A 72,089-nucleotide genomic window follows, 5' to 3' on the forward strand; every position below is an offset into this window, starting at 1 on the left:
TATACTTTTTCCTCGCCTTCCGTTTCACCGTTTGAACTGGTACGTGAATTTGTTGTGGCAAATCTGTTGATCAGACGATTTATCAATGAACTGGGATAGTTATTGTTTTTCAAAAATTCCCGTACCACGTTCTTTTTCTCATCAAAAGATTTACATGTCGATAGTACAAAACGATATAACAAAACCAACGGTCGTTTTTATTATCATCGAGTGCTAGTAACTACTGGTGGAACTATCACTCATTTCTAGAGGGTTATAGCCCACAGAAAAAAATAAAAATTAAAAAATTGAGTCGAATTTCCTAGGGGAGCTAAACCTTTTCTAGGGAGGGTTTAATCCCCCATCCCCTCCTTGTTTCGCCAATTCTACAATCAAAATAAATTTCATGTCGAAATCATAGGAAAAGTTATGTGAATATTTTCATCCAGCTTTTCCTGTGCTATTTACGTAATTTTCAGGTAGTTCGCACGCATACGAATGCGTTAACGTGAAAATCAAATAGATGTTATTATTTTTTCCAATAACAATCAGCTGAAATTCACGTAACTCCCTGTAGAGAAATTTATGTGATTTTTCACGTGGAAAGGACGTGTGGATTATTTTGAGTGTACTAACTCAGCGATTCTCTTCTTGTCAGGCCAGCAACAAATCGTATATCAATAGAGTTGGGCGGGGCATAAGTTCGATGTATGAAGTTGCCATCAATTTTCGTGAGATATAAAGAAGGACAACAACATAATATATTTTATAGTGATGCAGTAAGTCAATGTCTTCACATTCAACTATAAATCATCTGCGGTAATAGTGTTTTGCGAAATAAATTCTTCTTTCTTCTGATCCAGTGCCGATTCGCACTTTTACCCTACTAGCGGGGCAAAAGTACGAATACCGCGGGGCAAAAGTGCGAAGTTCGAATCCATGAAATTAGCACAACAGTAGCTAACAAAACCATATTATCTTCAATCTGCGTTATGTTTCGGTAAAGAATATTCTCAGTTTGCACCTTTCCTATTTTGCGCTGGTGTATTGCAGCCTCCGTTAGATCGAAACTTTTCCAAACGTTTGTTTTTTGTTTCATCAGCGGAAAAACATTGTTTTCCTCCAGCCAATATCTGTAGAGCACACAGTTTTCTGCAGATCTTTCATTTATAGTATCTGTAATAGAGTGCCTAAGGCTGTATATAATTAGCTATACATGTTTGCCTCGTCCATGAATCGTACTTTTGCCCCGTCCGTGAATCGCACTTTTACCCCGCTAGGCGCTTGACGGGGTTAGATTAAATTACGGAAGAGGCGTAAGAGAGGAGACGCAAAGAGAATCTCTCATTTGCAGCTATGACCTATTCAAAATTCAGGCCAGAATTGTTCACAGGTTACTACCTGCTACTAGCAACTCTGTTCTCGTCGTGAAAATACTAAAATCAGTAAAAAAAATGCAACTGGACTCTGACGACCTTCACCTTAAGGCTCTCAAATTTCCTCTAGGCTATAGGATCACAACATTCAGTTGAGTATATTTTTTGTGTTAACTTTTTCAATCAGTAGCGCAAATCTTCTTCTTCTTCAGCAGGATAGAGTCGGGGTGGCTCGTGCTGTTTCAACCACTCGTCTCCATTCAACTCGGTCTTGGGCCACTCGTCGCTAATTTCCTAGTCACCTCAGAAGTCGCGAATCGCTTTCGACCTGGTCGAGCCATCGTGCACGTTGGGCCCCCTGTTCCTGGTGCCGGTGGGGTTGTTGAAGAGGACTATTTTCGTCGCACTGTCGTCCGGCATCCTTACGACGTGTCCGGCCCACCGTAGCCTGCTAACTTTTGCTAGTTGTACGATAGGAGTCTCCCCAAGCAGTGCTTGTAGCTCGTGATTCATACGCCTCTGCCACTCTCCGCTTTCAGTTTGTACTCCACCCAATATCGTCCGCAGCACTTTCCGCTCGAACACGGCAAGGGCGCGTATGTCCTCCGTGAGCAGCGTCACGGCTTCAAGTCCATAAAGAACTACCGGTCTAATAAGAGTTTTGTACATTGTTAGCTTCGTGCGGCGGCGTACGCTTCCTGATCGTAGCGTTTTACGAAGGGCAAAGTAGGCCCGATTTCCCGCTTGGATGCGCCGCTGGATCTCCTTACTAGTGTTGTTGTCCGCGGTCACCAGCGATCCCAAATACACGAACTCCTCTACCACTTCTAGTTCGTCGCCGTCAACGGTTACCGTCCGTGGGAGGCGCGCGTTTGTTTCCTTTGAGCCTCTTCCTTTCATGTATTTGGTCTTCGACGCATTTATTTTTAGCCCAATTCTCAGTCTGGCGTCAGCTTTCAGTCTGGCGTAGATTGCCTCCGCCGTCGAAAAGTTCCTGGTTATGATATCGAAGTCATCTGCAAAGCCTAGAAGTTGGCTACCCTTGGTAAAAATCTTGCCTCTCGTTTCGATGCCCGTTCGTTGGATCACCCCCTCAAAGGCGATGTTGAACAGCATGCAGGATAAACCGTCACCTTGTCTCAACCCTCCCCGCGTCTCGGAGGGACTCGAGAGTGCCCCAGAGATACGTACGAAACACATCACTCGGTCCAATGTAGCTCTGATCAGTCGCGTCAGTTTGTCCGGAAAACCGTATTCGTGCACTATCTGCCATAGCTTGTCTCGATCGATTGTATCGTATACTGCTTTGAAATCAATAAATATGTGATGCGCGGGCGCGTTGTACTCCCGACATTTCTGCAAGATCTGTCGGATAGTAAAAATTTGGTCCACAGTTGCGCGAGCCGCAAGCCCCCATGAAACCCGCCTGATAATTCCGTACGAAACCTTGTGCTATCGGTGACAACCGGCGTAACAGGATCTGGGAGAGTACCTTGTAGGCGGCGTTTACCAGCGTTATACCACGATAGTTGCAGCAGTCTAGCCGATCACCCTTTTTGTAGATGGGACAAACCACTCCTTCCATCCATTCCTCCGGTAGCTTTTTCTCATCCCAAATCCTCAAAATAACCCAGTGTAGAGAAGGCTCTAGCCTAGCGTTTCTCTGCTAGCGCTTCTCCGCCATGTTTATAAAGCTCTGCCGGTGGGCGGCCCTTCCCAGCGGCTTTATTGGTCTTCAGCAGCCCGATTTCTCGTTTGACTTCTTTTGAGATCAGGTGCTAGGACATTAATATCTTCTACGGGCGCTCCTAGGTTAATTTCCGTTCCGCCTCCTTCTGCGACTTCGCCGTTGAGGTGTTCATCGAAGAACTGGTTCCATCTGTCGACCACCTCGCGCTGGTTTGTAATTAGATTTCCCCTCGTCCCTACACATGTTAGGTTTCGGTGTGTAGCCCTTCCGAGTTTGGTTCACCTTCTCATAAAACTTGCGCGTTTCATTAGCTCGGAATAGTTGCTCTAATTCTTCACGATCTCTGTCCTCCTTCTGGCGCTTTTTCTTCCTCAGGATCGTGGTCAACTGGTTCCTAGCTCGTCTGTATTTGGCCAGGTTCTCTCTAGTGGCAATACTTAGATACTTTTTCCAAGCATTTTTTTTCTCCTCCACCGCTTGTTGGCATTCCCCATCAAACCAATCATTTTGTGTACTCCGAGGCTGAAAACCTAGTGCCGCCGTAGCGGCCTCTCCGATGGCCGAGCGTATTCTGCCTCAACCGTCTTCGAGGTTTGAAGCACCTAACTCCTCGGAAGAAGGCAGTACCTCATTCAGTACTCGCGCGTAGTTCTCGGCAGCCTGTGGGTTATCTAGCTGCCTGATGTTTAGCCGAGGAGGACGGCTTTGACGTGTCCGGTATACGGTGGACAGCTTTGAGCGCACATGTACTGCTACTAGGTAATGGTCAGAATCAATATCCGCACCCCGACGGGAGCGTACGTTCGTGATGTTAGAGAAAACCCGGCCCTCTATGAGAACGTGGTCAATTTGGTTCATTGTACGTTGGTCAGGTGATATTCAGGTGGCTTTGTGGATATCCTTGCGCGGGAAATAGGTGCTTCGGATCACCAGTCCTCGGAAAGCTGCGAAGTTTATACATAGTTGGCCGTTATCGTTTGTGTCGGTGTGCAGGCTATGGGGTCCTACCACCGGTCTATACATCCCTTCCCTACCGACCTGGGCGTTCATATCCCCGATGACGACCAACCTCGCGTAGAACGCTTCTTTCTCATCGTCGGGTCTACCTTCGCGCAAATCTTGTTCGTTAATTAACTTGTTGCTCTGTGTTATTAATTGAATGTTGGCTATGCAATGCCCTAGCGGTTATGCAGATCTAACGGGTGGCAACTAAAATTTTGGATTTTTTTTTTTCTCAATCTGTCAAAAAAAGACAAAGAGCGTTGTACGGCCGTCATGTCAACTTTGTGAATGCATCGCTTGATTCTACCAATCAACTGTTTGCAATTCGTGGCTCTCCAGTTATTTTTGAACACTAAGCAACTCAAAATCTCGAAGAAATCTCCGATTGGACGCACTGAGACAGATTTTTCGGGTCGTGGTTTTTGGGTAAAAATGGGATCGAATGGGTATTCAGGAACGATTGTGTTTTTTCGGCATAATGCGATGATGCTCTATCCGACCAAAACACGTATTGTCCATCTGCTTGATATTTTTGTAGAACCAGGATCAACATTTTCTGCAAACATTCGTCTGGTGCATCCCAATTGATAGCCAAACCAGAGGGCTTGTTGTTGAAGAAACGAGGAAGTGAACCATGTCCTTCTGCGTCCATAATGGGATACCGTCTGTAATTTTGAAAAAATGCGCTGATGCGTTATATAAACCGCTACTGAAAATTTGCAATTTGTCTCTTCGACAAAGTAAGTTCCCGGGGTCCTGGAAAAGATCTTATATTTTGCCAATATTTAAAAAAGGAGATAAATGCAACATCGCGAACTACCGTGGAATAACCTCTTTATGTGCTGGTTCTAAGTTACTTGAGATCCTCGTGAATGAGCTACTGTTTAGTAAAGTGAAATCATATATTTCGATAGAGCAACATGGATTTGTTCCCAAACGCTCAATTAATACCAACCTACTGCAGTTCTGTTCATTCTGTCTTCGCCAGATAGAAGACGCAGCCCAAGTCGACACAATATACACAGATCTCAAAGCTGCTTTTGACCGCATTGACCACCATATTTTGCTTCGGAAACTAAACCGCTTAGGAGCTTCTGATGGCTTCGGCTGCTGGCTTCAGACTTATCTAACAAATCGACAACTCTCAGTTAAATTGGGCTCTACTGAGTCGTACGGCTTTTGCAGTCGATCTGGAGTCCCGCAAGGAAGCAACCTAGGCCCATTACTGTTCATAATATTTTTTAATGACGTCTGCTCGGTGATCCCAGCGGGCTGCAAGCTACTATACGCTGATGATCTAAAGATGTTTCTCTCTGTACGATCTGTTGAGGACTGCAAACTATTACAAGGCTTTATCAATCAATTTACAAACTGGTGTCGTTTAAACAACCTGACCATCAGTACTTCCAAATGCTCAGTCATCACCTTCACACGAAGCAAAACACCTATTGCGTACAATTACACAATCGACAATTCTGGTCTTGAGCGGGTCAAAGTTGTTAGAGACCTAGGAGTGGAGCTGGATACTAGAATGACCTTCAACAACCATTACTCAGACATTATTTCAAAGGCGAATCGTAATTTGGGTTTTATCATGCGTGTGGCTAAAGATTTCCGCGACCCATATTGTTTGCGAGCTCTTTACTTTTCCCTAGTACGCTCCATTCTTGAGACTGCTTCTGTGGTATGGAGTCCGTTCACGGACATTTGGTCAACAAGAATCGAAGCAGTGCAACGCAGATTTATAAGGCACGCATTAAGACATCTCCCGTGGTCGGACCATCAAAATCTCCCACCCTATGAGGACCGTTGTAAACGGCTGAATGTCGAAACCCTATGTAAAAGGAGAGACGTATCCAGAGCCGTCTTCGTTGCCCAACTTTTGAAATGGGAGGTCGACGCTCCAGAACTTCTACGTATGGTTGATGTAAATGTTATGCCTCGACCGCTTAGATCTCGAGGATTTTTACGGCCTGCATTTCACCGTACAAGTTACGGACTACATGAACCAATTCACGCGATGTGTTGTTTATTCAATGAGGTGTATGAACATTTTGACTTTACAATATCGACGAATACTTTTAAGAATAGGATAAGAAATAGTGTGACTTGATGTGAATTTTATGTCTCTATGTTTGATTAAGTTTGTGTACCAATGTTATTGTTATTATTAAAAGATAATGGGTTTTTATGCCGATTTGAGAATGGGATTAAATCTTAACTCAAATAGGCTTTTCCCATCCACAGTTTAAATCTTCATTTAGACATTAGTTCTGATGAAGTAAGAAAATAAAATAAAATAAAATAAAATAATTTTGGCTGGTCTTCCACTACCTTGCTTGCGAATAGTTGTTGGGCATCTTAGGATATGGTTAACAGTCGAAGCTGCAACCTATTTGCTTTTTAATTGTTGTACCGTATACTTTTTGCCGAGATTTCTGTGGCAGTTCGTAGAAGTGTACATCGCGCTCCCGAAATGCTTCTTTCGACACCATTTCTAGCAAAACAAGGCAAGCATAAACAAAACAAAAAATATTTACAAAACGAGGAGAGAGAGAGAGAGCTAAGACATACATAGTCTCATTTCTCTCTGAGTTCGTATGTTATTGAGCATAAAGGCTGCAAAAAAATTCCAAAATTTTAGTTGCCACCCGTTATATCACTATTTCAAGACCAGTCCCTGAAACTGCATGGCAGCTACAGCTTAATTTAAAGTTTGATGGACAATATATCAAAACAGAGCTTGCATTAAATCTATCAAAATAAGGCAATAATTAGAAAACCACAAGTTAACTGTAGTGAGACTCAAATATAGGTTTGGCGCAGGCCGAATTGTATTCCTTCCAGTGCTTAAAATTATCAGTTGATACTCATAAAATTGAATATCAACTCGCTCCCTATGTAGCTGATATTTATCAGCATGAAAATCAATTTCAATATCCAATCACGATATTATTGGAAAAGATAATCATTATTCCATCTCTAAAACTGAATATCAAATATCAGTATTAACGAATACGAAAAGAAAAATGATACTCAATATCAAAAATGTCACTTACATCTCGAGGTGTTGATATTTTCACTAAGCGCTAATCTCTAAGCGCTAATTAGCTAAGAAGCTAATTTTCATCATAAACGTTTGATTTCAACGCAAATCGCACAGACAATTATCTCAACTTTAAAGTAAATTGTCATCACAAAGCCTTCTGCAATCTGTTGCGTCCTAATCCACTAGAATATAAATATTCAGTGCAAGGCGCTGAAACTGATATTCATATTCACTGCCATGGAACTGAAAACGATATTCAGCTCTGACTTTTTTGTAACGCATTATGAATTTTTCGAAACGAAATTACAGCAACATCGAAATTCAGCGGCTTGGCTCATCAATGAATTTTCATTTCAATGATATTCATATTTCTTCTAGAAAAAAGAGTTTTAATATTGTATTGACTCAAAATCAATCATTTTGAGTTTCGATAAAGTGATTTTTCCCAGCACTGATTCCATTATTTAATATTTAAAAAGTGGAATTGATAAATTGTTATAAATGTATCGAATTGTAGCATGTAGCAGTCCTGAGACTTTTTCTGCTTTTTGTCTCTTTTCAGCGATTTTTTATCATTACTTATCGCCTTTAGAATCAACACTTTTAGTCTTATTTTGCATTTTTTGTCACTGTTTTGTCACTTCGTTTCGATACACGTATTTGCATGTTTTACCGTCTGTTTGACGCTTTTGATACGTCTCTTTACCGTTTTTCTCGCAGTTATGGCGTCTTTTCGTCGTCTTTGTTACCGTATTTTCATGTTATTTCGATCTTATTTTTGTCATCTTTTCATTTAATTTTCATCGTATTTTCTCCATCTTTTTATCACTATTTCGTCATCTTTTCATCTCATTTCGTTATTTATCCGTTGTCTTGTAGCCGTCTGTTCGTTGTATTTTCTAGGTATTTCAGTCGCTTTATGAAGGCTTGAATATCCAACAGTTTTTAATTACCGCGTTTGAACAGCATATGGAAGCCCTGCTCTGGTTATAGACAAGATCGGTGCTGCGGGCCTTTTAACAAACCCATAGATATTTATTTACTCGACCAATAATAGAAAACTTTAATTTCCAAAGTTTTGCATCCGTTTGCAATCCCCGCCCACCATTCCGTTCGAATCACTAACTTTTTTGCAGTCTTTTCCAATCCCAAAATTCTTAGCATACTTGCATTGCTCCAGTGCATGCACCCATATTAGATAAGCAAAATGTGTTTCACCCGTCAGCGCTGGCAGCTCGGCAGAAGCTTCCAGAAACCTTTTACATATTCATCAGATCATCCAGGCATTTCGGTGGTGTCCCAACCGCGTCATATGCGGCCCCATTTTCCACCAACCAAAAACCACGAGTTGTGCCTTTTGTCGAGTACAAAACCCGAAACAAAAGCTTGTGACACTCTTGCTGCCGAAACAAAGCTGCTTGTCGCCCTTGTGGTTCCGTCGTTCTATTTCCCATCTGCTGGACGGGAAAATGGAGCTGGAGAAATTCGACACCAGACTATTACATCATGAATAATTGATAAGATCTTGCCAAACCAGCCTGTAGTGGCTTATGTTTCACTGCACAACACCATACATTCTTTCCAGTAGAAGAGACCAAGGAGAAAAAAAAAGACAAGGAAATAACGATGGTGTCGAAAACGGTTTTATTAGCTTAGGATAGCCACTCTCAGTCACAGCGTGTAGGATGCTTTTAATAATGGGAAACCTGCTGCAGGCGAAAAGTTTTTCTTCTTTCACTTACCTTGGCCACTTGTGGAATTAGTGACGATGGTACGAATTAAAGCAAAGATTTTCATTACGATCTTCCGAGCTCTGACAGCTGGCGTGAGCACTTGAGTCCTGACACAACAGCTTCTCCGTCCAAGTGGAACAAATCCCTTGCAACATTTTTAATCATAAGTAAACCAATCCTAAATGTAAATGATATTTCCACTAATTTCTTCTCTAGGAGAAAGTGCACCAGGAGCCGAAAGAAAGCAAAAATTAATTAAAATAAGGTACGCCCTTAACTTCGCGAATGTCTGTTTCCCCCTTGAGTGCGGGATCACGAAAGTGGCCTAACAACTCTAGCTTGCTCTGGTTGTTGCACTGTTCCGCCGATACGGGACAGCCGAGCCTTACAACTTTATGATAAAAACCATTTACATTTAATTTATGACTTGAAAATAATTTTGACTTGGAAATGTGCAAACAAGGAAACGCGCGAACATCTTCCAGGCAGCGCGCGGGGGAATTGAATTTTCGGAACGACCGAGCTTCGAGAAATTGTTTTTCTTTTTTTTTATAACTGCATAGAACACCCCGGAGAATTGCTACCAATTCGCCGACCTGGGTTGGGTAGGGCTGCTTTGTAAATGTTTGTCCAATAAAAGGAGATGATGACTTATTCTCGGTTCCGAAGGGAACCGGTCGATTGAGCTGGTGGATAATGATTTCGTCGGGATCGTTTGGCAATGGCCATTTGTTTTGGTTCGTTTTGTTTGTTTTTGTCTTCCGGGAATGACCGCAGTGATGAAGTGCACTCGCGTGCATAGAATCAGGTCACCGGACAAACAACGCCCATTTTTCTTATTGCCGAATGTCATTGATAAAAAAAACGAACAAACAAGAACCGAAACTGAAACCCATATAAATTAGCAATTTCCTTGAAATTATTTTCGCCTGAAGTTCTTTCCTTCCAGCAGCGCAAGCAAACCTTTCGGTGCTGGCTGTGCCGGGCAGGCAGACAGCTAAATTTCCTTAATGTCGCCAGCAATGGTCGATCTTAATGGTTTCTGTCTGCGTCGTCGTTTTCGGCGCTGCTGTCCAGTGTCCTTCTTGGTTGCATCCTAGTGGATATCTTCGAGGCTTTCTGTGGCCGTATTTTGTGGCACGGGCATTAGAGGTCGTTTTTCGCAGAATCCCCGACCAGTAGACACAACAACAAATCGGTTTGAACCGTCTCACCTCGGAACAGTTGTGTACGTTGCAGGAAAATGTAGGCTATGACAGCATTAATGGGCTGTCTTCAACTGTATGAGAGACCGCTCTCCAGATTCCGGTTGCCTACAGGATAAATAGACACTAAACAGTCATTCATTGCCGTATGTAAGATACGTTTTGCGCAGATATAAGAGATTTGTAGAAATGATGCGGCGGAAAAGCAAGAGCAAATAGTCATAATGAATAAATAAGTATCCTGATGGCGTGTGCTATTTGTTACTGTGTTGACTGTCAATGTGGGCCTTTCAATTTCCCTACTGAACTGCTTTCTGCGCTAGGTACCTACACTATGAGGCACGAGAGGAGGCTACAAGAGCCTTGATGCTGTGAACTCAAGGATGTTGCACCAACTGAACGTGGTGGGAGCATAAACTGTACATACTGCTTTAAAACGACCTGATTCTGGCTTGCGTTATTCAATCATCACATCACAACACTGTCAGAGAATTGCATTTTAGTAAATATTTTGTTAAAGAAATTTTTGAAAATATTGATTTTAATGCAATTAATTAAAAATGTAAAATGTTGGGTATTGGGACGTCTTCAATCTTCTGCGGCTAAGGTGCCCTAATCTTAACGATTTTGCTGACGTGGTAGTCTGCTGGACCCCTGAACTTAGCTTAATAATTGCTATTAATGAATTATGTAAATTCCGATTTTAATTATTTTAGAATTGAGCACATATCTTTAGCAATCTATTGAATGTAATTGGACCGCAGATATAAGTCGGGAAGATCCTGCAAACCTTAGAATCAAAATGCAATACATAACGCAACTGTTACATTTGTCTGATTTCTGGTGTCTGTCAGACTACCACCTCGACCGCAGAAGGGTAAAAACAGGACAATTACGGGCAGCACCGCAGTCGAGATTCCAACATATGATGACTCCAAAACGTTCGGAGCTACACCATTAAAACCTTTTTACATTAAATTTTATAGAGAAGACGGGAAATGTGTTCTAGTCTGGGCCCACCCGAGAAATCAGTGTTGTATTTGGAATTGAACTTTAAATTGACGTTTACATTAGGCGTTAGATGAACTTGGGTTTGCAATTTTATTTAAAATTGGACTCAAAATTGGACTCAAAATTGAACAGAAAATTGATCTTTAAACTGAACTTAAATTGGAAGTGGATTGAACTTGTGACTGGACTTTGAGTGAAACAAAATTGGTATTAAATTAGATTAGAAATTCGACTTGATGTTGAACTCAAGTTGGACTTGAAATTGGATTTGAAGCCAGACTTGAAATTAGAATTGAATTTGGTTTAAAACTGGACTTGATATCGGTTATAATCGGTTGGATTTGAAATTGGAGTAGAGTAGAAAATGGAATTAAATTTCGCTTGAAATTGGCTTTAAAATGGGACATTAAATTGAGCTTGAAATTGGATCTCAATTAAACTTTAAATTGTACTTAAAATTGTACTTGAGATTCCACTTCAAATTAATCATGATATTGGTCGTCAAAATAGGAATTGAAATAGGAGGCATGAAATAGGACTTATAGCGTGATAAAAATTAGAATTAAATTGAACTTAAGATCAGATGTGAATTGGAATTGAAATAGACTTCGACTTAAAGAATGGAATTGGACTTAGATTTGAGTTGAAATTTGATCTCAATGGGACTGGGCATTTACACTTGAAATTGGTGAAATTAAAATTTGATTTGATTAGAAATTGGCCTTAAAATAGGACGGTAAAATGGGACCTCAAATGGATTTCAATTTACACTTGGAAATAGAATTGTATTTGTAAAATAAGACATCAAATTGCACTTGAAACCGAACCCAAATTGAATAAATTCGAAATTAGACTTAAAATGGGACGCTAAACTTGACATGAAATCGAACTTAAATTGGACTTTGGAATTGAAGTTGAAATTTGATTTATGATTAGACTTGGAATTAGAGATGAAATTGGACTTAAATATTCTATTGGAACTTGATATTGCATTTGAAATTGTACATGTAGTCGGTGATAAAAATGAATTGAATTAAACTATAAATTAGCTCGATGTTTCGATAAAAGTGGACGCTTGTATAGTTCGCCATTGTTTTGTACTATACAAGCGTATAGTACACTTTTATCACTTTTATCAAAACATCGAGCAACAATACGGTACAGAAACAAAACTATTGTTGAAAGACTATAAATTAGCTTCAAGTCGGAACACTGAAATTCGACCTCACTTAAACTTCAAGATGCACTTCAAATTGGCCTTAAAAATAGTAATTAAATTGCACTTGAAATAGGGGCTGAAATCGGGGGTAAAATTGGAATTGAATTAAATTTGATGTTGGACTTAAAATGGGACATTCAATTGAAATTGAAATTGAAGTTGTGATTGGACATGAAAATAAATTTGCTTAAAACTTCAAATCGTACTTGAAAATGGAGCTAAATTGGACTCTGAATTAAGGTTAAAATTGATTTACCTATTGCTAATTATTCAATGGCGACCCATTGAATTAACCGCTCTGGACTATTCGGTTGTACCAGTTAGAAATATGTAGCTACTATATTCAGCAAAGTTGCTTATTTTAGTATGTTCTGCAACTTTTTGGAGGAAGATTTTTTTTTAAATTAGAAAAACAAAAGTTCCAGTGATGAGGGTTTCCAACTTGCTTTCTCAGGCAAGTACCGTCGTGATAGCTCATTCTCGTTACCTGAAGTTTTTTCCGTCCATAACAATGGCCTCTGCAGCGATATCTCTCATCGTTGAGCCTCTAATCCTACCACTCTCTCATGCTGCTATCTATCCGATACCTCAACTTTAGAGTTGAACAGTGGAGCTGTTACAACTAGCAATGTGGAAGATTACCACTTCATACACTGTTACTACCAGAACGTGCGAGGAATACGGACAAAGGTAGATCAATTCTTTCTGGCTGCAAGCGAGTGCGACTACGATATTTATACCTTGTGCAATTGCTTTGCTATCCATCGCACAGATCTTAACCCTTCGAGCAGTATAAAAACCTGTGGCCGTATAAAAACAATATAAAAATCAATGTTTATGCTCTGCAGTTTGGGGACTCTAATCAGCCTGTGGTGTAAGTCAAATGACCGGTCATTTCAGGTCGACTCCCTACTGACTTTATCTGCCACAAATTCTACACTTATCGACGGTTTTGCTCCACATGGCTTGATGCAAGTCAATGGTACAGCCTACAGAAACGCTAGATTTCATGATTTGGTCTTGACTAACGAAGCCGCAACACCTGTCTGCACCGTTTCGGAATCAATTGAGCCTTCAATCACTCTCGATGCAGACCATCCTACTTTGGACGTTCTGTTTAATCTCCCAACGTCGATCATTTTTGAGGATTTTGAGGAATGATAATATACTGGACTTTCGACGAGCTGGTAATGACGGAATCAACACGCATACTAACACGGTAAATCTACGGAAACTGCACTGCACTGCTTAGTGACATTAATGGAGAAATCGCTCAAATATCAAAAGACAGCACTTTGTGCTGTTCTTGATATTGAAGACGCTGTCGATAATACGTCCTTCGCGTCAATTAATACGGCTTTCTGTCAAAAGAGAATTGACCACATTACAATGGGCTGGATTCAAGCAATGTTCTCGAGCAGAGAAATTACAGCGTCATTGGGAGATACGTCGGTCACGATTTCCGTGATCAAAGGATGTCCACAAGGAGGAGTTCTCTCCCCCCTGCTCTGGTCACTGGTGGCCACGCACTTCTTCACAAGCTATCACAGCTTGGTTATGAGACCATTGCTTACGCCGACGACGTTGTACTTATCGTCAGAGGAAAGTTTGACGCAGTATTGTCAAGTCGCTTGCAAGGAGCTCTAAACACCACCATGTTATTGTGCTCACAAGAGAGACTTAATGTTAACCCCACCAAAACAGTCGTTATACCATTCACTAGGCGAAGAAAACATACCATTACTTCCCCTATACTGAATGGTGTCAGACTGGGCTTCAGTAATGAAGTCAAACACTTCGGAATATTTCTCGATAAAAGACTGAACTGGGCTGCCCACCTAGATTATGCTGTTAAGAAAGCAACTTCGGCTATCTGGTCATGCAGCTCACTGTTTGGCAAAACCTGGGGATTGAAACCTCAACTAGCCTTTTGGTCATATACTACTATTGCACGGCCTAGGATAACCTATGCTGCAGTCGTATGGTGGCCAAAGGTGAATGAGGTGACAGCCCGAGCCAAACTAAACAAAGTTCAGCGCCTGGCCTGTCTTACGGTTACCAGTGCTATGCGTACAACACCTACTGCAGCCATGGAGGCAATGCTATGCCTACTGCTTTTGCATCTTTATGTGAAGAAGGAGAGCTCGGTGCACTACGGGTGCAAAGTAGTAAAACTATACTCGAAGGTGACCAAATCGGTCATGCGAAAATCGGTATCTTCACGGATAGCCAAGCAGCACTACTGGCACTCAAGCTGGCTGATGCGTGTCCAAATTAGTTTGGGAGTGCAGCACAGCATTGAGGGAGCTCTCTTCCTTTGGTCCGTAGACCGTCCATCCGAGCTTGCAGCGCACCGCTATCGGATCTTATACCGCTCCGATCATGGTTTTAAGTGGGACGAATGAATGAAGGTTATTTAGTCCAATCAACATCTCAGGTCGGCCACTGTATGACGCAATAGGCAGATCTCGCATGTGCTTGAATTGCCTTGCGAGATACCCTGCGTCTATGATTTGGTTAGGCAACATGAGTCTTTTGACGGTGCGGACTGACTTCAATAACATTTTCTCGTCCTCCCCGACACCTGAAACCCACAGGTTCATCCGTTCGGAATCCTTCTCCACTCTAGCCATGTCGGCCGTCCACTTTCACGTTAGTTTTTCGTGGACTCAAACAATGCCCAAGCAATCCGCAACGCTCTTTTCTTCCAGGGTTACCGACGCCCCTTCGTTCATGAAGGCCAAGACAGTGATGGACTTTTCCCCACAGTGTAGGCTAACCGGAATCATCCTGAACAGCGTATCTCTGTTCGGCCGGATGTGCGTGCTGGTTCCAGTGGCACCATCGATTGGATGGAGAAGTTCATCAGTGGCGACTCGTGGTGGTTTAGCTTACCTGTTCAACCAGCGAAAAATACAAATTAATATGCAGCTTTTTTTTTATTATCGAAATTCTATATTTTATTTATAAAACAAACATTAGGGGTATTCACGTAGCGCTTCACGGTGTATTTCGTGTATACGCTGCCGCAATTCGCATAGCAGTTCCGGTTTCTATGGAAGCGCCAGAGTAACGGCAGTATAAATACGCAATACTCCGTATACGCAACATAACAAGCGTTACGTGAATACCCCTATTATTTAAATAACAACCGAATACGGCGGTTTACTTTACCAGCAAACTCGTCTCTGAATTTTAACTACGAACCTAAGACTTTCCGTTCAATTTACCTATTGAACCAAATTCAAGAATAACCACCACACGCACCACAAGCAATATGCGTAAGTTGTTCAGTGCTAAAGATGAACGAGTTAATGAGAAAATTTTGCGAATAATGCATGCCATCCCCTTCGTACCAATACGTTGTTCCTGGTGCTAATCTCTAAAGCAACGTTCAAGCGTCGTATTGAACGTTTTGCTCATTAGCTTCGTGACTAGATAAAATGGAATCAAAGCGCAGGCCATAGGGATATGTGGTAGTAAGTTGTTCAATGCTGAAGATGAACGAGTAATGAGACAATAATGCGCGCTTTCGAGTAAAAGCTGTTTCACATTCTCTTTTTATCTCCTTCGTACCCAGAATCAACACCAGGAATAATGTGTTGGTATATGCTTGTGCATTGAGATCAAAGCAACGTTCAAACGTCGTGTTGAACGGTTTGCTCAGCAGCTTCGTAAACTAAACTAATAATTTACCGAATTAATCGTATTGCATATGCGTCGGTTCAAACGAAATCATGAACTAGTGATGAAAAAAAATATTGTCGGGTTGAATTTTGTTGCCTGTCCTATGAACAGGTTGAACAGGCGGACGAGTCGCCACTGCATTATGTGGTTGTCTGCTGCCACTTATGTTGCATTTCAGCTTGAACTTACATGGCGCCGATTCGTGATCGTTGAGACACACGTGGCACAACTTCCAATGATCGACGACTTTCATCTGGTCTGCGAACGACAGGTTTCTGAAGTTTTGGCAATACCTCAACCGATGATCTGCGCGCTGACACACTTTGCACGGTTTCATGTTTCTGCTTTCTTTGTCAGTTTGACCTTCAGCTTCGCTATCAACCGCTCCATACTCCTTCGGCTTGCTTTTGACTTTTCCCGATCGGCTATTGGTGTTGACTTTTCCGGCAGCCCCGATCTCCAGGCGGACCATCTGAAGAGCTTGACCTTTTAGGGATTCTTGTAGCCGCACAAGGTTTTCGATATCCGTGTACCCACAGGCTTCGTTGGACGCTTAGTACATTTCGAAGAATAACGGCCATTCTTCCGGCTTTCCCGAGAAAATGCTTAACTTCTTCCTAATCCCATTTCGTGCTGCCAGATGGGCCTTGGTCGGTCCTACTTGTACCTGCTCCTGCCCGTGTCGACACAATCGATCGGGCTTTTTCGAGATTGTACTCTTCTTTATACCCTCATTTTTTTCGAAGCTCCATCAGATTCACCGTCAGATTCATCTTTACCGTCACTGTCATCTTCACTGAAATCGCTATCTTCTCCATGAACTTCTTCGAAGTTTTGCAGATCCTCTTTCGTCAGTTTTTCCACCCTCGGACTCCGCCCTTTACCTTTTCCAGACATTGCTTTGCCAGTATCGATGAATTTCTTCGGGGCGGATTGTTTTGATCTTCATCGCTTCATCCATTGCCTTCATTTTGTCTGCAAATGACTTTTGCTGGTTTATCATCCGGTCTAGCTGCTCCTGTCGCGCTTGCTGAATGACTTCCTGCATCTCCATATCTTTTTTTCTTCCTCTTCGAGTAACTGCTTTTCCATCAACATCCGCTTCATCTCGATGGGTCGATTGAACTCCAGCTATTTTCTTTTGATTAGCACTTCCAGAGCTGCTGGCTCCGTCATCACTTTCAGCTGGATCTGTAGAGACGTTGAACGGTCGGATTTGACGCTGGAATCGTCATCACCTTTCTTGGAGCGGCTTCTCTTCTTCTTCCTTTGGCATGCTTCTTCTTCGCAGTACCGCTTAATTTCCTTTTTCGCACCGGAAATTCTGACACAACGGGTATGATGCCACTTTTGGGATCCATCGCATGCGATCATCATTTCATTTGCGGTAGAAACTTCCCCAAGGAGTGTCCGTAAGATCCAGATCAGAAGGGCTGGGATTCGTCAAGGCGATTTGAGGCTGTCCGATTCTCGTGTACTGCTTTTTGCAGCCTTTTAACCCAATGCCCTTCTGGCATACAAAAAAAAATGACGCAATCAAATGCGCTATCATTCGCGTCAACTGGTAGACACTAAACTCTGCTAGATGTATTAAGGACGACGTAGAATATTTGCAGTAAACAACCTTGAACGGGAGGATTGAATTTGTACCCAATGCCCACCCGGCACCAAAACCACCTTGGTCGAATAATCATCTACGCAGGCTTAAACAGCTGAGGGTTAGAGCTCTACGAAGATAGCCGGAATCGTTCTTACCTTACAAAACAGGAATTCAACCATGCGAGTAACGACTATAAGAAAGTCAACAGATTTCTGTTCCTACGATATATTCTTCGTACGCAGGCATCTCTGTGAAGGAATCCAAAGCGATTTTGGTATTTCGTAAATTTCAAAAAGAAAGAAGCTGGCCTGCCAATGTCAGTTCTCCTATGAGGAACAAGATGCCAACTCTGAACTTGAGATGTGCGATCTGTCCGTCCAACACTTTAGGGATTTATTCAACGAACGCTCTGCCGCACCTGATCAAATCACCATTGCCATCAACGACTGTCCGTCCACTTCACATTAGTGAACAAATCGTCATGTTTGCACTCCAAAAGTTAATGCTTTCATTCCAGCGTCCATTCTGAAGTTGTGCTCGGAAGTGTCACTTGCTCCACTTACGAAAATATTTAACACGTCACGCAAGAGAGCAAATTGCCTGAACTGTGGAAATCCTCAGGTTTAGGTTTGCCTTTGATATAACACTGAAATACTGGAGTTGAAAGGTGAGCTTAGAAGCCAGTTCAGCACTCAGGTTTTTGAAATTGTCAACACGTTGTAAAGGGGACACTTCGATTGCATAATCATATATGCTTGGAGCTTTACTTCTGGTAAACGTGATGATAGAACATTTGGAAACGCTTATAGAGAGGTTATTCACACGACACTATTCAGCAAAGCGGGCAACAAGATTTTGTAGCTGCTTGCAGTTCTCTATGACGACGGTCTTGCATCCAGTTGGTACTACAAAACATACATCGTTAAAGTATATAAGAAAAAATAACGATCCTAGGTTACTTCCCTGTGGAAAACCAGGCTTATTGCCTAAATGACCGGACTCGTTAGAGCCTAGTTTTACTAACTGTCTGTGAATCGTCACGTACGACTAAAGCCAGTTAACAAAGTCATCAGAAACTCCTAATCGGTAAGGTTTCTGTACCAAAATCTGACGGTCAATACGGTCAAAAGCAGCTTTCAGGTCAGCGAACACTGTCTCGATCTGAGCTGCGGCCTCCATGTGTGTAAGGCAGAATGAACGAAACTGTCTTGGGAAAAAGTCATGTGGCTTCATCGAGATATGAGATTTTACGTTGCAAAACAAGAGCTCAAAAACGAGAAGCAGAAGACCATTAACCTTTTGGACCCTTTGGCAGAACACAGAAATACGTATCTATCAAGAATAAAATATACACAGTAGAATTAAATTGGATAAGTTTTCTTTTTATTTAATTTCCAGGTTTCCAGGTTTTCCAGGTTGTATAGGTGACACTTGTCCTCATGAGTACTTATGTTCCAAAGACTCTCTGTACGCTAAAATGAAAGATTTACGACGCTAAGAAGAAAGTTCCGCTTTTTGTCCTGTGAGACCACAATGAACTATAATTTCTCTTTTTCACCGGTGAAAACCTAGTGAATAGACGATAATATTTATTTCTGAAATGAACAAATGTATGAAAAGTGCATATCCTCACGGTGACGTTCCCTATGATTGATGAGAATTAGATTGTATGCATTTCCCAGTGCAAACAGCAACCATCGACATCGAGGACCGTTAGTCGCTGTGGCCACCACCTGGCTAAACGGCTAAGCTTGGCAGTAACGGTGATCAATGGATTGTCATAATTGGCGATTACACTTAATATACTGTCCTCCTTTCTACAATAGCAGCGCATCGGCTGACTGAGTGCCAGTTTTTGAAACTCGTCGTTTGTCCACCTACAAACAATCAAACTCCCAGCTCGGCTGACAGATTATCTGCCTCGGCACGGATGGATTGATGATTGGCTGATGGAACACCTGCCAAAGTAGCTGCTCCTCATTCCCCCACTGCGCTACCATCCATCAGTCACCATCGTTAGTCAGGGTGGCAATTATCACCCAGGACTTAAAGCATTATACACGCCTATCAGCAGCTCGGCTGAGCACCATTGAAGCACGCCTGCAGGCATCAGTAAGGGCCAGAAGCATCTATTTATTGTACTATTTTGTACCTCCGTCCTTCTCCACCATACCTCATCGGGGGCTCGACGTACATTCCTACAGCCTTATTCTCATATATTATGGGACGCTAATCTGCTATTAAATAAAATTTAATCCGCACAAATTGCATTTCGACGAGTGGCGCTTCTCGTCGGCTTGGCTTCTTTCCATCCTCATTCGCCCGGACAGCTCGCGAGCCGCGAGTGAGTCAGTTCGGTCGCGACCAGTTCCATTCATTCCTGCAAGTGATGAGTGATTCCGTTGATAGGGAAATGATGCTGCCACTAATGGGATGCAAATACATTGTTTGTTTTGCGAATGATTCTCTTAACTACAACGAGGTGGCTCCATCGAACGTGTTACTGTTTTCTTATTAATCGTCATGATGGAGAATGATTCCCGATATTGACAGAAGATGAGATACCGAACGAAAGTTTATTGGATGGAATCATTGCTGATCAATTATTTTTTCACATAAATTCGACTGCACGTAGCCAGAGTTCCTTTCGACTCAATCATGCTAGCCTTACTTTAAGTAATTTCCATTCATTTTGTTTCACATTGTTTATTGTGTTTGCTCAATTAAAACTAATGAAGAATAAAGTGTACATTGTCTATATTGTCGGCCTAGCTATAAAACCCTAATTTGTCATGTGATCCAGTTTCCTCAAGACACCCTGCATTTCCGAATATATTTTAAATTTAAATCATAGAAAATTTGAAATTCTCTAGAAAGCGTGTTACGAATTGCGGTAAAATTACATTTTTGACACAACACATCCGTTCAATGGGGCCAAATTCCGATTGCTGGCTGTTACTGGTATCAGCACTATGCTGTAGTAATGCGCCAGGCCAGGAATCGGAAGCTTCCAAATTCGTAAGCAAACACCATCCAGTGCAGTGGCAGTGGATTGACAACACCCGAACACCCGCTCCTGCACGCTGGCACGCGTTTCTGACGGCTCGGCTGGTTGGAAAAAGGATATATCGGAAGATTCGACAGCAAGGATGCGAACGTGACTAAACTTCAATTTCAGGATTTTTGAATACCTCCATATTAATGCATTCGGCTGAGCTATTTTCCATTTTGACACCTTGTTCGGAACCCTCCGCTATCTGATCCGGCCGGGCCCTGTTTGGGCGTGTAAAACTTTTCACATCTTCATCTGTCGGTGATATTTTGGAATATCTCTATGCATGAAATTCACCCGCTTGAAAAGTCCGTTATGTTGGGGTGGCGTAATAACGTGATGATTTCAACAAATTTTATACATCATTATCGCATCCGTCCCATCTGGCTTGGCTGGGCGACCAACGGAATTCATTCCGCTCACAACGTAGATTGGCATTTTAATAATATTATGCACGCGCCGATGATTTTCGCTCTCTCACTCGCACGCGTTCTTCCTTTCTATCATCGTTCCCGTGTTGCGTGTCTAGTTCCAGGAATAAGGCTCAGGAAAAATCCTGATTTATTGATATGATATTTGATGAAGATGTTATTATTTATAAGTGGATTTGCAGCACAAATCAACCAGACCAAGCCTGATCGTCTAGCTGCAATATTTAAAAAAAATACTTTGCGGTGAAAGCAATTGCAGGGACAAAATGATGGTAACAAGCAGCAGCAGCCATAATTGAAAACGGCAGATTATCCTTCCGGGATGCTCGTCTGCTCGGCAGCGATACAGATGTGAGTAACACGCGCCAGCTATGGAATGTCGCACTGTTGCTGTTGGAGGGATGAAAATTGTCATACTTCATTGGAAATTACTGAGGCGCGATGCATAACAAACACTGTTATATGAGCGGAAAACAGGAGCAAAATTGAAGAATGTCTGCCTCGATTGCAGTCATATGTTGATCCATAAATTTCGTTCGTTCAATCGGCCGTAGCGGGGTTTGTTTGATATCCTCGACAACAAGAAAAAAAGGATAAGTTTGACATATTTTCCCAAAACAAACACTGACGATATTTTTCCGCTTAATAAAATGTTGAAACCGAACAGGGAAATCCGCTTGAGCAAAATGGCTCTCTGGAGCTCAATAAACGCGTTACTTTGCACAATACAATACACTGGCGGCGGACGAAAAATTACAATACAATCGACACATCCCCACATCATCCGGGTGTTGTGCAGTTCGGGAAATTCTTCGCAGAGTATCCTTACACTGCTGCACTGACTGTCGGGATGACAACCGGAGGCTGTCGTTGCGATAGCTTTTCCATACATCATTTTTTATCAATCATGACTGCGCTACGCGGCGGCTGGTCGTTTCCAGCCTCAACATCACAGGCAGGACAGGAGGAGGTTGAGGTTAACATTCATAAATCAGTGGTAGACGCTCAATAGGCGACACGCTCAAAAAGGCTTTTCAGGTTTCCGTCTGTTCGGAAGAGCGATTCGTTAATGTCTGCACTAAATTTTGCTATTGGACCAAATGAAATACAGGAATGTACCGTGAAATGGTACGAATGAAAAATGACTTACGGAAAATAAAACAAATGTGTGCCCTTAAAAATGAATTTCGTCATACTCTTGTTAAAGGTTTGATTTTCCTCGTTTGTAGAAAGGATTTTTTTATGAATTATGCTACGTGCGTTGTATAAAAAGTCGTCATTTAGGAGCCGTATTCTGAAATATAAAATATTGTTCTAGAAACAATACCCTAGGTTGTGGTTCCAATTAAAACGCTTAGTGAAAGCAATTATATTTCATGTGAAATTGCGTTAATATTTTATCCAGCAATATTATTCACATGAGTGAGCAGCAACACAAATAATACGGTGGAAGTATACAGAATTTGAAAGCGCCGAATTGCTCGGGAAAGTTTTGCATAACAGTGTTGGTTTAGTGGGGAGGAGTTGATCTGGATCCACCAAGGAAGGTAGTGCGATCACCATCATTCGAACCACCTCGTACGAGTTCATTGCAAAACAGTTAGAGAAAATCCGAAGCATCGATTATGAGCTATCAATCTATTCCTTCCATTCAAACTGACACTCGAGCAGTCGCTAGACATCGAAGGACATACATTGCTATGTGCGGAGGCTGTCTTGAAACAAACAACACTATTTGGCAATTTCCTCAAAAATCATGGGCATGCGAGAAAGCTTTTGACATTCTTCGATTGAGATTTTGATATTGGTCATTGTCGTCGTCAGTATGTTTCAAGCAATCATCGCCAATTTTCAGAACCTGGTTGAGCCATCTTGCACGTTGGACCCCTCTTTTCTTTGTGAGGTTTTTGAATAGAACTGTTTTCGTCGCATTGTCGTCCGGCAAACTGTAGCCTGTCGCCTTTGGTCAGATGTACGATGAGAATCTCTTCAAGCCGTGCTTGTAGCCCATAATTCATACGGTTCCGCCAAACTCCGCGTTTAGTTTGTACTCAGCCGCGTACTGTCCGCAGCACCTTCCGTGTGCGTAAATCCTTCGTGACCCACGTCATATCTCGAACTCCATAAAGAACTTCCGATCTAATGATAATTTTGTACATCGTCAGCTTCGTACGGCGGCGTATGCTTTTTGATCGTAGCGTTTTGCGAAGCGCAAATTAGCCCCTATATCCCGCTTGAATGTGCCGCTTTGTCTTCTTACTAGTGTTGTTTTCCGCGGTCACCAGCGATCCTAAATATACAAGCACATTTACCACTTATCCTAGTTCATCATTGTCAACGGTTACCGTCTGTGGCAGGCGCGTATTCGTATCCTGTGGCTCTCTTCCTTTCATGAATTTAGTCTTCGGCGCGTTTATTTTTAACCCAATCGTCCAAGACTTCGCCCTCTGTTTGGCGTGGATTACCTCCGCCGACTTAAAGCCTAAAAGTTGGCTACCCTTGGTGAAAATTGTGCCTCTCGTTTCGATATTTGCTCGTCGGATCACCCCCTCAAAAGCGATATTGAATACAATGCAGGATAAACTGTCACCTTGTCTAATCCCTCGCCACGACTCGAGAGTGTCCCAGAGATGCGAACGGAACACATCACTCGGTCCTCTAACCAGTCGCGTCAGTTTATCCGGAAACCCGCAGTTGGATGGATTGATAACTTTTTTGAAGAAATTCACTCCGTTGTCCATTGTACTCATGTGTGTCCACGATACCATTGTACTGCCCATAAATGAAAAATTGGCTAATATGCCACCGACATGAACTTGAGAAAAATGCAATTTTATTACTTTTGTCTGTAAAAGATGTTTTACGCGGTAATGGCAACCTGTTTAATGTGCATATTACCCCTCTTACACGCCGAAGCCACACCGTTGAGTTCAAACAGCGATAGATGTGGCCAAAATCCCTCCGCCGGACGTTTTTAACGCAGTAACCAGTTTTTCATTTATAAACACAAGTAGAGTTTACAATTTGGGAGCAAATTTGGCTAACGTCCATATGTTGTGAATTATCTCGTGTTAGTGAGTCTACAAAATGGCTTTGAACTACCTAAAACAGTACGGAAGTACAAGTGAAGACGAAGTGGACAACGAAACAAGTAATCCGTGCACCCCGAACAAGTTGCCAACGAAGCGTGTGCTTCAAGCGCTTGAAGCCAGAAGGAAGAAGCAGCTACTCCAAGCCGTCATTAATGGAAGCTGCGAATCCTGCCGTCTTAATTGTAAAAAAAAGATAAAATGTGAAAAAATAACAAGATTCGATTCAAAAACCTTGCGATTGCTAACCTTGCGTCTGAAACCACCACACCACATAATCAGTTTTAATGTGTGATGGAAAAATGCGAAATAAGAACACATCGGTTGCTGCGCATGCGGTTTGAAATCATTATGGATATTAGCCAACTTCTCATTTATTTTGGATATTAGCCAAAATTGTTTCACGTCCTGTGCCTCCAAAAATACATTTTTTTACAATCGGCTTCCGTGGGAACATTGGTTGGAGTGTATGCTATCATGTGATATTATGATCTCAATTTTGGAAAAAATGGCATATTAGCCAATTTTTCATTTATGGGCAGTGTAGTACTTCTCTGTTGTAGTGGTAGCTTGCCAAGCGAGGGTAAAAGGGTTTACTGGTCTATTGGGAGCAGTACGGAAGAATACGTTTTTTCAGGCACTCCTGCTTGTACAATTATCCCGATCCTGGTCACAAAAACCTGTTTTTTCCGCAGCATAAACTTTCTTGTGAATTTATCGGCAAAAACGAATTTGAACTTGCTAGGAACATTACCTCGTCCGGTGGCCTTATAGAACTTTTGGCCGGGTAGCTGCTCATAATCCATCTTCACGAACGTTTTGTCGTCCATAAGGATGCATCCTTCGTACTTCGTAAGAGTCTCATCGTACAACTTTCGGGTACGTCTTTGACCACAAGATTCTGCTGCAGTGTCATGTTTGGTTGCTTACTGGTCCAATTCTGGTCCAAAACTGGTCGAGATTCTTTTCGCAGATAACTCCTTTTGATGGTGCCATACCAGGCATTGAATTTCTTTGCGATATCATAATCTGACAACCCGGGGTTTGCCCTAATCGTTCCCAACACGTTCAAATGTAGCTTTCGATCCTTAGTTTCATTTCTACGCTTGCTATGATCCTGCCGACGATAGTATGCCGCTCACGAAACCAAATTAATAAGCATAAGCATAAGCATAGGATACCGCCCGTGTGCTGCTACTCCGTTATTGACCAGGACCGATGAACATTGCAAAATGATGGTTGGAAAAAGCATACTTGGGACAGCAGGCTATTTTTCATTGTGCAACATTATCAGGTCCCTGCATGCTGATCAATACCGACGCCGGCCACGTCCGAATGCGGGTCCTGGTGGGATGGGAAGGAATGTTAGTCCAATACTTGTTGCTACTAAAGACCAGGGAATCCTCTGCATCTTCACAAGTATTTCGGGAAAGGAATTGTTGTTAGTAGATGGGCGGAGCTAGATGAATAATGTAAGTATGTAAGCATCAGTCATATGAGACTAACCTGGATATTCGAAAATTTTCTTGTAAAGCCAGTAACTACGAAGATTAAGATATAAAAAATACCTTTTTAACAAATTCAATATAATGCCAATGGTGCTCATATACAACCATAATTTAATTTATATCGAAAAATACTACGCACATGCGAGATTTACGGTTCAAAAACCACGTAACAACTTGAACTTATCCGCGATCAGGGAAATCAGGGATAATGAGACGAGTCAATATAGTCCCTAAGTTGATAAGCATTTCCTCTTACCAACGCTAATATGCAGAGATATAGCGCCCTACACGCCTAGTAACAACTTACTCAGCAATTTCATGAGAAAAGGAACTATCAAAACCTATAAGTGCCCCTATTTGGTTCAAATTTTGCAAACTTACTCAATTTCCAAAAATTTCATGTAAGCAAGTAAGATCGTATAACAAAGGCTCCCTTCACCACTAGGTGGATTAAATCAGGTTTTTTATTTCACTTTTAGGGGGATTAATAAAAATTCAAATTCTACCAGACGATAAAGCTTTCATTTTTAAGAAACTCTTCCAAAGGTTTGATAAACTTAAAACCAAGTTTTCCTAGTCAAAAGTCTAGTGCGCACTTTTTCTTTGGTTTTGGGCTATTGTGCGCGCGAGTAACTGTGTTACAAAAGTTGGTGCGAGTGCTCGAGGGTTAATATCTTTTGACCGGTAAAACCAATTCTTATGAAATTTTGCATATATATTCGTAGTATGAAAACCTCCCGTTTGATATTAAAATAATTGAAATTAGGTTATTTATCTTGGTTAAAATCGTTATAAATTATTGTTAATTTTGGTGTGGTGTATTCAAATACTCATAACTTTCAAATTAAACATCCAATCAAAAAACCATTCAATAGTGATTTATCCGGCTATATTACCTGCCAAATGAAACTAGTAGCGGGTAAATCGGTTTGGCCATCTCTGAGAAACAGGCGATCATTTGAACCTGCCGCTCACGAAACCAAATTAATCATTACAAACTATTCAACACTGAAAGTGGAAACATTTCAAAACAAACTGCTGCCAAAACATCCCAGGTCCGACCACTAGGAGCGGTTCAGTAAAATCAACAGTGCGTCCAGATATTTAATAACCCGGGCATTAGATCTTTCGTTTGTCCGGAATGGTTGTTCTATTCCATCACGACCTCTCTCCTCTTTCTGGCGCATTTTTCTCCGTGATCGAGATCAAATGATTCCGTGCTCATGGATACTTGGCCAAATTCTCCCTCGTGACGATGCTTAGGTACGACCGCCCTACGGTAGGACGTGACTTGCGGCTCCTTATGAGCAGTTCCACGCCAACTCGTCCAAAAATAGCTGAAATCTGAAATGAATCTCTTTGATTTGGATGAAACTTTACAAACGTGTTTGATAGGAGGAAATATGCACCTTCCACAGGTTTTGGCGCCATTTTGATTTCGAAAACTATCGATTTTACAAAAATTATGTCTAAGCAAAAGTTCTAGAAAATTGGTTTCTGAACTTGGAAAAAATATGCACTGAGAAAAATATTGTACCAATTTTTCAAAAATTTGAAAATAGAACTTAAAATCAAAATATCTAAAATACACCATTTTTGAAAATTTTTAAATTTTTCTTGGAAAAAATAGAAGTACCGTGAACGTACCATATTCTGCGCAGTTAAGACATTTTTATGATTCTTTCGCTATTCTAGGTATTCAAGGTTTAAATTAACAACGTAGATAGCAGCAACGTGTAGTGCATGATCTATAATATCTCGTAAAAAATGTGGGAATTATAAGTCGACTAACAAGTATATTTTTCGTTTTGTAAACTTATCCACGGTGCCTAATTCTGCGCACTTTCTGGCCCATGTTCCTAATTCTGCGCATGTTTGCTCCTAATTCTGCGCACCCAAAAAGTGAAAATAAATACTTCTGCCATACTGTTTATGTCTTTATACGCTGAAGGCATACCAAAAAATCTGGCATTAGCTATTACCATGAATAAATCCATGATCAGGCCTTCTTGTGCTGTCCGGGTGGCAAAGGAATATTGTTATCATTTTGATTGCCTCCTTTTAAATATTTTATTCTCGATAACGTTAAGGGCAAATTGATTCGGGTTTTCTGCATACTGAACATTACACTTTAGATTAATTCTAAAAATTGTGTTTTTATATAGAAACCACTTCCCCACTCTCTGACAGCCATGAGGTTGGACATTACAAAATATAGAAGACATGGTTTCATGAATTGGCGCTCGTAGGTTCGGACCCCGAGATACAGCACAGGATTTCAATCAATGCAAGTTAAAGATTCTACTTGAATTTTCATGCCTTTATACCTCAGCCATTTGGGTGCGGTTGCGTATTCTTTCGTGATTTCTTTGTAGGATACATTACTGCGCAGAATTTGGCACATGAATAAAAAATCTGTGCCTAAATCTGCGCATTATTGCATCGCATTTTTCTAAGGAAAGCAACCCGAGCAGGAGCGAAGAGCAAAATAATATAAATACAATATCAAACTGTGTTATAATGGTATATTTTGTTATTGAATAGATATGGAGATACATTGATAATTGGAGAAACATTGATACAATTTTGATATTGAGTAGCTATTTAAAACAGTGGTTGTAAGATGAGTTTAATAACTGATTTTGTTATCACATCTTATTTTGGCCTTAAAATGACATTCGGTATATTTCATACAATTTTTTTTTAAATTTATTAAAGAGAATTTAGATTATAAATATTTTATAAAACGATTTTTTAATATCTCATATACTACTGCATTTGTTATTCAATACCTTAATAATACTAAAACATGTTATTCTAAACTCTGAATACAGTCATGTTATTACTTTGGTATTCAAATAACACAAGTAGTTATTCTTTTGGCCTCAAAGGAGTAAAATTTTGATATTATTTTTTGTTATTTTACCAACTATGTCAGCCAAAACAAGACCAAATTTTGATATGAGTTATTCGATTTCTAATAACATATTTTGATATTATTTTGCTCTTCGCTCCTGCTCGGGAATGCATGCAATCACTCTTTTTGTCTAAAACATGACTAAAACTAATTATTCTTTCTAATTATGCTGGCTAATTTGATCATTGCAAAGAATTTCGATCATAAATTTGTTAATTTTCTAGAAGGACAATCTTAGCGTTGGTGCTAACGACGATGTTTTCTGCCATCAAAATACTTTCAACTCCTCGTTAAATTATTTCGCTCTCAAATATTATGGCCCGTTTGTGAATAATGGCGTAATATTCAACAGACATTTATAAAAAAAATAACGCAATGATCATAGTTATGCACAATGCTAAAAAATACTTATATAAAGAAAAATGCGCAGAATTAGGAGCTGCGCAGAATTAGGAGCGCTCACGGTAATTTGCAATCTTTTAAAAGTTACTCTGAGATGGAGCAACTTTCATGGATGGACTTCGTAGAACAACAACACTTTGAGATTTTTCAAGTAATATATAAATTTGTAATACAAATTGGTCATAATAATTATTTTTGTAAATGCAGCCGTTTTCGAGATATTGGGAGAAAAAATATGATTTATTTTAATGTCTTTTTCAAATGTTACTCCAGCTGCTCCACTGCATTCCTAAAATTTCTAATAACTACATTTAATTTCCTACGACTTATCCGAACATACCTTATTGATCCAACCTTTCGCTTTTGAGTTGTGGGTATTTTGAAAAAAGGTAAAAAAAGAAACTGGTCTCGCTGATTAGTTAATAACTTTTTATCGCGTGAGTAAACATAACAAAAAGTTTGACTAAAAATAGTTGAAAGTATGTTGTTTACATCGGTAGCATTTTACCAAAATAGTTTAAGAGATTACAGTGATATCTTTGGAACAAGAGAAAGTACACGAAAAATTGAGCGCTTTCTTCGAAAATCCAAATGCTTCTCATCGATAGAGCAGTAAACAACTCGAAATCAAATATTCGACTGTATCCCAAGTAATCAGACGTTCAAGAAGCATTAGACTACCAAGCAGAAGAATGGTAGGGGCAGGAAACACGGCACCACAGACGCAAAGTATGCCAGGATGGTAGCTGCCACCTACCATATACCTACACTCTTAAATGATTCTACCTGTAAATTGGTCGGATTTAGTTAAAGTTAGGTTGAAACTACTCAAAATGCCCTTAAAGTGTACAAACTCAGATTTTGAGTAGTTTTTCAACCAAAAAATTGGTAGAAGGAACTTAAAATTGCGTTATTTGTCATAGAGAATAATTCAATTATCGGTAGCAAGTAGCCAAAATTGGTTGAAATTTTTACCCAAAGTTTGAGTTTGTACACTTTAAGGGCATTTTGAGTAGTTTCAACCTAGCTTTAACTAAATCCGACCTATTTACAGGTAGAATCATTTAAGAGTGTATATCAAGGAAGGTAAAAATGTAATGAACGGCTGATTCATTTTACGTCATCCACAGATCGTAGGCCAGACAACGAAATTTCAGCAACGTATTCTTCTTTTACACATTCTCAGGAATTGAAAATTTAGAGGTGGCAACATAGTATTCCTGTTCCGGCATTGGTCTGGTAGGTTTCATCATTCATCACAATACAGAGCAATTTTGTGAACAGCTTCCTTCCGCGAGTTTTGGCCACCATGTTCTGTTTGTCACTCCAGTTCGGTGCCATCCGAACTTTGTACACGTGCAGTCCACAACGTATCATTGTTTTTTGCTCAAAATTAACCGAAAATTTAACCTGGTTTGACCATATCGTGAATTAAAATATTGGGTTGTGCTTGAATGCGCAACTACCATGCTGGCATTCGTCGGGTCTGTGGTGTCGCGTTTCCTACCGCTGTCATCATTCTGTTTGGTAGTCTGATGCTTCTTGAACGTCTGATTACTTGGGATACGGTTGAGTGTTCGATTCTGAGCTGCTTACTGCTCCGTCGATGAAAAGCATTTGGCTTTTCGAAGAAAGTCCCAAAGTTTTTTGCGTATTTTCTCTTGTTCCAAAGAAACCACTGTAATCTCTTAATCTGTTTTGGTAACACTCTACCGACATAAACAACACCCTTTCATTTACTTTTAGTTAAAATTCTGCTTATGTTTAATCACACGGCAAAACTAATCAGTGTGTCCAGTATTTTAGAATACTGTTTTCAAAATATCCACAACTCAAAAGCGAAAAGTTGAATCAATAAGGTGTTTTAGGATAAGTCGTAGGAAATTGATTGTAGTTATTTCAAATTTTATGGAAACAGTGGAGCAACTGGAGTAACATTTGAAAAAGACGTGTTTAACACAAAAAATTAAAGTTAATCCAAATTTTTCTCCGAATATCTCTAAAACGGCTGTATTTAGAAAAATAATTATTATGACCAATTTTGCTGTAAATGACATACAGAATTGTTATTTGCATTACAAATTCATATATTACTTGAAAAATTCAAGTTGGAAAAAATCATGAAAGTCGTTGTTCTACGAAGTCCGTCCATGAAAGTTGTTCCATCTCAGAATAACATTTAAAAGGTTGCCAATTACTTCCATTTTTTCGAAAAAAACAATTTTTCAAAGATGGTAATGGTAGTTTTATTTTAAAATTTTTGAAAAATTGATAAAATATTTTTTTCAGTGCGCATTTTTTTCATGTTTAGACATCAATTTTCTACAACTTTTGCTCAGACATAATTTTTGATATAATCTTTCAAACATAATACACATGAAAATAAATATGCCCTTTTTAAAAATAAGTCTTGAATCAAAATGGCGAAGGAGAACTTGAATGCATATATCGATGTGCGCGGAATGAAATGACCACGATCCTGAGGAGGAAAAAGCACCAGAAGGAGGACAGAGAAAGCGAAGACCTAGAACAACTATGCCGGACTAATGAGGCACGCAAGTTCTATAAGAAGGCGAACTTTTCGAAACTTTCGGATACACACCGAGGTCAGATATGTCTGTGGACGGGAGGTAAAGTTGGTCACAAACGAGAGCGAGTAGGTCGACTGGTGGAAGCAGTTCTTCGATGGGCGTCTCAATGACGTTATTACAGAAGGAGGAGGAACAAAAATAGCAAGAAGCTACTAGTAACGGCACTTCACTGGATAACTTCAAGCATTTGAGAAGAGAAACTACGGAGGAATAGAAGGTGTGATTTGTCCCATCTCCAAAATGTGTGATTATCTCTACCCTTTAGGCGCTCTCACAGATTTTATTACGTCGTCTATAACCAATAGCAAGAGTATTCGTAGGGCAGTATCAGGTGGGCTTTATAGAGGCCACGCTTCTACGGATAAAATTTTCACTCTCCAACAAATTTTCCAGATATGTCCAGGCTTCATTTTCAGTTTTTTGCTCAGTAGATGCTCATTTGACTGCAGCGCCTCAACGAAAAAGAAATCGAAAAAGTAATGCAAAGAGCAATTGTAGAGCTAATTATTATCTACATTATTGTAAAAGAAAGTTTAGTTCTATCTTTTGTACTTACGGCGCTATGAGGCTGCTACCCCGTTGGTAGCAACAAGAGCGCTCAGTTGGCTACCAACGGGGTAGCAATCGCATAGCGCCGTAAATACAAAAGATAAAACTATACTTTCGTCAACAATAATGTAGATATCAATTAGCTCTATAATTGCCCTTTAAATTACTTTTTCGAATTCTGTTTAGTTGCAGCGCGATAGTCAAATGAGCATCCACTGAGCAAAAAACCGAGAATGAAGCCTGAATATGTCGGAAGTACAACGTATTCACGGATCATATCTCTGAAGATTTGGCAGAATACGATACAGTCGAACGGAGAAACCTATGATAGATAATGCATGAAAACGTTTTTTCGTGCAAACTGACGTGGACGATCAAGTTACCTTGGAGCGAGTGATGTTCCACGTGTGTATTTCGAGAGCACTCTCGAGTCCTGTCGAATCGCACCAGATGAACTCTCCGGTATGCTATTCAACATCGCTGTTGTAGGTGTGGTTCGACAAGCAGGCATCGAAAGGAACGGTTTTCGAAAAAAGTAGCCAGGCTTCGCAGACGACCCCATATTATTAGTAGAAACCTTGGGATAGCGGAGATAATCTCCGCCAAACTAATTACGAAGGCTAGGAGCCTTAAGTTACAATGCGTCGAAAACCAAATACATATATGCTAGGAAGAGACTCCAGATAATACAACACTGGAGTCTCTTCCTAGCATACAACAACAATAGATGGTTGTTGAGTTGAGTTTTTTTATTTGAAATCTCTGGTCACCACCGACAACAATATAACGCATTCAAGCTGGAAGTCGGGCCTACTTTTCCCTCCGTAGTCACGAGCTGCAGGCTCTACATCGAGAGATTTTCATCTTTCACTTGCGCTTGGCGAAAGTTGGAAGACTACGGTGGGCCATCCACGTCGCAATGATGCCGAATGACCAGAGGTGTGCACCGCTAACCGAAAATTTAGCGTCGCTAATCGCTAAAGCGCTAACCAAAAATGTTAGCTCGCTAATCGCTAAACGCTAATCGATAAACTCAGATTAGCCAAAATTTCGCTAATCGCTAACCGCTAAATCTAAATTACCCAAAAATTACTACATTACATATACTATATAAAGTGCAAATAACTGTCGACAATTCATAATTTTTGGACATAATGTATGCAAAAAAATTAACTAATTTTAGCAATTTTCATGCGATTACCCAACTAACTGATGACGAACTCACCTATGTAGCGCCAATCGTAGGAATTGATTGTGTACATAAATAATTTGACAGCGTTATCAATTGATTTTTAGCAGATGTGAATAAACAGACAAGCAACTACACTCGATGCTTTGTTCGTACTGCTAGATGTAGCCCAGAGAGAAGAAGATGGACATCGCGAGGCTGAGGACACCTTGCTCTCAGTGTCCCTTTTCAGCTTCTACTGCTTATAGTTTTGAATCCCTCATCCACTCCTTCCTATTCCTCCTGTTTTCCTTCCCATCCTCATCAGGTAAATGATGACACGGGCAAGATGGGCAAGGCACAAATCTTCCACATGAGTGTGAGGAACGTGCTGCTCGAGCCAAAGATGCTAATACCTGATACCCTTTTCAGCTTCTACAGCACTTAGCCATTCTCCAGAAGGGAGAGGATGTTGTATGTGCCGGATCGGTTATATCTGGCTGACACGAAGTGGTCAGATGCCAGAATTAAATAAATTATGCAGAGCTTCCTACACCCAAAACACAATTTGAAAAAAAAGATAAAAGGAAAAAAGATGGTGCGAAAACATAAAATGTTGTCTTCTGATTCCTTTTTCTTGTGTCCAAAGCTCAAGAGTTATACAAGTTAACTCCAAGCTTCTACCAACAAAACAAAAAAAAAATAGTTTGGTCCAATACATTGATTAGTTTCCGGGAAAGAGGTAGGTACATGAAGTTTAAAAATTGTGTGTTTACAGGAACGGTGTCGAGTTTGTTACGTGATGCACTGGATTGCTTATGTGTATAATCGTTTTTCAGTTACTTCCCGTGGCCAGAATCAGAATCAAATCAAGCGGAAAAGTCTGTAGAATAGAAATCTGAAACAAAAAATTATAACTTTTACGAAAATTTTAGTGACTATGTCCCTTAATCAATCACTCCTGTTACCACAGTGAGTTAGTGGAGCTACTTTGCGATGAACCATACCTTGGAAGGCAACATTGTGCGTTTCATTGACAATAAACGAGCAAAAATGTTGGCAAAAGTGGTTCAAAACCAAACTGAGCGCAAGCAAACGGAGCCATAACTAAAATATAAAAATGTTTATAAAGTTTATATTGGTTTTGCAATTTCCAAGCATGACGCGTCTATAAGCAAACAAGCTATGAACTTTTTACCATCTGTGTAACTCCGAACAACAAAACTTTTAAAGTTATAATTCCATAAACTAATATGACAGAATGTCATCAAGAATAAAATTCGGACGATCCGCTACATTGTATACACACATGACGTCGAAGCATGACAGTAGTTACGTTTCTTCTGTGACACTAAATTGTAGTGACATTCGCCTTACATGCATCAACGAAGCGATGCAAATGAATAATCTAGAACGGCCACTTGAAGTGGCATGTGGCATCCCCCCACGGAGAAGTAGCTACCGGAACGACCGACGGACGAGGCAAGCGTGTAATTTACGTTGGACTGCTATTTACTTACACTTGTTGGTGTTTTATGCGTAGGTCCTACTGCGTACGCTAGTGGCGATGGTGACACGGACCCGACGACGCAGCCAAAGCCAAAGTAGGTAAATCTATGATCTCTAATTAGAGATGCTGCACAACTAACGAACCACGACATGGCCGTGTGACGGCAGCTCCCTGCCTTCATCATCAACATCTCTCGACTCGACTCGACCAAGAGCAGAGCTAGCTGTCTGGGCAAATTAAACTAAATTAGGTGATGTTTTGTTCGGAAATTGTTATCATTTCTCGTGTGGAGCACACTGAATTGGATTAATTGGATTTGGTTCGTTTAGTTTCAGGTGCCCTTTCGGGAATATTCTCATTCTTGTGATACTTTGTAGTGCGAATGCAGCAAGGTGCATCCCTAGGATCAAAGAGAATACTTGCTTCTTTCGTTCTCTAAATTATGCAATAGAACATTTACGATTTTTCTTTAAATCGGGCATTATTACTAAAAACGTGCAGTTTTATTTATTGTTTTAATTCTGCTGAAAAACATAAGTATCAATCTTCTTAATGATATACAGTGCCATTGTTAATTGTTTTACAGTCATATATTTCAAAAGAAATCGATATCAAAAAATATAGACAACCTTGGATAGGAGAGACCACAATTCTTTGGAGTAATTCCAAAAATAAGCTATAAACTTCTTAATTAAAACATATTCTTTTTGGGCGACCACACATTAAAGGTCCCGCTAATTGCTTTCACTTAACAGTAGGATATCAGCTTTCTGAGCAAATGTTTAAGTTTTAGTCATTCTTGAGAACCCGCATTCGCCCCCGAACCGGGAGTCAGGCGCGAGCCGTCCTGCTGCCGGAGACACAACAGTTTGTCAGTTTGGTTTGCTCCTAGAGCACATATTAATATTAATGTTATGTGTCTCCTCTATCATGCACGGATCGGTCGTGTACACATTTTCGAATGTCGCTCTATTTGCTCAGCATTCAATTGTGGCAGCGTGCCGGCATCGACCGGCTGTAGCTTAATCTCAACGTTGGCACATTATGGAAATAGGCACACACTATGCTGGCCTGGATTCAGTAAGGCATGCAGGGCGCTCGTTTCTGGCTGGTTTCCCCGAAAATGAACCTACTGTTTGGCGTGTGCCATTTGTCAGGGTAAACATATCAGTATTTGTAGTTTATGTTATATGTACGTACAGTGTATACTCAGCCGAGGAACAACTGAAAGGACAAAAAAATGAGGCACTCCGATGTCATTTGTAGGCTGCATGTGTTCCGTTTCTCAGACTCTCGAAATATTGGAACAAGCAAAAACCTGCTTTCAAGGAAACCGAGATGTACACTATCAAATATCATATATTGTAGATATAAAACAGACGGTGTTTTTTTCCGCAGCGATGCGATAGCAAACGAAACCTAGATTCGTAAATGAGTACTTTCATTAGGGACGGAAAATTGTCCTCTGACATGTGTCAATTTGCCGTTGGCACTTTGCGCTGTCTGCAGTTTTTGTGGCACAAACACAAACAGGCAGCAGGAAGTGCACTTTTCTATCACCGCAGTACTTTCATGATGAATGCTATCTTCTTACGGTGCTGTTTATTTTAGTCATAATTTTCTGTGCCGTCGCCTTTTATGCCAGAGAACTCACAGTCACTGACTGGAAGAGAAAATGGAGAGAAAATAAAACATCCTCTTATCGTAGATCTTATCTGCTCTATCTGGTATTGACATCTTCCAGGATAACGTTGCTAGTGATGATATAGTCAAGCTTGGAATGTTCAGTTTGTTTTGCACTTTTATTTATCTGCTTTGTTTAGAGACATGCCGATTGGACGAACAAACAAATCAGATATCGGAACTATTTGTACATATGTATTTTCGATAGGACTGTTTTCTGATAAGTTTTAAGTTTCAGTTCACGTAAACAATGTTATATCTAAACCAACTGCTGGCTTTTTACTTATTTCAATTTAGGAAAATTTTCGATTCCTAATCAAATCTACCACTTATGCTGTGCCTTGATAACAAAGTTGCTAACCACAATTGCGAACCACATGGTCAATGATAGTTGCTTTCTCGGAAACACTTCTATGGTAAGCTGCCTTAATGATGTTTTTAGCACATCATTGTAAAACTTGTTGAAGATTCTTACGTTAATTGCATAGAGTGAAAAGTATGCACGCAAACTCAACTGCATAAGTATGACACGAGGTATGATTCCATCTAAGTATACAACAAAGTCGCCGAATGCTAAACTAGAAAAAGTGGAAACTAAACTTGGTCATTACTTGCGGAAATGCAGACTATCTCAATTCATCATTAGCACTGCGTGTAAAATAAATTGTTTCTAAAGCCAAGCGGACTAAAGACAAATTAAGCCTCACTTAACGTATGCATTGAAAAAATGAACTAATTTTAGCAATTTTTAATGCGATTACCCTGCCCCCCGTGGCAAATTTTTTATATACAGAAAAAAATGACATCGTTATCAGTTAATTTGCAACAACAATGGTGAAAATAGTCAAGTAACTACGCTCGATGCTTTGTTCGTACTGCCAACTCCACCCCGGAGCGAAGAAGTTGGACATACGTCGGATATAGCCCTTATGGAGAAAGGCGAGAGCATCGAACGTAAGTTTGCGCCAGTAAAGTACAGCAAAAGCTGAAGAGCAACACCGAGAGCAAGGTGGCCTTATCGTTCTGCGCCCTGGGACAGTCCAAAATAGACATTTTTTTCGGCCGCTTATATCTGAGCAGCAGGTAATCGCCCAGAAGGAGCGACTGAAGGTGGTGGTTAAAAATATCTTTCCGACGAAGGGCGACGTTGTGGCCATAATGGCCGACAAGGCCTACTTGACGCTGGACGGGAGGGGAACCGGATACTTTACGTCCCCCCCAAGGAGGCCAACTGCTGTTAGGCCACCCGGTAGACCGTCAAAGCATTTTTGTAGAAGGCGTAATAAAGGTAGGATTTAAGAAAGATTTGTCCCATTGAATTATCTTTTGCAGTTTTGTTTCATGGCCATCTAAAATGAATCCTTTTAGAATAGGGTAGATGTTACAGTAGTGGCGGTAGTAAAAGTAGTGGTGGAAACTTGAAATATTCCACACGTCAGAACGGGGAAAGACACAACAAGATGTACCAAAACCAAACCTTTCGGGAGAAAAACCGCGGTAATTAACCTGGGAGTGCCAATTGAAGATAATAATGCCCCAGCACCCGACTTCCCAGAAGCCAAACGAGAATAGAGTAGGGCGGAGCATAAGTGCGATGTTTGAAGTTGCCATCAATTTTCGTGAGATATAAAGAAGGACAACAACAAAATATATTTTATAGTGATAAAGTACCTCAATGTTTTCACATTCAACTATAAATCATCTGGAATAATATGACAAACCACAGTTTGTGGTATTATGCAAAATAAATTCTTCATTCTTCTGATCAAGTGCCGATTCGCACTTTTACCCCACTACTGTGTCATCTGATTCACTGCGAATATGCGTTGTGTTCGCGGGATCGTGTTGGTTCGAAAGGTTTCGAAATATATCGCCGTTGTATCGAAAATACCATTAATTTTGATCACTAAAAATAACGTACTTAAACGTTATATTTCAAGTGCCAGTAGTACGCAATAATTTTATTGTGAAACTGAATTGTTATTTGTGCCACTTTCTACAAGTTAGATGCAATAACAAAAGCACAACTTACAAAAAATCGTTTGTTACCGATGTTAGCTGTATATGCGCTATAAACGAATAAAACGACATGGTTACGTTTTATTGTAATAACACGTATATTCGCAGCGAGTCAGGTATAACAGTAGCGGGGCAAAAGTGCGAATACCGCGGGGCAAAAGTGCGAAGCTCGAATTCATGAAATTAGCACAGCAATAGCTAACAAAACCATATTATCTTCAATCTGCGGTATGTTTCTGTGAAATACCAAATAACCACCAGGAAATCACCCATTATGCCAGCGTCGGTATGCGACCCAAACACGTCTTACCTGTCAGACACTCGCTCTCGGCTTGCTTAAGCTCCGTTAGATGACCTCAAGTCGACGAAGAGAGCATGCAATATAGAGTGGTGGATTCTAAGTCGACTTGCCCTGCACAACCTCTTTTTCCTCCATAGAAAAATATACATTAGCAATTATATAATGGCGAATTATAATGAACCTAAGAGATTGGTGCTGTCTGCACATATCTTCCAATATCAAACTACTTACTTACGATACGATTTGTTCGAAGATATACTTAGAATAGGAAAAATTGGTCAAAGATTTGGATTACGAAGATTGAAGATTACATAAATACTAAATTTTACATAATTCGCTGCTTTTGATTTGTCTCACCAACTACATGGCTAAGTTTCAAGATTATACCTTTACCTTCTGTATACTTTGATCAGTATCCACGCGCTATAATATCGCTATATCGAAAACATTATTTGGTGGGTATAGCAACCTAACCACAAGCAGTAAATCATTTTTAGTCGAGCTCTGAAGCAAGAAGTTGCAATTTTCCACCGGAATATTTGGGAAGCAAAAAACTTTATGAATCAAGAAAACTAAAGCATGAAATATGTTATTGAAAATGATAGTAAAACGAAACATCCCGTTTTTCGTTAGGAACGTCGTCAAATCTCTGGATTCTTCACATAATTCAGTATGGTAGAACGCGCTTGAGAGGTCGAGCTTAGAACTGCGGACATGACACTTATCCATTGCGGTGCTGTGCTAACCTTTCCAATTATCCCCCGTGCTTCCATCTCATCTAGCCTTTGGCGTGCGCCATCTAGATATTCAGCGGGAATGTTATGATACGCGTTGCGCACTGCGGGTATTGATTCATCGACGCTAAACTTCACCTTAACCCCGGGCGTTTTAGGGAATATTTTAAATTCATAATTATTAACAATTTCGCCTACTTTCAGAAGCTTTATTCACTGGACGTAGTTCTGCCAAGTAAGGAACGTTTACCAAGTAAGGAACAATGAAATCGGCAATAACCTATGGTTTGATGCATCCAACTGCCGTTGCAGTAAAGGCGCTTTCAACCTGAATTGGTTTGTCAGAGGCATAGACTTGCAGATTCTTGTTGAATAACTCCTCGATTGGTACAATTCTGATTTCCCCAGCTTCCAATAGATTCTTTAGGCTACACACTTAATCGGTTCGGTAAAATTTTACCGAAACCTAAACAGCAGAACGTCCGGTAAAATTTTGTATTGCACCAAACATTATTAATGATCTGTAAACGTCGATTGGCACCATCGAAATTTTTACCGAACGTTCAGCTGTTTAGATTTCGGTAAAATTTTACCGAATTCGGTGCCTTTTGTTAAGTGTGTATCCCAGTCTGCACCTCCCAGGACATTTGCATTCGCTCCATAGTCTATCAAGAATCTGATCGACTTAGAGTACCCAATTCGGCAATTGATTAGCACGTCTTGAAGGGATTGATTGGCTACAAAGAAAGGAAGCGTTGAAGAAAGGACAAAAGTACAATTATGCTTTCTCACATATTAAATATACATATTCCCATATTAGTCCATAACCTGTTCCTTGGAATTCTCGTTATTTACGTTACATGGAAATATTTCGCCTCTAATCATGTTTGCACGACGGTCGCAACATCCCGCTGCAAAATGTCCACGAGCAACACACGAGTTGCAATTTTTAGTTTGTACTGGACATTCACGGCCTCTATGACAAGGACGAAAATAACTGGGACACCCGTTACGGCGACTCACTGGGACAACGCCTCTATTAGATGACGTGCCGATTCGTACGAAAACGCTTTGCTGGAATTCCACTTGTGTCGATCCGCAGCTTTTCGTCTAAATCGGCCTTGCGAACTGGAACTGCTGCTCGTCATTAACGCGTTGGATTCAATTACAAAAGGCATGGATTCTGGATTCTTCTCAAAAGTTGGGTACGACTGTATTATCCGGACTGTAGCCACATAGTTGGACTTTCCTTGTCAAACGTGTGTGGAACTTTACGACGGACTCCGTTTCTTCTTGACGCATGCTGGTGAAACTATCATGCTCCGCAGCTGGATCAGTCAAAGACATTAAATACCGATCTATGTTTTCCACTAAAACCGCCTAGCAATCGTTAACTTGCGAATTCGGGTGCAACATGGCAGCCCGAACGACATTTCAACTCATCTCCCATCGACAATAAGAGCAATTCAACGCGTCGCTTTGGATTTCTTATGTTTGACAACGATGATGCTATCTCAAAGTCTTCAATGGAGCAAGTCCATGCTTCCCACATTTTAGTAGCTGGAACATTCTTCGGAAATGGTGTGACGTGTGATGATGTTCCAACGAATGGTACTTTCGTTAGCTATTTTGGCTGTCACTCGCGGCGTGTTTAATGACATGGAAGGATTTCCTTCTTTACGTTGCTACAGCCCCTGGACAGCTCTTTGATGACGTTTTCTAATTCCTTTACCCGGTTTTCTAATTCGACCTAAGGATCTGATGCGACGATTGAATAATCCGCAAACTGATCGCCGATTATATCCTCGGGATGGCCACGAAGGTGCTGCACGCACAAACAACCCTTCCTTTATCGGGACTCGAAAATTCATCCATGTCACTTTCGGAGGTGACCAGTGGAGCACAGACAGAGATGACATTGTTACTATTTTGGTTTTCCGTTTCCGTTTTTGGTTTGAGAAAGAAAATAAACCAAACGATACTGTTTAATTGATTACTTCCTGCTCCAGCATATTTTTTTACTAAAGCTTCTCGACAGGCGTTTTTTCAAAGTTGCCATTCATTCATCATCAAATTAGATCATTATATTACTTGATTACTTCCGAGTCAGATAATCTAAGATTCCTTCCCACTGTTCACTAAGCCTGCTTTTTGTTCTGTTATACTCGCCTATGTGAAACTCGACGGTGCTTACAACTAGCTGTTTCTTCAAATTTGAAATACTTATTCAAGCGGTATTCTAAACTTATTTTATTTCTGCGGTCCTCTAAGCTCGCTTTACTTTTGCGGCCTTCTAGACTCACTTTACCTTTGCGGTCCTCTCAACGCGCTCGACTTTGCGGTCCTCTCAACACACTTTCGGTAACTTTTGCCGCGGCTGTCACAGTGGTTTTTTAAACTAGTTCTAGGAGCAAGCGGTCCTCCTCAATGCGTTTCCGGTTCACAAAGCCAGCGGTCCTCCAAACTCGCTTTTCGAGACTTTCTCACTACAACCACAGTACTATACCTTTATTAAACACTTTCCTGCTAAAGCTATCACGGTAGCCATTTTGTTCAGCATTGCCTGTACAAGATTTTACCTGCTTTAGCTTGCTTATGCAATGGGTGATTTTCTCTTGAAATTGAGCCATGGCTTAATTTATGTTCGTTTTTCTATTTCGCTATTATGATAAGAAGCAGCGAAATAAACCTATCACGGTCGCCAAATGTGAAATACCAAATCACCACCAGGAAATCACCCATTACGCCAGCTTCGGTTTGCGACCCTAACACACGTCTTACCTGTTAGACACTCGCTCACGTTAATGAATGTTCGGTTTGCTTAAGCTCCGTTAGACGACCTCAAGTCGACGAATAGAGCATGCAATATAGAGTGGCGGACTCCAGGTCGACTTGCCCTGCACAGTTACGATAAGGAATATTCTCAATTTGCACCTTTCCTATTTTGCGCTAGTGTATTGAAGCCTCCGTCAGATCGAAACTTTTCCAAACGTTTGTTTTTTTGTTTGAATCGCACTTTTGCCTCGTCCGTGAATCGCGCTTTTACCCCGCTAGGCGCTTGAGGGGGTTTGATTAAATTATGGAAAAGCGAAATATATTTGGCAATTCTTTTCACCGTATTTTCAAAACAGATATGTGAGTGATGTAAAACGCTGCTACAAATTTTCAACAAGAAATATCCTCATATTGAAATCGTATTTACCGTATAACGAAAAATTACATCAAAACCGCTCAAACATAACATTTACACATTACTCAGCAACTATGCTTCGGAAGCAACCAAAGTTTACGTTAGATTCAAGCTGGCAAAGTAGTCACCCATACATGCCAATGTAGTCAATTTACTCGGAATCTGCACCGATAAATCATTGAAACGCACTTTTACCCCCATCGCACTTTTACCCCTTCTTACTCTACTGGTTGCCAAAGGCCAACAAAACATGACATGACGAGACGAGAAACGGCTGTATACTTGTTTGTTTCCATGAATTGGGAGAAGGAGAAGCTACCGGAGCAAGAGATGGAACCCGACGGATCTTGTAGAGATGCTGGAAGTACAACGTGCCCACGCATCACATCTTTATTGACTTCAATGCAGCATACGATACCGTCGATCGTTACCAGCTATGGCTGGTAATCATGAACACGGTTTTCCAGACAAACGGACGTGACTGCTCAGAGTTACATTGAATCGAGTGATGTGGTTCGTGCACCTGTCGGGGATTGTGCCGCTGAATAACCCTCAGATGTCTAACAGCGTGTACTACACGCTGCGCGTTTGTAGTTTACTAGGCATATTTGACCTGTGTCACAGTGACGGAACAAGTTTCATGAAACGAAAACAAAGTTCTGTTAATCATATTCATGCTAGTTGTAAACTAATGCCTAACTAATTGAAAACTAATGCCTCGGTCAAATTAGGAATTTAAAATTATTATTATAAAGTGGATTTATTATTCTAAGGTGGATAAAACCAATTTACCTAATATTTTATTTTGGACTTGATACTTTGCAAAGGCGGAGCCAATCTAAGCCAGAATAAAAGCGGCGTTTAGGAGGAGTTGACTAAAAATAAGTTCAGGAGTTGCATATACTAAACTTGAAATACTCAAATAAACTTTTTTTTAGGAGTTTGATGTAAAAACTTCGTAGAAATATACTGCAGCAATTGACTGTCATCCATAACCGATCTGTTTTGCATGTGTTGTTGGCCAACCACTTAAATAAAACCAATCATTCATAAACTTACAGACAAGCCGTTCAATACGCTGTCAAGCAGTAATCCACTCCCAGTTATGCGTCCCAGATGTTTCAACGAAATGCCCGTCTACCTTGCCCGCCTGGTACTCTCCCCTTGTTCCACCCACCATCCACGTCAGACAAAACTTCGTGAAAGATAAATAACTGGATACTCTGCAGTTGGAAAGTAATTAGGTGCTATAAATTTCCTGCCCGATTCCTTCGGCTCCAGCTGTGGATTCCACGGTGACGGAGCTACACCATCAAGAAAGTATCCTGTTACAAAGCCCCAAGTGTGCCGTGGCCCGTGGCTGGCTAAGCCGTTCGCTACGACATCAAATACCTACCTACCTGCAACCCGCTTTCCTTTCTTTGGGCTTTGCTATCGTAGCGTTCGTCAGCAGAAAGAAGTATTTGACTTCCTGAGCCCTCGGCTCCGGTTTGGAATGGGGAAAAATAAGCAGAGCAAAACGTGTATTCTAATTAGTTTCCTTCCAGAAAGGATTCGACACTTTTTCCACCGCTGCTGCACTGACTGGTGGCTTGTCGCTGCTACTGGATGGAATTTTATCCTGCATACCAGTTGAAAAGCGATTAAAGCGAAACATGTGTGCACATGGATTTTACACGAAATGTGTCTGTATAAATTACACCCGACGCACATATCATTCCGCTTTGGTTCATCGTACGCTGAAAATTGATAGCACAAGTATGTTTCCACGATAAACTTTCCACCGGCACCAGCACCGGCATCGAATCGGTACGACGACGACGACGACGTTCCGGCGTGAAGACGGAATCCATAGGAAATTCATCATACAACGGAAAGCTAACAAAGTGCGGAATGTAGGTTTTCGAGAGTTGATAAATGGAGTCGTCTGGCTGGGGTACCTTGCTACATGTGTGTTTATGAAGAACAGAAGTTTCCACGTTTCGTGGTGTTTGCTATTGTACTGCTCTGGAAATAGATTAATTGCAATTTAATTTGAGTCAGTTCGAGCTAGCTCTAGGTCGAACACACTTTCAAACTTGTAAGCGAATAAAATATTAAGTGTTACAATATTTTATTTTGACACACGCATTAGAGTTTTTTGTTGTATGAACCGCATCCCTGCCTAGAAAATCAAATTCTAGTCACTTTACTGTGAATATATTTAGCTTTTATTTAAAACAAATTTAGTTTAAACTATCCTATGCTAAATGCTAAAAAATTAAATGCAACAGATTTAAAAGGAATCAACACTAATTTGTTAGCGACAACGTCGCTGAAAAACGCTTATATTGTCGTCATTTGCATTACAAATTTATTTCCATTTGGCATGGTTTCAGAAACTGATCTGAAACTAGGGAATGGTCATGTACGTCTAAGGATCTTCCAAAACCACGACCTGACCTAACAGTTCCACTGATGCGTGTCCGGAATGATAATTATTCACTTCGTAGTTGGCAATTTGTCCACTCTTGAATCTGGAATTAGTTGCTCTATTTTTCTGAACGTTGGTTGGTAGGACTCTGTGAATTGAAATCTCGGAAGCTGTAATGTCAGGGAAATAGAGCGAAATCTCTACTAATTTATTCAAGTCACGCAGTTGCAATGAAGACATGAGGAACGGGACTATTTTCAGAGCAACGGGTTTTACTTTGTTCTGCTAAATCAGCACATCACGTAAATTAATGACTCCCAATTAGTGGGGCGGCTTGAGGACAATGAAAAAGACATTTCCGAATTTGAACTTTCGCTGACATAACAAAACTGTCAAAATTTGGAAATCTGTTACAGTTTCCTTGCTTGCTGCAGCGGACGGAATGCGCCAGTTTGTCGACCTGGGATGATCCCAGTGAATTGCTATTATCGTCGGCCAGCAGCTTGTATTATCATCAACTGTGCAGCGAGCAGCGACTAGGGGGCGACAACGAAATTGCAACATGGAACCGCCCTCCTCGACATCCACGGCGACCGTTTGACCGCATCGTTAGCGTCCGTAACTATACCGTGCTGTGCATTGAGTTTTATCTGGGCACAACACAAACACGCCGCAAGCGTCACTCGTTACTGTGCCAAATGCCGAATGGTGGCACGTGCCGGATATTACCAGTCATAATAATAATCTGCTCTCTGGCAACAATTTATTTTGGGGGGAAGCTGCTAAATACGTAGGCCAATAAATTTGGATCTGAAGCGAATATTGCGTTTTTACTTTCAGGCTATCGTGGAATATGCTGCTTATCTTGACACTAGTTTTATGGGATTGGCTCGTGAAAGCATTAAACAAAATTCTTCGATAAATTTGAAAATCGATTAGTTTTCTGGACGAGCGATAGATAAAATTGAGGGGCTAAAACCACACTAAACTTCTAAGTTCTATACTCGTTTCTTTGAATATTTTCAGCACTTTTGTAACCACTTGTAACCTCCAGCATACTCGAAATTGCGACACAACTCTCGAAGCAACAGCAAAAAGGCATGATACTTGATGCGAAAAAGTCGACATCTCTTGGCTGACGAAACGTAAGAAATCATTGGGAAACACTTTTCGCCAGTTTTCGAACGAAGAACAACTAGTAACGTTGAAGCGGGCTTTGCTGCTTCAAATACACCGTAAGTGTGTGTATACGAATGGTTAGACTGGAATGATCTAAACTAGATGTGAGACTATCTAATATGCACTGTACTGGTGTACTGGTAGTTTCACTGTCAAAACACTTGGGCGCAGAGATGGCACAATCACTTTGACGCGATTTACATTTATTGGACAGTACCGTCCCAGTCAAGCAAAATTTGACAAAGTTTTGTGTGGGAAATGTGTAGAATTAGTTATTATTTACGATTTTGCTGAACAAAGTTTTGCTGTATCTTTTGTAGTTACGGTGCTACAATGCTAGTAGCTAATTAGTAGCTAAGTGAACGTTCACTTTGCTACTAATGAGCTACTAGCGTTATAGCACCGTTAATAGAAAAGATGCAGCCCAACTTTATTCAGAAAAGTTGTAGTTAATAACTAGTTCTTCATTCGTCCCATATATAACTTTTTCAAATTCTGCTTGACTGAGACGGTACTGTCAAATGAATGTGAATTGAGTCAGAGTGATTGTGCCAACCCTGCTTGGGCACAAACCGATGGAGCGTGGGTTAGGGTCCCACTCAGCAATTGAACTACGCAATATATTTTTGGCCCCATATAGAAGTTTCGCAGTATCATCCTGTATACCATTCTTCCCACCAAACGCTCCTCCATCTTTAATAACAATAGTTTATGCAGGACCGCGACAGCGTTAGAGACAAGTAAAACAGAAAAACCAAAAAAAAGTCAACAATGACGATGACATATGACGAAAAGATGACAAAAGAAATATGAAAGGATGATGCAAATACATAAAAGTGACAAAAAATCTAAAAGAAACAAAAATATGATGAAAAGAGGCCGAAAAATACTAAAGAAGCGACAAACAAGTCAAAAAACAATTAAACATTACTAGAAACTATAAATATAAGCAATAAAGGCGACGAGAAGACGATTGTAAAACGGCAAAACAACAATAAGAAATGCCAAAAAAGGCTACAAATGACAAAAACAAGAAGCCGTCAAGAGTAACTTAAACACCACAAAAGATGATAAAATATAACAGCAAATCGCTGAAATGAAACAAATAAACAATGTAAAGAAAGGTAGATGTTAAAAAGAAAGAAAAACTAGCAACATACTTTAAAAAGGCAACAATACGGTAAAAAGACAACACCGTCATGCGAAACAGTAGCAGTGCTTAAAAAAATCTTCCGGGGTCAGTCCCGGCGTAGTGGTTAGCATTCACGCCTCTCACGCCGACGACCCGGGTTTAAATCCCAACCCCGCATTAGTCACGAATGACCCAAACTGGCCTAGTGACTATAATCTAACAAAATAAATCACATATTCAGCTCCATCACGACACTCGGTAGCGTAGGCCTTGGTACGGCTACCTAACCCTAAAAGCTAAAAAGAGTCAAGAAAATTTTACTCGGAACATTCGGCTTGGACCAAGGCGACAAAATAAAGACATGGAATGGAATCTTGGTACCTGAAACTGCAGATCGCTAAATTTCGTTGGTGGCGACAGATTGCTGCTCGATCAGTTAGAACCCCGAAAGTTTGCGGCATCGTGGCACTGCAGGAGGTCTGTCGCAAACGCGGGAAGGTGTGGGGATCCGTGGCTGCAGGGCACAATTTTATCAGAGCGGTAGAGCGACCAACGAGCTGGGAACGGGCTCCGTAGTGTTGGGAAAAATGCAAGATCGCGTAATGGATTGGAAAGCGATCAATGAAAGGATGAGCGTGTTGAGGATAAAAGGCTGTTTCTTCAACTACAATATCAAAAACGTGCATTGTCCACACGAAGGTAGACCCGACGACGAGAATGTGCAGCATGGAGGCAACGTACGACTGCTGCTTACGACGGGACATCAAGATCGTCATCGGGGATATGAACGCCCAGGTCGGCAGGGAAACAATGTATAGACCGGTGATCGAGACCTATAGTCTGCTCACCGACACGAACGATAACAGCCAGCGATGCATCAACTTTGTAACTTCCCGAGACTTGGTGATCAGAAGCACTTTCTTTCCCCACAAAGATATCCACAAAGCCACCTGGAGATCACCTGACCAACGAACTTCGAACCAAACCGACCATATTCTCATCGTGGGCCGGTTTTCCTCGAAAACCACCAACGTATGCTCCCTAAGGGGTGCAGATATCGACTCGGACCATTACCTAGTAGCAGTACACGTGCACTCAAAACTATCGACGGTTTATACCTTGCGACAAAACCGTCCTCCTCGGTTCAACATTCGGCAGCTGAAAAACCCGCTAGTTGCCGAAAACTACACGCCGCGTACTGCATGAAACTCTGCCTTCCTCTATGAAGCTAGATGCTTCGACCCTCGAAAACGGAAGGAGTATGATACGCTCGATCGTCAACGAGGCCGCAACCGCGGTGCTAGAACTGGAAACCACGAGTGCACGAAATGATTGGTTTGACGGGGAATGCCAACAAGCGTAGAGGGGAAAAATGAGCTTGGCAAAACTATCTAAGCATATCTACAAGAGAGAATTTAGCCAGGAGCGCGGAATGAGTTGATAACGATCCTGAGGAGGAAAAAGCACCAGAAGGAGGACAGAGATCGTGAAGAGCTGGAACAACTATTCCGGGTAAGTTTTACGAGAAAGTGAACCAAACTCGTAAGGGCTACACACCTAAACCTGACATGTGTAGGGACGAGGAAGGGGATCTAATCATAAACGAGTGCGAGGTGGTCGGCAGGTGGAAGCAGTATTTCGAAGAGCACCTCAACGGCGATACAGCAGCGGGAGTCGTAATGGAAGTTGACCTCGGAGTGCCTACAAACGACAACAGCGTGCCGGCTCTCGATCTCGAAGAGATCCGGCGAAAAAACCATCAGCTGAAGAATAATAAAGCCGCCGGAAAGGACCGACTCCCGGCAGAGCTCTACAAAAATGGCCAAGAACCGCTAGCAACGTCAAATCATTGGATAATTTCTAGGATCTGGGAGGAGCAGAAACTACCGGAGGAGTGGATGGAAGGTGTAGTTTGTCCCATCTACAAAAAGGGCGACCGGCTAGATTGCTGTACTTACCGCGGCATCACGTTGGCCAACGCCACCTACAAGGTGGTCTCCCAGATTTTATTGCGTCATCTATCCCCAATAGCAAGAGAATTCGTAGGGCAGAATCAGGCGGGCTTTATGGGAGCCCGTGCTGCTACGGATCAAATTTTTACTCTCCGACAAATCCTCCAGAAATGTCGAGAGTACAACGTGCCCAAGCATCATATTTTCGTGGATTTCAGGGCAGCATACGATATAGTTGCACGAGAACAGCTATGGCAGATGATGCACAAGTACGGTTTTCCGGACAAACTGACGCGGCTGATCAAAGCTACTCTGGAGCAGGGCTTGAAAAGGGATCGCAAGTTGAATGTGACTGCCGTGAATGCGAACTTTCCGCATTCAAACTCCGCTTTTTGAACGATCATTTGACTGTTTTTTGAATCCAGTCAATCTCCCGCTGGCGCTGCTGCCGTTTTACAATTCATGCGGCATCTCAGTAAAAGCAACCAGTCGATCTCCCGTTTTGCTTTGCGCTTTGAGAATATAAACTGCAAACTGACTGGAAGCATACGGTGACGTATTTTTTCGTTTCTCTTTTTGTCTCCAAATCGGCTGCTCACAGTAATAGTTTGTCACCCGGACGTCGGTCCGACGCAAGCAAAATATTCGGTTGTATTGGACGGAGTCCGACCGACTTCTTCCATGCACATGTAGTGGTTGTTTTTTTTGTAGTATTGAATCATACGATTGTGCGGTTGCTTTTCGTTAGCGTGGTGATTGCCAGTCATTTGACTGTTTTGCAGTCATTCCCTGCTCCAAACGGTAAAGGCAACTTGATCGAAACGAAAATGTCAAAAAGCTTTAGAACACGTTCATTCTGTTGCGTGCATTCGGCGTTTGACTGAGCAAACTGCCAGTTGTGTTATGCATAGCATTCGTATTCCACCTCTAAACGGACGGTGTGAACTTGAATGCGCGTTGGTGTGACTGCGGTAGAAAAAAAGGATCGGTCGAATCCCTACTCTGGAGCGAGTGATGTGCTACGTGCGCGGTTCGGGGACACTCCCGAGTCCTTTCGAATTGCGCAGAATGTTGCGGTAAGGGGATGGATTGTCCTGTATGTTAGTCAATAACGCTACTGAAGATGTGATCCGGCGAGCGGGCTTCGAAACGAGAGGAACGATATTCAGTAAGAGAGAACTACTAGCCTTCGCAGACAACCTTGACATCATTACTAGAAACCTTGGGACGGCGAAGGAAATCTACACCAGACTAAAAACGGAGGCATGGTGGATAGGGTTGCAAATCAATGCGTCAAAACCCATATATTTGGTAGGAAGAGACTCCAAAGAAAGCAACGTTTGTCTCCAACGGACAGTGAATATTGACGGCGATGAACTGGAAGTGGTTGATGAGTTCGTATGTTTGGGATCTCTCGTCAACGCCGACAATAATACTAATAAGGAGATCCAACGACGCATTCAAGCTGGAAGTCGAGCATACTTATCCCTCTGCACGACGCTTCGATCTAGGCGCATACACCGCCGCACAAAGCTGACGATGCACAAAATGCTAGTCAAACCGGCAGTCCTCTGCGGACTTGAGACAGTAACTTTGCTTACGGTATTTGAACAAAAGATTATGAGGACCATTTTTGGCGGAGTACAAACGGAAAGCGGAGAGTGGCGGAGATGCATGAATCACAAGCCACAGGCACTGCTTGGAGAGATTCCCATCGTACACCTGGCGAAAGTTGGTTGGCTACGGTGGGCCGGCCACGTCGCAAGGATGCCGGACGACTGTGCAGTGAAATCCGTTCTCTTCAAGAACCCCACCGGCACCAGGAATAGAAGGGCCCAACGTGCTAGATGACTCGACCAGGTAAAAGCCGACTTACGAATGTCGATACGCGCAACGAATTGGCGACGAGTAGCCCAGGATCGAGTACAATAGAGAGGACTTATTGATTCGGCAAGAACCACTCCGACTCTTGGCTGCTAAAGTGAGTGTGAGTGAATGAAATCAAATGTGAATCATTCATTCATGTTGAACTACTTACAACGGCAAACGAAATTACAAATAAACGTTAACATTGCTGCAAAGTTTTAATCAATTTCCTTTAATCAGGTTTTCGTTGTTTTTAAAAAGCAGGCAGTTTAAAAACTCAACTTCGAGACTTGAAATGTCAGTCAAGAGCAAGAAAATTGATTGACAAGTTAGATGATCAATCATTTAGTGCCGCGATTCATGAATTAGTTGTATTAACCCTTTATAAGGTAGTGACAACTATATTGCCACCAACAAAAAATTTTTATTTTGCTTCTATAATTATATTGATGTCATTATAGACGCAAAACAAATATTTTTCGTTAGTGGCAAAATAATTGCCACGGCCTTATAAAGGGTTAAAGGGTCGAAAACTGGGAAAGATAAACACTGTCAGCAGCTCAGTAGCCATGTTCATGGGCTGACAGATAAAAGAATCCAGGGGTAAAACCGTATGCATTTAATGCTTTTAATTATATATGTTTGTCAAATAGCCAATAAAATAGCTAACTAAAATTTTCCGTTGCTACACTGTTGGTTGGTCGATTTTTACCAAACTTACAGTAACGAATGCTCAAAAACACTGCATCTTCTCTCTGACGCAATTTTAGTCACCGTCAACAAAATACTGGTAAAATACGAAAAGATTGTCGAACCCAAGCGATAGTGTTGCTGCAGAACACAATAGGCCGTATGAATAAAAGAGCTTCCCATAAGGTTTCCACGGGAGAAGCAAAGCACACTGTTTTATTCATACGGCTTAAAGAGTTAAACGAAATTTTAATAGATCGCTGACTAAAATTTACATTTATATTAGAAATTTTTTTAAAGTTTTTTTTTTATTTGATTATTGTCACTTTAACAGCTTATGTCATTCGTCACTTCCGAGCAAACCACTATCAGAGATTGACCCTACCACAAAATACTCCACTATGCTTGGTTCCCAAGGAATCAATTATTGAAGTATCGTAAGCGCGCCTAATTCTCGTGTGAATGATTCCCAATTCTGCGCACATTTCAGTCGAAAAATTTCTGAAATTTTTTAACTTAATTAACATATCTAGGAAAATATGCATACATGTGGTTATTAATTTGGCAATGCTACAGTTTTTAATGAAAATCTGCGGTACGCAGTAATAAGAACTACGCGCAGAATTAGGTGCTTACGGTAAGTTAATATGAAAAAGTATGAATTTTCTCGAACATAACTTGAACAACAAAAAACCCCATAGTGAAATTTTTATTACTAAAAGAACGTGAATTTACCAACAAGAGAAACAAGTTTATAGTAACTTTTCTGTAACCATATGTAACAGTAACTATATTAGTGGGTATGAAATGGGGAAATCCAATAAAGCTCTGACCATCCCAAGCCCCTACCTAGCGCCTCCAGATGGCCATACCCGGCAATTGAGTAGCCGAGCTAGGAGGTAGTATGCCGAGTAGTTCCCGGCTGCCTGATCTCAAAACCGCGGTGTTGGGCAGACGGCGGAGCTACACGACCTAATAGGTAAGTCTATTATAAGTTATTTTAATTATTTTTTTCGTTTTAGCTTATGAAGCACCTCCTGCTATATAGTGAAAACTTTGCCCAAAACGAGTTTCAATACTGCACATGGATACCAGAAGAAAAAATTTAATTAATTATTGGAAGAACTTATGGAAACTCAAATTACGCAACACTATTCCATTCGAAGGACTGCTGATACTGGTGAGATTGTTCTATTTTTGCCCAAATATACAACATTTCATCTTAATATCATATTATTAATAGTATTATTATTGATATCATATATGTGGAAGGCTGAATGATGGAATGGATTGCCAACCTGAATCCTTGATGTCTGAAGCAAATATGGCAGGTATTGATTCTCACAAACAAATCATCACGTGGTTAAAGTTTTCTATATTGGTTGGTCTCTCCTGAAACAAAAGTAATATCAAAAAGTCGAATAAAATAGAATAGAATAAAATTTACATTCAAACCCCTTCCGGAAAAAATTAACTCAGTGATTTATATACAATTTTTGCCTGTAATAGTTCAATTGAAAATTTTCAAATAAATTCCTACATCTGTTTCAAAAAAGTTTATTGAATTTAATCACCTCTTTTATCTGCCAGTTATACTTTTATTTGAACATATGCTACTAAACCGGCTAAAGAGCGGCTATTAAATCGGCGAATGTGACAAATTAAAATCCAATTTAAAATGGTAAAGAAATAGATTCCTTTTTGCTTTCCACAGCCATCGGCAAGCATGCAACAGAATATTGCGCAAAACTTATTTCTCAGTACCCTCTACCGTACCCTCAACCAAGCCGCTGAAATGCTGATAAAATCACTTTCTGAAGCGCGTGAAAAGTAAACAAGAATTTCATTAAAAACTTTACCGTGATTAGAAGGATGAACCCGGTAATCCGTTCGGTAAATACTAAAACGCTCAAACAACTGAATCAACTGCGAATATCCACCACCAGCACTGGTAATCAGGCGAAGGCGGCTGGCGGCTGGGGGCGGCGGCCGTGTGCCATTTCTCCCTCGAAAACCAAAGGCTCGAACGGTTGGATGCTGTTGAGCGTCTGCAAAACTCCCGATGTGTGAACTTCCTAACCCCTCGCACTGGCAGGCGCTGGTGATGGCGATGGTGTGAAAAGTTCTTACCATATTCATCGCTATTTCCCGTTATCCGACCACCGCACCGGGGTGGCGCGGTACTGTTGCTGGAGGACATGAGAGGGTGAGCGAAAAAAACCAGACAATTACACCATGAATATTTTATGAGATTCGGATTCCCGCGAGGATCACAGCCGAGTTAGGTGACAGTGTGAGAGGGCCATGCTTCATTCTCCGGGGGTGTCTGCGAAACCGGGCGGAAATTTTTTGGTGCGTCGTCGTTTCCGCTTAGGTTGGACGAAAGAAAGGGGACACACTTTTCCCCGGCCGGCGGGATGAACCGAACCATATCCTATTCCTATGGCGGGCTGGTTCGGTTGAGTAACCGCGTGTGCAACGTTGTTGGTACGGTTGTTTTTGAACCTAGCGGTTCGGTGATAGGAGACAGGAAAAAAAACGAAACGAACCGAATGTGCTAAATGCGAAATTGCCGAATGGTTCCGCAAACATAAAATGGTACAATTTCTAATCCATCCATCCGTCCATGGTAAATGGAGGGAGCGAAGATTAAACAGTGCAACATTTCCTACGCTGTTGTTGTGTTATCGAGGTTAGGGTAAATACAGAATGCACGGGAATCGAAAATCAAATAGTTCTTGTGGGCCTATTATTTATTTACTTTATTTTGACGTGCGCCACGGGCCGCAATGCAGCGAACGAGTGTCGTCGAGAGTGAAATGGCATTATTCTTTTACGATGTAGCCCATGTTTTAGCGTTGTTGGTTACATTGACAGGGGGTAATAAATTTTGCATTATTTGAGTAAACAGAAAAAAAGCTGCATCCATCCTATGGGAAAAGCGAAACCGATTGCTTTTGAGGTAGTTTCGTAATTAACGTTGAATTGTGTAAAATTCAATATCAACTTTGTTGTAGGCATAAGAAAAGAGCAATTCAAAAAGGCGGGAATTTTGCTTTACAGACTTAGATGTTGACCAAAATAAAATCGATTTGAAAAATTGAAACATCAACAGATTTTTTAACCATAAAATTACCACTAGCAAAGCAACAGGAGGTCTAAGAGCAAGAACTAAAAGGAAAAAAAAGAAAGCAGAGTAGAAAAAATGGGAAAATTTATTCATCATTGCAGTTAAAATATTTACCCGCAATATTTAAGCGAGACAACAAAAAGGAGATGTACTTGAGAAAACGTAGCGTAGTGCAAACGGACGGCTGCAGCCCGATAGACGATCCCTCCCGTCAAGAAGTCTTTCTGGTTGGGCCCTCCGCAGGGTATGAGGCAATTCAGTTTCTTAGGCAAATAAACCGTTTAGCCTTCAAGTACTATTCGGCTGCCGCTTGCAGTCTGTCAGACTTCAGTTCAGACGAGAAATATTCACATTAACGTTCGAATGTTGCACACAGGGAAAATATATCACTTCTTGGAGGAAGTGAAACGAGAGAAAAAAACAAAACAAATAACAATGAAGAAATCGAATGCTAGGCCACACACGTGTTCTCGTATATTTCAGTTCGGATGTGGCAAATACGATAGGGACTTCTTGTGGCCTCCGGCTCAAACTACGGTGTGATATCTCTGTTACGATCTATCCGACTGCCTAAAGCAATCGTATGTGGAAAGGGGACAACTTTCAAGGTCTCTAGCAATAAATCAAGGTTTAAATAAAAGCTAAAATTGAGCTGCAGTTTCGGGGTATTAGCTTGGTGATAAAAAAATGCCACATCTTCTTTTGAAAAACTTATTTGTCCAGTTGAAAACAGTTAAAAGTTTGAAAATTGAGGATCTGCACCATCAGAGTATTCAGAGAGAGAGAGAGAGTAGTATTGCAATAGTATTCAAAGGATCAAGTGATTACTAATGGGTTTGATTATTAATAAAGAGCATAACAGTTGAATTTCAAAATTTATAAGATTTCGCTGATTCTAACGTTTTTTCCAGAAACTCTTTTGCATCATAAATGGAATCAAAACTAATAAAGCATCAATAATTATAAAAAAGCGATGTTTTCAAAAGTTCCACTATTGCTTAATTGAGACGACATCAATTTAGCCGGGTCATAAATATCATTTTCACCTAATTTCATTTCACGAATGAGTGTCGTGAACAACAAAAGAATTGATTAAAACTTAATCGTCAAAGATTAAATTTGAGCTAACAGATTTACCGATGTCCGCAGCTGTGAAAGCTAGAAGAGTAAATTGATTCTGTCCTGCCATAACATGGATAGCCATTCGAGTGTGGCACAACAATAATTGATAGAGAAAAAAAGCGAGAAATGATTTATGATATTTGGAGTCAAAGACAATATCCAATATCGAAACACAACACTCCGCAGCCTCGAGTGGCGTTGAAATACAATTTATGATAGGTTGTACTCAGTGATTTCGGAACCGGTCTGGTTAAATGTAGGTTTGTGGCATCATCAAACCGACTAACGGGTAGGGGGAAATCAATTACCAGTCGGTGTGCGTGGTTTCAACCAGAAACTCCAAGAGCGACACACTTAGGCAATAAATTTTCCTCAATTTCCGCGAGGCCACACAATGGAACTCTATCCCAAGGCGTCACCGTCGCTTTGTGTTGGGATTGTTTCCTCGTCGAAAATGTTCGCCTTGGATGCTGCTGCTGCTGCTGCTGCTGCTGCTGCTGCACAGCGGGAAATGCAAAACACAATAAAATGTCAATTTAGCACCAGGCGAGTGCCGAGAATTTCCCTAGCTGCTTATCTTGGCGAGCGGCTACCCGAGCGAGCAAGGATCAATATGTGCGTCGCCAGACGACAAACATGTTCACGTGAAAGATAAAAACGCAATAAGTGCAGCCACGTGACTGAAGGGATCGGGTGCATGCTTCGATGCCGTGTTATAAAGTACGCCTCTCTGATTCGATTAAAAAAAGAGAAACAGGTCTGGCATTTAAGGAACAGATCCACTCACTATTTTATATTTTAATCCAATCACTTTCGCTTAGGTGTGGGAGTTGAATTTGGTTTAGGTCGATTTCTTTCAGGAAAACATCAAAGAATCAATATTTTTTTGAAACGATGATTCTACAATTGATGAAGGGACGGTAAGGGAAAGTAATGGAGAAGGATTTTTTCGGGAATGAAGGGGAAGGGTTGAAAGGAGGGGGGGTAATAGGTAGCTATGGTTAACAAGTTGTCGTTGTGACTCCTGTCTTTTGTCCAATGCTGGAAGGTGCATGGGTCGAACCAAGCTGTAATCAGAGATTATAACCGGATTTGAACCCACAACACCTGCCAGGGCTTGTCGCTCACTTGGTACCCGTGTACCTTTGAACCACAGAGGCGCTGGACAAAAGAAGTCTGCACAACCCCCCTTATTAACCATAGCGCGACATGGGTTGATCTATTTTTAGACACACAAATTGTGCCTCTTCCTCCACCTACTGTAGAAACCACCGACCGAGAAGTTTTAATCTAACGTTATTTTACTTTCAGGACGACGACACTATGCAGGCCCTTACGACTTGCAAGGTACTGCGTGTGACGCTGTTCGTCCGAAAGCGTGTTAGTCCGCGTTTCTCAGCGCGGTTTTTCGGAGAAAGGCTCCGTTCCTATGAAAATTGACCAAACTCGTGACTTTAGTCATAACCTTGAAATGCGGTCAGGCATATATTAATATTTTTTTGAAACGATGATTCTACAATTGATGAAGGGACGGTAAGGGAAAGTAATTAAGAACACAAATTGTGCCTCTTCCTCCACCTACTGTAGAATCCAGCATTGGACAAAAGACAGAAATCACAACGACAACTTGTTAACCATAGCTACCTATTACCCCCCTCCTTTCCACCCTTCCCCTTCATTCCCGAAAAAATCCTTCTCCATTACTTTCCCTTACCGTCCCTTCATCAATTGTAGAATCATCGTTTCAAAAAAATATTAATATATGCCTGACCGCATTTCAAGGTCATGACTAAAGTCACGAGTTTGGTCAATCAAAGAATCACATTAGTTGGAACCTCTAATATCTTCTTTGTATTTTATTACACTTTTATTGCGGTTTTAAGGATCAATTCTAGACAAATGATTCAACGAATTTAATTCGTCGCATGTTCGAATTGCAGAGGCTTCGTTTGAAAGTCCATTGTAACAAACCGAGAACTCTCGGATGGCGATTCATTAGCGTAAAGGTTATCGTGCGAGTAAATAACTAAACCAAACACTGAAGCACAATATAGGTAGTGGGCATAAAGGCCCACACAGAATTCTGCGTCAACGCGTCCGTCAGCGTTATTCTGACAGTTTTCCTATGGGTGTACTGTCAAATTGACGCTGACGGATGCGTTGACGCAGCATTCTGTTTGGGCCTTAAGCCACACTCGAAAGTTGTACAACTACAAGTTATGTGTATTGTCGAGAATTCTTTATAAAACGTTTATTCGTACGCTTTTCGGAAGTAAATGAATCATTTTTGCATTTATGTCACCTATATATAAACTTCTGCTCTACGTCTACTATTTCTCCTACAAAAGTTCTGACGAAATACCAGGATCCAGGAATGATCACCAAAATATAACAACTTGCAGTCAGGCAGTATCACAAACCGGACATCATTTAAAAATATAACGAATAGTAATGGTCCTAATTTACTTCCTTGTGGAACTCCAGACTGATTGCAGAAATTATACGATTCAACGGAGATTAGGTTGACGGACAGATGACGATTTGTAAGGTACGTCTAAAGCCAGCAGACGAAGCTATCAGATGCACCTAAACGATTCAGTTTCCAAAGCAGCAATTAGTGGTCAGCACGATCAAAAACAGTTTTAAAGTCTGTCTATACTGTATCTACTCGAGCAACATCTTCAATCTTAGCATAGCATAGCATAGTTTGACCGCCCGTGAGTTGCCCGCGATTGATCTAGATCAGCTACAATTGCAAAAAGAACCATCAGAATGATGCTTGGGAGTAGCAGATCATTCTCAGTGTGCATTTTCTGGTGATATAATTCTTTGTGATGATCAATAGCAAAGCTGGCCACGCCCATGCAGGTCAATTTGGGAGGGAAAGGAATGTTAGTCCGACACTTGCTGCTACTTGAGACCAAGGAATCCTCTGCATCGTCCACAAGTGTCACAGGAAGGAGTTGTTGTTAGTAGAAAGGAATTGATCTGGATCCACCGAGACAGGTGGTGCGATCACTGTCATTCGAGCTCGCGTACGATTTGAGGACGTTTTTGGTTACGTGGCCAACAGGTAGTGCAGATCCGACATACCGATATAAGAAAAAACTATGAGAAATCAGTTTACCGCACCGAAAGTTATGTGCTATCAACATAATCGATTCATTCGAAATCGCGCGCGGTCAGTTATTAAATACCGATAGACCTTTTTTGCTGTGCACGAAAGCTGTCCTGAGACAAACGTGTCTATTTGGCAATTACAGCCCGGACTCGATTATCCGGCTGACAATTTTTATTTTCAGCCCGGATAATCGAATCACCCGGATAATCGAAACAACATTTTTGGTACAAAAAATTTTTGACCATGTCAAGTTTTTTCACTTTTAGGTATCAGAAATGTTTTATTTATTATTGATCTATCTCCCCAAAATGATTTTTAAGTAAAAAAATTGATTCCATCATCGCAGGATTTATTTGTGTTTTGTTCGCCGATAAAAGGAATATAAGAAAGGAATTTTGTAGCTTTAGGGAGGTGTATTAATACTTGTCAAGTTAGAATCATCATGTAGCATGAAAACTATAACATTAAGGTTCAAAATAAATCATTGAAAAAAAAATTTTTTTTTCACCCGGATAATCGAGTCTAAAAACCCGGATAATCGAATCCCCGGATAATCGAATCCCCGGTAAATCGAATCCCCGGATAATCGAGTCCGACCTGTAATCAAAAACATTGACTGCGCGAGATATCATTTGGATATCCTTTGATCATAGAACTTGCTTAAAAACTCTAACTACTCCCTAAGCTGTATAAAAAAGGTATTAAGCTTTTGATATATGATAATAGGAAATAAACACATATTTGATAATCATATGATAGAAATAACACACGATGTTCCTAGGTAAACGGATTAAAATGCACGTTTATAAGATTTCAATAAAAGTTCCGGTTTGTAAACGCACCATTACTAAGTGTGCTCAAATGAATTCAAAATGGCTTTCTTAAACAACCGCTGTCGGAAAAATGCAACGAGTGAGACACGAAAGTAAACGATGCTAAATTACCTTACGAAAGGATTCTCATTTCTCAGTATGTAAGCACAGGTTGTATGAGACGAACCTGTCCGAACCAGTCATTATGAAAATTAAGATCAAAAGTACACCTTTTGCCTTTCTACTATATAAATATATAGTATAAAGGTATAGAAATCACTTGGAAAACCGGAAATGGAAAGAAGGTCCTGCGGGCCGAATGTTATATACCATTCGACTCAGTTTCGAAAACTGAGCATTTTCTGTGTGTATGTGTGTGTATGTGTGTGTGTGTGTGTGTGTGTGTGTGTGTGTGTGTGTGTGTGTGTGTGTGTGTGTGTGTGTGTGTGTGTGTGTGTGTGTGTGTGTGTGTGTGTGTGTGTGTGTGTGTGTGTGTGTGTGTGTGTGTGTGTGTGTGTGTGTGTGTGTGTATGTGTGTGTGTGTGTGTGTGTGTGTGTGTGTGTGTGTGTGTGTGTGTGTGTGTGTGTGTGTGTGTGTGTGGGTGTGTGTGTGTGTGTGTGTGTGTGTGTGTGTGTGTGTGTGTGTGTGTGTGTGTGTGTGTGTGTGTGTGTGTGTGTGTGTGTGTGTGTATGTAACGCTTTTAATCTCACTCATTTTTCTTGGAGATGGCTGGACCGATTTTAATGTTCTTAGTGTCAAATGAAAGGTCTAGGTGTCCCATTGGTCGCTATTGAATTTCATACTGATCGGACTTTTAGTTCAAAAGTTATGTATAAAAATACGAAAAATATGGGACATCATTATCTCATAGGTCTCTTAACCGATTTGAACAAAATTGATTGCATATGAAAGAGGAGCCTTGCAAACCCTTAACTTCCAAATTTCATGACGATTGGACTTGTAGTTTGAAAGTTACATAAAGAAATGTGAAAAAATAGTATTTAAAACATATTCATGTAACATATAAGCATTAATTTAATGAAAAACATCACACATTTTATTATTATTTGAAAATTACTGCTAAGATCTATCAAACGAAACCGAGTTATTTAAAATCGGACGCTTCATTCAAAAGTTATTCAAACTTTAACACTTAAGCACCGTATATTAAACCGTTAAAACGTGTGAAATCAAAACATATCAATCAAATGTTGATTATATTCAATGTAAGAAATGTGTGTGATGTATGTATGTTTGTATGTATGTATGTATGTATGTATGTATGTATGTATGTATGTATGTATGTATGTATGTATGTATGTATGTATGTATGTATGTATGTATGTATGTATGTATGTATGTATGTATGTATGTATGTATGTATGTATGTATGTATGTATGTATGTATGTATGTATGTATGTATGTATGTATGTATGTATGTATGTATGTATGTATGTATGTATGTATGTATGTATGTATGTATGTATGTATGTATGTATGTATGTATGTATGTATGTATGTATGTATGTATGTATGTATGTATGTATGTATGTATGTATGTGTGTATGTATGTATGTATGTGATGACAATTTGCAATTTTAAAATTTGCAATGAAATTCAAGAAAAGTGAGAAACATGTCAATTGTCTGAAGTTTTTGAAGCCTCTTAGTGGAATACGAACTCTGAAATTAAAGAAAAGAAAAAACTTTTACCGACTAAATTCCACTATTTAATATTTATTCGCGACAGATACGTATACGCTTTGAAATAAGACATTGATGAAGCCTGTACGTCGTAGGCGAACTACTGTTGCAAATAAATATTAAATAGTGGGATTCAATCGAAAAGTTTTTTCTTTTCTTTGATTTCAGATTTCAATTGTCATTTTCTTCACTTGCTGTTACTCACAATTGTACACGAAAAGCAAAAAGCGGAGAAAAGCAGTTAATTTAAGTATATAAGTATAGTGGTGTATAGGATCAAAATACTAGTAAGTTGATTTTTCCAAATAAATTTATACAAATTTCAAACAAATTCTGCGCATCAATAGATGCTCTTTTCAATCCATAGATACTAGAGCTTAGAAATGTTATATGAAAAATAGGAAGTAAACGTTGCACGGTAGTAACTTTGTAAGATTTGTTTTCGTTAGTGACATTTTAAAGGACAGATGTCTTATGTCATGTATCATGTTTTAATAAATAAATCAAAAATGACAAGTACTGGAAATCATAACGATCATATTTTTCATTCTCAAGCATGTTTATGGTGCAGCTTTGGCACTATTTTTCGACCTCATCTTGTTTTCCTAACCCTCTAACATTGTAAAAACGATGCGATCAAGACTATCTTTTCATGAAAGTACATTCAAAAGAAGCTTAAGCTTTGATTTTCATGCAAAAATAATTATCTGAAGGAGCGTCAGCTAAGAAATAGTTCCATTTCTCTTTTTCTAATTTTCATATCTAATGCTCTATTCAGTTTTTTTTCTAATTCAGATATATTGCAAAATTGAAGCCAAGCAAACTAATAGTAAAATTTTGAGATCAACAATTTTGTTGTAGATATCCTTTTTCTTCAAAAGCGAAATATAATAATAATTTTTCTGAACTCTTGTTTTTCAAAGATGCTAGCTTTTGAATGCATGGTATTAATATCAAAATATCAAAAAATCTGCTATGAACAAATACTTCATATTGTCAATTCAAAACAAGTTTCGTATGTGGCTCTGAAGCCCGAAAGTTAAGGCCGTCTGTAGACCCGTTAGAGGGTTAATTTCTAATTTTCTATACATATTCATTCATGTCTGTAAAAATTATCTTTTGTGTTTACATTATTTTTCTATAAATATTATAAAACTAAATAAGGTGTTCATCAAGTAACATAAATGACGCTTACATGTATTTACGCACCCAAGGAAAGAAAATATAATTATTCTACGCAATACATCGTGAATTTTACTGGCAAATAAGGATTTTGAAGAATACGGAACGGATATTCAAAAATATAGTCTAATATAACATCTATACATCTACAATTAAGTTCCTGAGAAATTAAATAATGATTATTGTGGCAGTAGAAAGGCTAGGTCACGCCGCTAGGTGGATTAATTCGGGTTTTTTATAATTAAAATATAACGGCAACGGTACAACATAATGAACCATAGTTTGAAAATTTATATCGAGAAATATTATGCAATGCGAGATTTACATTGATTCGAAAACCTCGTGACAAACTTAAATTTATTATACCTAAAATTAAGAATCAGGCACAATGAAGCGTGCCAATATCGTCCCTAAGTTGATAATCATTTCCTCCTATCAACACTAATATGCAGAGATATAGCGCCCTGCGCGCGTTCGAGCAACATGTTCAATCTTACGAATGCAAAACGCAAAATAAAAATCTTCAACAACACTTTCTAAGCCAACGTAAATTATTATCGGTATTAATTTTTCAAAGGGTCTTAAGGTGTATTTCAGCAGGTTTAAGGTGTATTCCCAGTAAACAATTTGGTTTGTACATCGATATTGCAACTGAGATATATGATATCATCTCTGCAAGAAGACGTTATATTTCACGAAAAATTTGATAACCATTTGTAATTCTATCTTACATTTTATACAGCGGTTTTTAGAACACGCAACTTAATACTCCGGAATATATGATTAAATTATAACTTAGTATTACAATCAACTGCACTGCTTTATAATTTACAGTCATGAATTGTATATGAGGACACGCACGACTGCAAAACAACTTATTATTCACTTTGTTTTGACATACTCAAATCAATATACAATTCCAACGTAAAATTGACACGCATACGATTTAATGTGAGCTTTCTATTACGATCTTGTCTTGGATCTTGGTTGGGACCTAGGACAGGACGTGACACGTTGTATCGCAAAAGAGCCAATTTTCTGCCAATAAAGAGCCAGCTTCCTGATTGGCTGATTTCATGCGTGCAACTGATGAAACAAAAATTCACCAGGGAAGCGCAAAAGTGTTGCTGGAAACCACAGCAAACACCGAAACCATAAAGTTTAACGGGAAAAACTAGGTTTTTCAGAATTTGTTTATCGTAGCGTGTTGACACAAAACAAACTAAATTGAAGTGTACGCGTAATTCGGCCAGATTGGATCAATTTTTGTATAATAAGTGGCCAACTAGGACAAGTGGCTTGTTATCATAAACTGCAGCTGAAATTTAAACGGTTTCGGAAACACTTTTCGTTGCCGTAGTAAATTTTGAGAAGGAATCGCCAAAACAAAGTTAAGAAGAATAAGAAGCCACATGTCACGTCCTGTCCTAAGTTGGGACCATCCGAAAATGTTCTCGCGGGGACTGTTCGTTTTGCAACCTGAACCAAAATACATCATGCGACACCTCAAATCATACTAGTATTCAAAACTAAATCAATGGAGGCCAAATCAACTACCTAGGGCCACGTTGGTCATATATGTACGTGTTCAGAGATCCGGGAATTTCCAGGGAACTGGTCAGTTTCGAGCATGAACAAAAACTCATCGTATGATACCTTAAATCTCACTAAACTCTAAATATAGATTCATGTAAGTCAAATTAATCCGAATTAGCTCAGAATTACCCCGCAAAATGCGTCCAATTTTCAATTTTAAGAAGCTATTCCGTAATTGTATATTTAAAGATCAAACAGTTTAGGTGAAATTTTCTTTCAAACTGTACGTGTTGTCATTCGGAAAGGTGATGATGAAAATATCAATTCTTTTTATTTGGCGGCGAGAAGTATAAAATCTGTCAAGTGATGTCGTATGGCATCATTGGGCTGATTCGGGTTAAGCACCGGGCACCGAAAAGGCCAATTTCTGACATGATTTTATCATCAAAGTATATCGTATTGTACTTCCCGGGATGTTCCCGGAGTCCTTCGAACATGTCCAGATACAACCAACGCCAACGTAAGCTTTTCTTCTTGTTCGAAATTGGCCACTTGCCTGGGGCTTCCTGGATATGTCCAGATATGATCAACGTGGTAGTCTGAGGTAATTAGTTTGGCTACTAATAGTGATGTCCGATTTTTTCAGTTAATCGATTAGTTAATAATCGATTACTTTTTAGACGGCCAATAATCGACATCGATTAATCGGCGCTGCATAATCGATTAATCGAAATAATCGATTGGTTATAATCTTCACGTTCCCGACACCAAAAAATAGCTTTGCGTCCCGTAGTACTATCCATGGGTGTTTTGGAATGTGCAGTCAGACTTAGGCTAATTACATAGAAATCGAGAAGACCGCGTTTTTTGGTTTTTATATAGAAAAAGACGAAGGGCATTATCCAGTTTGCTAAAAATTTTGAATTATCTTTTGACGGTGGCATGGTTAATATCTAGATTAGGTTTAGTTTGGTTTTTAGGCTTCAGCGTGATATTTAATCCGGCCTACTGCGTGCAAACTGGATGATTAAAAGTAAAGCCTTGGGGTTAAGCATCCTTTCTAAGATTTGACCCATATTTATCGACAGACTTCACAACCAGCTATTAGAGTACAAGACAGTTACAGGGCTATTGCAACAATCCTACTGACTATCTAGGAGCACCGCCTAGCTGAGATTTGAACATACGACTACTGGTTTCTTAAATCAGCATCGTACCTCGAAACCAACGAACTGGCTGATTGCGTGTGGTTAATTTAGAAAGTAAGCGCCTGCCACTGTAATAATTGAATTTGTTAGAAATTGTCAGACAATAAAATTTTAAATAATCCGGCATAATCGATGGGCCAGTTAATCGATTATCTACTAATCGAAACACAAAGCAATCGATTAAAAATTAATCGATTATTTTAGCGGATAATCGATTAGTTCGATTAATCGAGAAGTAATCGGACATCACTAGCTACTATTTCTCTAGTTTTCGAATTCTAGTGTGATTTAAGGTGTCGCATGTGGAATTTGTTTTGGTTCAAGTCGCAAAGTGATCATTTTAGAAGTATTGTTGAATTTTTCTCAATTTATATGATCTGCCCTTTAAAACTTTAAAGGGGCGCTACTCAACTTGGTAGTCTTGTTTTGTTGCGATTTTTAGTCACTACCTTCTCATAAGTTGACAGACCAGCTCTTGACATTTCAGCTAGAAAAAAATGGGATTCCGCTTAAAAGCGCTAGCCGCTTTAACCTTTTTGCCGTAAGATGCTGCTGCTTCTGGCTTACGATTTTTCCACAACCCAGATTTCCTGGCATTCGACGAACGTTTCCCAAGCACTGCTTATTCGGGCAGATGGATATTTCGAACGAATCAAAATGAACGTAACTTGTATACTTTCGGATAAGGACCGATAGTTTTATCCAACACAATAGCAGAACTGAGAACAAAACAAGGACACTTCTCACAAACACCGGAGTTGTAAAAAAGTGCCACATTTTGGTGGTTGCTGGGAGCGTTTGGTAGATTCAATCAAAACTGGCCTTCGAACAGTGCTAGGCGTTTTGGTTTTGCTTACAACTTTGTGTGAAGTATTTGGCATAGTTAATAACATACCATTGACCCATGTAGCTAGTGAATATTTTTCAATAATAATTAACAATTATATGCAGATTGCAAAGCTAATATGCAGCTGGATGATTTCATTGAAAACTAGTTGAACCCGGTGCAAGCGTTTTTACGAGTGGAACTAAATAAATGAAAATTTAATAGAACTGGCACGTTTATGGTTGTTTTTTGGTCATTCCAAAAAAATTGTTGAAATATTTTCGTTTGCTAATGTGTGATTTCGATTATATTCCAGAAGTTGAGGGGTCTCAAACCATCATAAAAACATTTCTTGTCTTCAAAAACATGTCACAATTCCACATGCCACATTCCATTTGCTTGGTTAGTTTTCGAGTTATGGGCCGCTCCTTCCAGATGGGGGAGGGATCTCGAACCATCATGAAAACGACCCCAAAGACCACTGCATAAAAATTTTGTCGCCGATTAGCTCAGTAGTTTCCGAGGTCAGATAAACAGACAGCGCAAGAAGGAAAGATAGAGTAGAACATAAAGGGTGTCTCACATCAAATTGCACCACGGAAGGAATGGTCTAGAAAATTATCTAATTTACCGGTCATTTTCAAGCTTTCAGACAATAAAATATAACCAATTAATAAGTTTTTGGCATATTTATTTCATTCAACTTCAATACCATAACCGTATGCTCGTACCTTAGGCTTAGCTCCGCTCATAAAATTCTGTACAACATCTGGCTACAGCTTCTTCTGTACTAAAACCCACTTTTTCTTCATGGCTTCCTCAGATTTGACCTCTTTGGGTACGAAAGTAACCTCGTTGGCTTGGTATCACTCCAGGACATCCATTGAATAGTGGCACGGAGCTACATCCGGTCAGAAGATCATAGGGCCCTCGTGTTGAACAGAGGAAGCAGACGCTTCTGTAGACACTCCTTGAGGTAGATCTGCCCGTTTACAGTCCCGGTAGTCACGAACGGCGCACTCCGTTTGCCACATGAGCAGATCGCTTGCCAAGTCATGTATATTTCGGCAAACTTTGAAAGTTTCTGCTTCCTTATTTTCTCCGGAACATTAAACTTGTGCCGGGCTGTGAAGAGCAGTAGCCGCGGAAGCTGCCGGAACTCCACCTTGACGTAAGTCTCATCATTCAGTTGTTTCTCAGTTGTTTTTCGATGTCCCGATAAGATAGTTGAAGAATTTCCAGGTGCTTGCGCAAAATCAATTCCCGACGTTCCTTTTGACGCCATTTTTTCCAATTTTCGAAAAACTGACAGCGATAACAATACATTGTAAACAACGCACTCTAAACTACTTCTACCCATATTTTCAAGAGAAAATACCTAATGGGTAATTTTCTACAGCGTTTCTTCCGTGGTGCAATTTGAGGTAGGACATCTTTATGTATCCAATCGAGATCTTTCGTTTCTATTAACATGCTTCATTCCACTGTGTTTTTCTCAGCCGATTAGAAGCAGTCGATTATTTTATATTTTAAAAATGAGGGAGGCCAAATTTTCACAATAACAAGATTAAAGATTAAATTAGAAATCAGGCAACATTACTAACGAAACACCAAACACAAGTTTCTTTCAATGTTTTTCTAAAACATTAAAACAGGAATCTTGTATCTGAAAATTTCTAGCCGATTGCCAACCACATCACGCCCCGGTGATTATTAACATCCATTCCCGAAGTTTAGCGGTGTGGTCTATAATAATCTCTAAAATGTATTACGTGATAGCGCGACTGTATCCAACACATAAATATATAAATACATCTCGGTCTGCAAACGACCACATTTGGAGGTTTTTTTTTGCAGGACCTCAGTGGCTCTGGTTCGTTCTCGGTACAATTGTACATCGGTGCAATTCTCGCTTTCGTTTGCACACTTCCGACGCTTGGCGTTCGTTACCTCTGAAACACCACCATGCTGCGGAAAGTCCTCGCCACACTGGAATGCGCACAATTCTTTATTTAGGTTGCATTATTATGCCACCACCGTGTGGATGCTGGCCATGACTCGAGAGCACACTTATCATTGAAATCTACCTTTCCCAGTGCGATATGATTCCTAGGTAAAGGTAGGTAGGTATTTTAAGCCCTCTTCAGTCCAGCCTTGGAAGCCTATATTTTTGGAACGTGTTGGGCGGTTTAACCGACCCTGGCTGGCAGCCGGGCGGGCAACGTTCGTGTCTGGTCGGGAGGAGAAGTGCTCCGGTATCAAGATATGAGTTGATATATGCATAAATAACCATGCTGCCTGGCGGGTCCAAACGCGCGCCCCGATTCGGTAAGGGTTGCACGTGTGTGGTCACATAGAAAGCTTGGTCTAGCCGTACTAGAGAAAGCTTGGTCGAATCACACGTTTCAACAAGCACAACAAAATTGACAGTTTTCTGTTGGTGACGTCTGTCTTGCAAGTGGCTCGATAAACAACGATTGAAACGGGTTACTTTTGAAAACTTGATTGACGCACCAAAACTGCACATTTTCTGGGATTTGAAATTTCGTCGGAATCGAAAATCAACTGAAAAAAAATCTTAACTATGTATTCCTTATTATGGTAGTAAAAAGCGTAGTTGGTTTTATATTTACTCAATGAATAAAACAACCTATTTCTTCTCTATAACATGAGAATGATTTACGAATACAAACTTGAACTGCTTCCATTAACATTAATTTAAAAAATCATCCATTCCAGCAGATTACGGCGGCACTTGTTCAGTTTTGAATGAATATTCAATAAAATATGATTTAAGTAATAAGTTTTGCCACGATTGGAAACGGTTATTAAAAACTTCCTGTCGCGATGCCAGAAGTGATATTTTTTAACATCCTATCTATTCGTGACTTCGGCTTCGGAGCCATTTTTGGCTGCCGAACACGCACACACGGCGCGCTCACTTGGAAAAAGAAATTTATGCAGTACCATCAATTGCATACGGTGGGCGCAATAAAGTAACACTTTCCAGGCAGATGTGCATAAATATATTATTAAGTGTCTGCTAGCATGCGATAGTTGGCCGCTTTAGGTGACTATGGAGTGCAACTGCAGTTGGTTCCAAATGAACTGCCGAATGTTGATCGAGCGTTTGGTGACATGCGAAATACAACAATTAATGTTAACAAAGTAAATTATGTTACCATTATAAAATAGATCGTCTAGTCCTGCTGCACCCTGTAGCCCTAGTCTCCCTGGCAGGGAGAAAATTCCTTCCAGGCAGCGCCAGCAGTAAGCACAAAACTTCAGGCAAAGAAAGTTGAAAAATGTACCTTGTTGTACTCTTGCGGCTGTTGCACTGTCCTGTTCGCATGCTAACTATAGCAGCTTCAACTTCAGCGAGGAAGACGAAGCTGGAACCAACAGACCAGACCTGCAGGAGACAGCCTGCCGAGTGATTTATGAAAAAAATACACCATTCTTCCAATTTCACTGCACAGTTTCGTAACTGTTCTGCGAGAGAAGACCTTGAATAGTAAACTCTAAATCTAGAATGTTACGTTTCCTTGAAGGTATATTATTGAGAACGATACATACATTACAACCTTTCTAAATCATTTTTACCGTGCTACAGACCGGAAGCGATCCCTGGCAGGACATTTTTCTTACGCTCTCCAAGACCGAGACATTTGAACCGGGTCGGTGGATCTAGAATTGGCGCCCCCTCCATGCACCAAATATTCACTCACTCGTGAAACGAATCCTTGCCACTGCTGCCGGTTCCGTTCTAAGGTCGACGACGTTGAAAGTGAAGATGCTGCACCTTGCATTCGCGGGGTGGCATTGGGCCAACAGTGGCAAGATTGCCAACGTAGTGTGAAATAGAAACAAACAGTGCCACCCACATTGTGCCATGCTCTATATGCATGGATAATACCGTATTCTAGGGTGATCCTTTCACAATCATGCAGACACAGAAGAGTTTATTTTTCATAGCCACGTCGCTTCCAAACTACTGTCTGTTTTCCTTTCCGCTGAACCGTGAAGGTAAATACCTAATAAATTTTAAATCCCGAGGATTTGTATCCTTTTTGTTTTCTTCGGATTACGCTCGAGCGGTCCGTTTCCGGGCGGAAAGAAGGGAATTTAATCGCTCGGTGAACTGCAACTGCAAGCTGTTTAAAAGTTTTAGTGGATCTCCGTGCCAACTGCCGAAGAGTGCTCTCGAGAAATGTACAAGTAGATTTAGAGTGACTTTTATTGTTACTTCCAGTTGTGCAGTTTACTTTTCTCACGAGACACCAGGCTACAGGAGGAAACGGGTGATGAATAAATGCGTAAAACTTGGTTTGAAATAGGATACATCGCTGCTTGTGCTAAATTTATCACTGCCGAAACTGATGGTATCAAATGTAATTCCACATTCGCTTACTCGAGGACTGAGTTTACTTAATTCTTAACTCGAGAAAAAAATAAAGCGTGATTAGCGGGTCCTTTTTTTACTTCGTTGGTTGCTCCGATAGTGGAAACCACACCTTAAAATCTAGACTCCGGTTTGGTGTTTGTATTCCAAATTTAATTTCAAGAATTCACAAAAATATGCCAACTGGATACGTTTGAAACGGGAATCAGTTAGAGAAGCAAAAAATGAATATTTGTCACTCTGCTGAAATCAATAACGGACGACGGTTGAGTAAAATTTAGAAAAACTACAAGGTATACAGCCCTAAGGGTTGCACGAAAGAATGACGTAGGACTATTATCAGATCATCAGATCAAAGACTAATGTAAACTGCATTTCTGACATATGTATGTTTATAAGAATCTGTGACTGCCATTGTTTAAGTGAATGTTTAAAAGAGAAGAGCGAAATATTCAGATTCAATTCTTCATTTAATGCAATGGTGGCTCTGAAAATACGAGGACAGGGGTTCATAAGTACAACGCCTGCAACCTTTGAGACATAGAGATTTCTTTTAAAAATCACTTGTGTACATCATAAAGGATGAAATGGTAATGTATGACCAATTTCTGTTTTATATGTATGAGAGTCCTTATCTTCCTACCACAGAGGTCAGGGGTCTCAAACCATCATAAAATAAATAAATTCAAAATAAATTCATGTCTCCAAACCCCCCACATGTCAAATTTGGTTCCATTTGCTTGATTAAGGACTGTATCGAAAAGTCTTTAGCAACGTCTATTCGTGAATAAAAATGAAATACGATTATTATTTCAATTTTTGTTTTCGGTTTATTGAAAATCAACACGATTTGAAACAATAACATGGCTTACATTAGTCAAAATATTAGGTTCTTAAGAAAGAGCGCACTTTTGATGAAACTCCTCACAGCAAATTCTGCACACTAGCTTTTGTGCATTTCCTGGATGCTGCTGTTCAATTTTTCTTGCGTTCCTCCATGCTTTGGGAAACTGTTCCTTCCCTAATAAAGATCCTCTTCACAATCGACCAGTAACGTTCAATTGGTCAGATCTCTGGACAATTTGGTGGATTGATGCGTTTCTCGACCAATTGGATAT

The sequence above is a fragment of the Sabethes cyaneus genome, chromosome 3, assembly GCF_943734655.1.
Source record: "Sabethes cyaneus chromosome 3, idSabCyanKW18_F2, whole genome shotgun sequence".
Classification (NCBI taxonomy): domain Eukaryota; kingdom Metazoa; phylum Arthropoda; class Insecta; order Diptera; family Culicidae; genus Sabethes; species Sabethes cyaneus.